This window comes from Magnolia sinica, chromosome 1 (genome assembly GCF_029962835.1).
Source record: "Magnolia sinica isolate HGM2019 chromosome 1, MsV1, whole genome shotgun sequence".
NCBI classification, from domain to species: domain Eukaryota; kingdom Viridiplantae; phylum Streptophyta; class Magnoliopsida; order Magnoliales; family Magnoliaceae; genus Magnolia; species Magnolia sinica.
Genome location: NC_080573.1, coordinates 122,778,175 through 122,850,263, shown reverse-complemented (window position 1 = coordinate 122,850,263; position 72,089 = coordinate 122,778,175). Strand labels below are relative to the sequence as shown.

At 41.0% G+C, this 72,089-nt stretch overlaps 1 protein-coding gene across 1 annotated transcript; it reads left to right on the top strand.

Moving 5' to 3' along the window:
• Positions 1-12,538: 12,538 nt before the first annotated feature.
• LOC131256565 (axial regulator YABBY 5-like) lies at positions 12,539-61,622 on the top strand. Its single transcript, XM_058257457.1, has 7 exons — positions 12,539-12,770; positions 13,663-13,782; positions 14,947-15,061; positions 15,753-15,801; positions 16,380-16,455; positions 16,529-16,600; positions 61,301-61,622. Exons 1-7 carry the CDS (start codon positions 12,696-12,698, stop codon positions 61,337-61,339), a joined length of 546 nt encoding a protein of 181 aa, XP_058113440.1. The 5' UTR covers positions 12,539-12,695; the 3' UTR covers positions 61,340-61,622.
• The last annotated feature ends 10,467 nt before the right edge of the window (positions 61,623-72,089 follow it).

Below are 72,089 nucleotides of genomic sequence, written 5' to 3'. Positions count from 1 at the left end.
ACTCACTTGCAAAAGTAGGATAAATCATCAATAGTGCTCCTATAAATTAGATGATCTGATCATTAAAAGATGGACTTCAGTCTAGACCATCCTATATAGATGCATAGAGTGAATAGGATTGGTTTTGGCAACTCGTACTTCATCCACGGCGAAGCAAGCTGGTTTCTGCCTCTTAGACAGTTCCAGTCGTACGTCCATTCACATGACTCGACTCATTGCTTACAACTCACTTTGGTTTGTAGACTGCAAGGCTATTAGTTGAGTGTTGGCTAGGGTGAGAATGGGTTGGGTTGAACTGATGTGTCCTTGGACTGCTAAATGGGACGGTTCGGAACCTCCAATAATAAACAAGCCTGGGTCCAAAATTTGGATCCATTTAATGGCCTATGTCCAAAAGTTCAACTGGACTACTAAATGGGACGGTTCGGAACCTCTATAATAAAGCTGGACAGACCGGACTCTGATGTTGATTTTTAACTGGACTGATTTGTGCAATTATAAAATCAACCCCATTAGCACCAACATTTTATTTCATTTTAATTTGCCAACACCCAACCTTAGTCATGTAAGAAGCTAATTTCTATGAGTCCCTTTAGCTTGCATTGTAAGTCTCATCTTTTCCCACCAAACTATCTCTTGTGCAGGATATCCATGCCATGTGAACCGTGAGATCCAACATGAAAGTCACATGTTCTGGAAATCAGACTAATTCACTCATTAGATGGACCAAGTGCTCTTCTTGTTCATTTGATCTTGGCCTCGTTGAATATAAGAATGGAAACTTCTGTAGATGGACTATAAATGTGGAAAATCACGTTCATTGTTTGTTTTGCAATTATATTTTTCATGCAAACTGATTGTTTGTTTTCATGGATACTAGTTTAGCATAGAAAACAGAAAGGAGCGCTTACTGTCAGTTGACCCCTGGGACATGACACGCTCTTTTTTTTTTTTTCTTTTTTTTAACTGAAACGTAGGAGCACACCACCAATTTGCATGACACATAAAGTATATGATCCGGGTATAAATCCTATAATATACCCAAATATATGCAAGGAGCATGGTTCAAATATAATAATGTACCAAAATATATGCAATACCCAAGTATATGCAATAAGCAAATGGGCTAATACAATCTTCACCCCCAGATCTTTAGTTGACCAACAACCAAACTATTCAAAGACTAAAATTTTTAGAAATCATGTATGAATCATCATCTTTAACCTTTGAAATAAAATCTTTAACCTTGGAGGACCATCATTATGATCTGGTAAAGAGTTAGGTCACTGTCATGGGCCCGACGTGAAGGGTCTCAATGTTGAGTGATTTATAAGTCGTGCTAGTTTATTTCAAGATTTTTTTAAAACTTTTTAATTAATCAACTAAAGTTTTAATTGCTATTTTTGTCACTTTTTTTGCAGCTTACTTTCAAGATATCAAACAATGTCAAAAGTATGTAACACCAATCATATTTAAGAAAAAAAAAAAAAAAAAAGAGCATGTAACACTGATCACATTTAAGAAAAAAAAGATTCTATATATTTAAAAGCATATTAAATTAGCTTTTTGACAATTCTAACAAAAAAGAAAATGTAAAAAATAAAAATAAAATGAAGAAGTTATTGATGGGATTTCCTCCTCATGGGTCGACCGGTCGAGGGTGTTGCTCGACCGGTCGAGGCCTGACTTAACTCGAATTCCAGCGACCAATTGTATGTGTTAATTCTTCCGCACTGCTCGACCGGTCTAGGGTCCGCTCGACCGGTCGAGAACTCTGCTTGACTAGTCGAGGTTACGCAGATTCTAGTCCGGATTTTGTGTGGACTACGTAAATTTGAGGCGATTTCGCAAGAGGTGTTGAAGGAAGTTGCCTAAACTATAAATAGGAGTCCCTAGGGCTTTTCTAGGGTATTGAGAAGGCTTTCAAAAGCTATTGTACTAAGGGTTTTGATGGGCAAGGTGAGATAGATAGAAAAAAAAATGAGAGAGGAAGCTTGTAGAAGGGAGAATTCTGCTCGTAGAGTTGATCTACTTCGCAGTCGATGTCTTAGTGCTTATATGTCCTCGTGATCAGTGAGATCTCTCCATTTTTCTTTATTCTCTTATTGTTTATCTGCTCTTGCATGAGTCGAGAAGGTTTGATCCAAGTAGTGTGTGCTTATGATCGGTTGTAACATTCTACTTCATAGTAAATTGTTGATCTGGATAAGGTCCCGTGGTTTTTACCTCTTTGAGAGTTTTCCACGTAAAAATCTTTTATGTCATGTGGTTTGTACTTTGATTTATTTCATTGCTTTATTATCCCATAATTCTGACTTTTTTGGGAGGCTAGATCCTAAGGTTTTGTGCAACAGCTCCCAACAAAGTGGTATTAGAGCGTTCAAGTTGGTTGGACGGAGTGGGATCGGTTTTGAATTATGGAAGGTGGCTCATCAATGATGATCAGTCTCAATGGTTCTAACTGGACCATATAGAAGGTTAAGATGGAGGACTTGCTTTATTGCAAGGACTTGTATTCTCCAATTCAAGGCATATTACCAAAGTTAAAGGATATGTCAGATAATGATTGGAAGAAGTTGGACCGGAAGGCGGTGAGGTTTATTAGACAATGGCTGGATGATTTCGTATTCTACCATGTGTCTACTGAGACCTCAGCCGCTAGCTTATGGCTGAAACCGCAAGGGCTGTATGAGAGGAAAACAACTGAAAATAAATTTTTTTAATAAGATGACTTATGAATCTCAAGTTCAAAAATGGTGGTTCTGTGGCTGAGCACATGAATGAAGTCAGCAATATATTGAACCAGCTCTCCGTTATGAAGATGGTCCTGGACGATGAATTATAGGCTTTGCTATTGCTTAGCTCATTGTTTGATTGTTGGGAGACATTGGTGGTGTCTCTGAGTAAATCCGCGCCAGGCAGAAAGGTATCTATGGAATAGGTAACTAGTTGTCTCTTCAATGAGGGGACAAGGAGGAAGTCTCAAGGGTCTACTCAGCAAGAGACCCTTGTGATATAAGATTGAGGGAGAGAAAAGAATAGAAAGGGCGGGAAGGCCCGAGATAAATCAAGAGACAAGTTGAGTACCAGGAAGGATGTTGAATGTTGGAATTGTGGCAAGAAGGGCCACTACAAGTATGAATGTCATGAGAAGAAGAATGACAAGAAAGGAAAAGGAAAGGAGAAGGAAGATTAATCAGATTCCACTACGGTCGCTTCAGATGGCGATGTTGTAGTTCAACAGATCATGATGTTTGTCTCACGGCTACAAGTCAGGACACTGATTAAGAGATAGACTTAGGAGCCTCGTTTCATGCGACCCCACACAGGAATTTCTTTACAAGCTATAAGTCAAGTGACTTTGGAACCGTGAAAATAGAAAATTATGGTATATCAAAGATAGTAAGGGTCGATGATATTTGTGTGAAGACTGATGTGGGCTGCACATTGGTTCTCAGGGATGTGAGGCACATTCTAAACCTTCACCTCAACTTGATGTCGACGGGAAGGTTGGATGATGATGAATATGAAAGCCGATTTGTTGGTGGGCGCTGGAAGCTCATCAAGGGTTCGTTGATCGTAACTAGAGGAAATAAGTGTTGCACCCTTTACAAGGCAAGTGTCAGTGTGTGCAAGGGTGGGTTGAACGCAGTGGAAGATTTAATTACTGACATGTGGCATAGGCGTCTAGGTCACATGAGTGAAAAAAGGCTTCAGCTACTAGCAATGAAGCGGCTCCTTCCATACGTGATAGGTATACCTCTCAAAACCTGTATTAATTGTTTATCAGGGAACAACATAGAGTTTCATTTGTTAAATCTGCTTCTCATGTTAATAAAGTGCATGCATTAGATTTGGTTTATTCTGATATTTGTGGTCCTATGAGGACAAAAACCTTGAGCGGGGCATTATATTTTGTCACTTTTATAGATGATGCATCTAGGAGGGTTTAGGTTTATGCTTTGAAATCTAAGGACGAGGTCTTTGGTGTGTTTAAATTGTTTCATGCTATGGTCGAGAGAGAGAGACAGGTTGATCATTGAAGTACATCCGCACTGACAATGGTGATAAATACATCGATGACTTTCATGAGTATTGCAAGTCCCTGGGTATACGGCATGAACAGATGGTTCCCAAGACCCCTCAGCATAACGGTGTGGCTGAGTGAATGAATCGCAGTATTGTACAGAAAATCAGATGTATGTTATCCCATGCGAAGTTGCCCAAGACGTTCTGGGGAGAAGCAATGCACACGGCAATGTATTTGATAAACAGGTCTCCTTCAGCCCCGTTGAATGGAGAAGTACCCGAGAAGGTGTGGACTGGACAAGATCCATCATACAATCATCTCAGGGTATTTGGATATAGGGCATCCATTCACGTACCAAAGGACGAGAGGTCCAAACTCGATATGAAGATCATACAATATGTGTTCTTGAGTATGGTAATGAAAGTTCGGCCACAAATTGTGGGATCCGACTGAGAAGAAGCTCGTCAGGAGTAGAGATGTGGTTTTCTTTGAAGACCAATATATTGAAGACATTTGTAAGTTAAAAAAGATGCAGCTTAGTTCAAGAAAGCTAGAGGACATAGATCCGGTTATTCCTCTCGTGGTGCCTAATGACGGGGGAGTACAGTAAGGTCAAAAGGACGAGAGAGTTCCTAAAGAAAATGGACGTGTGAAGCAGCCCCTACTTGATCCACCTGTTGAGCTGCAGGTGAAGAAGTCATATAGGGACAAACAGCCGTCCAAGAGGTACTTCCCGCATGAGTACATTATGTTGACTGATGGGGGAGAGTCAAGAGATTATTCTTAGGCCCTAGCCGATAAGCATAAGGAGGAGTGGTTGAAAGCTATGCAAGAGGAGATAAAATACTTGCATAAGAACCACACCTATAATATGGTGAAATTACCTAAAGGCAAGAAAGTTCTAAGCAACAAGTGGGTGTTCAAAAAGAAGATTAAGCAGAAGAATTCACAGACGAGGTTCAAGGCCAGTCTTATGGTGAAAAGGTTTGGTCAGAGGAAAGGTATAGACTTCGACGAGATATTCTCACTAGTGGTAAAGATGACATCCATATGGGTGTTGCTTGGGTTGGTGGCTAGCATGGATATAGAGATAGCGCAGTTAGATATTAAAACTACCTTTCTCCATGATGACCTAGAAGAAAAGATCTACATGCACTAACCAAAGGGGTTCGAAGTCAAGAGCAAAGAGCATATGGTGTCTAGGCTAGAGCTTGTATGGGGTGAAATAAGCTCCACGGCAATGGTATAAGAAGTTCGACTCATTTACGTTAAAGCATGGATATGACAGAACAGAGTCGGACCACTGTGTGTTCACGTGTAAGTTCTCAAATGGTGATTTCTTAGTTCTACTATTATACGTTAATAACATGCTCATCATGGGTAAAGACATCAAGAAGATTGACAGGATGAAGTATGAGTTGGGCAAGTCGTTTGCTATGAAAGACTTAGGCCCGGCTAAACAGATCTTAGGAATGGAGATAACTCGTGACAGAAGCAACAGAAAGCTTTGGCTGTTACAAGAACGGTATATTAAGAAAGTCCTAGAACGGTTCAATATGAATGCAACAAAGCCGGTCAGTACTCCACTGGAAGGTCACTTCAGATTGTGCGACATGCAGTGTCCCAAGACGAAGGTAAAGATAGATGAAATGCAAAAGATACCCTACGCGTCAACGGTAGAAAGTTTGATGTATGCTATGATGTGTACGCGCCCATACATAGCATATAGGGTTGGTGTCATCAGCTGGTATCTTGCCAATCCTGGCAAAGAACATTGAGCAGTGGTAAAGTGGATACTATGATATCTAAGAGACTCATCCAAGTTAAGCCTATGCTATGGTGACGGAAAACCTGTGTTAAAAGGCTACACAAATGCAGGTATGGCAAGTGACATAGACTCCAGGAAGTCTACATCAGGGTTTATGTTCACGTTTGCAAGGGGAGCGGTCTCTTAGCAGAGTAAGCTACAGAAGGTCATAGTATTATCGACAATAGAGGCCAAGTACATTGCAGTCATAGAGGCATGTAAAGAGATGCTTTAGATGAAGAGGTTTCTATAGGAACTTAGTCTGAAACAGGAGCAGCACGTGATCTATTGCGATAGTTAAAGTGCTATACACTTGAGCAAGAATCTAAGTCAACACTTTAAGTCGAAGCACATAAAGATTCGGTATCACTGGATTAGGGATACTTTGGAACAGAAGGTGTTACAGCTTGAGAAGGTCCATACGGACGATAATAGATTAGACATGATGACCAAGGTTTTGTTCAAGGGTAAGTTTGAGGTTTGTAAAAACCTGGCTGGCTTGAAGATGACGGATTTTTCCACAGTCGGAAGGGGGAGATTTGATGGGATTTCCTCCTCATGGCTCAACCGCCCGAGGGCTTGGCTCAACTGGTCGAGGGTGGTGCTCGACCAGTCGAGGCCTAGCTCGACTCGAAGTCAAAGGACCAATTGTGTTAATTCTTCCTCGCTGCTCGACCGGTCAAGGAGTGTACTCGACCGGTCAAGGGTCCGCTCGACCGGTTGAGGACTTTGCTTGACTAATCGAGGTTACGCAGATTCTAGTCTAGATTTGGTGCGGACTACATAAATTTGAGGCGGTTTCGCAAGAGGTACGAAGGAAGTTGCCTAGACTATAAAAGGGGTCCCTAGGGTTTTTCTAGGGTGTTGAGGAGGCTTTCTAAAGCTATTGTTCTAAGGGTTTTGACGACCAAGGTGAGAGAGAAAAAAAAAGAGAGAGGAAGTTTGTGGAAGGGAAAATTCTGCTCGTAGAGGTGATTTACTTTGCAGTCGACGTCTCCACGCTTCTACATCCTCGTGATCGGTGAGATCTATCTGTTTTTCTTTATTCTCTTATTGTTTATCCGCGCCTACATGAGTGAAGAAGGTTTGATCTAAGAGGTGTGTGTTTGTGATTGGTTGTAACATTCTACTTCATAGTAGATTGTTAATTTGGATAAGGTCCTGTGGTTTTTTCCTCTTTGAGGGTTTTCCATGTAAAAATCTCGTGTCGTATGGTTTGTGCTTTGATTTATTTCATTGCTTTATTATCCCATAATTTTGGTATTTTTGGGAGGCTAGATCCTAAGGTTTTGTGCAACGGCTCCCAATAGTTATAACATATTTTTCTAAGCATGTGTAGGATTGTGATGGAATTAAAGCATATTAAAAAATGGATTAAGGGGTATTTTTTTTCATTTTTAATGTTTTATTAAAATAAATGCTTACAATTAAAAGTAAAATATGTGGAATGAATGGTCAAAATTAATTTGGATTATAAGTTATAATAAATACTCTTATTGCATTATAATTACATAGTTGATTAGTTTTATGAAATTATACTTTTCTTGTGCTCTCACTTTTTAGCTTTTATTTATTTATTCCTCTTTACAATTACAAAAGAGAGTACGTGTTTTATATCCTTTGAATTTTCTATTTTTGATGTTTCAATTTCTAGATTAGTCATAGGGTGACTATAGCACCACAATCACTGTGATTTGTTGACGAGTTGCCTAGCGAACTCAGTATTATCAATTGGTGACTTTTGTCATCAATCTTTGCTATAGCTATGGATGACCATGTATGCCGTTTTGGAAGATAAGAACCACTATCATCATAGTTAAGACATTAATAAAAAGATTTGCTTTTTTCGACTAAGACCCGTCAAGATTATCATGGGTCGAGTGGGAGATGCCCTTGGACTGGATGGACCCAAGTAATCAACACTAGCTAGATTGAGAGTCACTTCCATATCTGGACTCATCCATGACTTAGTGACGCAGGGATGGATGTGATGAGGTCATTCATCGTCTTCCTCAAGGGGATGATTACTCCAAATCCACAGAGCTTCTCTGGACTCCTCGCAGAGATTCTTCAAATCCACGAGAAAAAAATAAAAAAATAGAAATAATTCTCATAAATTCAAAAATAGCGTGATTGATGATAAAAATAAATTTACAACCCTTTAAATAGTGATACAAAACTTAGGAATAAGTTTTAGAATCAAACTCCAACTCAAACTCCCTAAGATTCGTAAACTTACTATTTATAGGCGGTCATGATTTCTACTAAATTTCATGGTTTTTGGTCAAAAATAGTAAGTGTCCAATTTGGCCTAACCGCGTTATTCTCCTAAATTTTCTAAGCCCTTTTCATCTTGGGCACGACTCCTAAAGCTTAACGGATCAAGAGTTATGATCGAACTAAAACTTATTATAAATAGTAAAAGAGAAATTAAAAATGACTTTCGACAATCTAATGGAATCTCACAAATATGGTGTGGGCAATGTGGCGTAGTAGGGTTGGATGGCTAAAGTAGTTTCTTCTAACCCAAAATCATATATAGTATATCGAATAACTTATTTCGGTTTGCGAGATATATCTATTTTAGGGTTCCAACGGTCCTCATCAATTCCACTTGCAATCGTGTCTTTTTTGGTCCATTTTGAACATGAAAGTATATGCGACCCGCTCTACATCAGCGAGCCTTGTGGCTGCATTTGGAATAGTCTTGTCCTACGTCTAGTAGAGGTAACATGGATGGCTCATGATGGTAGCAGAGCCCCAAGACCGCAACAGTTCCATTGGTGACCTGACCTCGAAATAGATAGTTAAATGTCAGACATGAAAAGCTCATTCAATTGTTTGAAAAAAGAAAGAAAAAAAGTTCGTCTAGGCTAAAATCTAGTGATCAACCTGCTTTTGGTGCAATGCTCCATCCAGCACATTTATCATCCGATGGATAATCCATATACACAAATCCTCTGATGCACATTGTGACACAAAACTTTTAAAGTTTAAACAGTCAGTTCCCTGAAATGGAAAAGAGTACCGCGGCGCCCTATCGGTGGAAGCTAGGTTCCAGGGACGTGGATTGGGTGCTACGGTCTACCACCGCCCAACCATAGCTAGGAACGGACAAGGGCTCCGTGGGGCCGCCGTGTTTTATCCCCACCGTCCATCCATTTTGCCATATCATTTAGGTTAGAAGCCCAAAACTGAGGTATATCCAAGGTTTAAGTGGACCACACCATAAGAAAAAGCAGTGATAATGACACTCACTGTTGAAACCTTCCTAGGGCCTACCGTGATGGTTAATTTCCATCCAACCTGTTCATAAGGTCACATAGACCTGGATGAAGGGAAAGCACAAATATCAGCATGACCCAGAACTTCTGTTGCCCCCGAAATGCTTTTAACTGTATGTATTTAAACCTAAATGTGTGGTCCATTTGAACCTTCGATCTGCCTCATTTTTTGCTTTTACCCTGAAATTATATGGCAAAATGGACGGACGGTGAGGATAAAACCCATATATCATAGTGCCCCCTCCGAACCCCTGTCGTTCCTAGCTAGGGACGGGCCGGGTAGTATCCAATCCGCGTGCAGGGTCCAGGCTCCCATAATTAACGGCTCTCATGGCCCTATCTCAGCATCCAATGAGAGAAGGTAGTCCTCATAGAGTACAATAGGCGAGGGAGTAAACAGTAAAGTGTACTTGCTAGGTGATACAAAGTCCAATATGAGACCTCTGTGACAGATCCGGTCCACTCATCAAGCACTATTAGCATGTTTTGGTCCAAAAATTAGTCCAGCCCGCTCCTCAGATAGGCTACACACCTTTCATTAATGTGAAAGCCCATTTATGTCATTCAAGTGTCACCACATGTTTTTTGGACCAGAGCATACATGTACTGGGTCATACTTCATGAATGGATAGGAATAATACATGTGCCACATAACACATGTGCTGCGAAGTCCACCGTGCATGTTAGGCCAACGAACAAACTCACGTTCCTGTTTTAGTACTCCTAACCGAGGCCTTGAAGTTGTGAGGAAAAATTGAGCGGCAGTTTGGACGAGGGCAAAGTTGTGTTATGCGTAGGCTGTCCATGAATCGATTAAAACACAACAAAGATAGTCCAAGTCATCCTATCCAGAATAAGTTCTCAAGGTTGTTTTTGTTTTGTTTTGTTTTGTTTTTTTTGTTTTTTTTGTTTTTTTTTTTTGTAATAAATTCCCAAGGTTATCTAGGTTATGCTGCCTTCAGGTAGATGTCCCTTGTGACCTTGTCAAGTACATGGAATACAGTGTAAAGATAGAAGTAGAGTTTTGGGGTAGCTTCTGAAGATGGTTAACTATACATGTAGGATTTATAGTGGATATGTACATTGACGCATATGGCACATGTATGAGGCACATGAAAATGAATTCTAATTCATGAAAGGTGTTTAAGTCCAGTTTTTGACACACTTACATGGACCAATGAGTTTCTGCCATGTGTCAGCATTACACACTACGTGATGAACAAAATCCCACTCGCAAGCCAAGAATATTGTTCACACCGGCCTTGTGTGGCTAGATCAACATGGAAATTTTACATGCACCACTGTAAATGTGGCACATTTTACACATTTAATTCATTTGCGTGTGATGTGAGATTGTGTTCCAACATGCATTGAACATAGAATTAACTTTTCTTACTTTCATGTCATTTTTAATGAAGGCATGCTACCTTTTTTTTTTTTTTTAATGATAGTTGGTAGTACACCAGCTGAAATTTTTTTAGTTTGGAAAGCGCCTGTACATCCATTTGGGCTGGGGTACAACCCGACTACCACAGCAAATGCAAGCAGCCTGGAAAACTGACCCGCCCCTGCTACTCAAAGAAGGCCTGTTATCCTTGTTTGAGACACCCTATTTTCCTGGGCTGTATGCATAAATGAATTTAACAAGCATGAATAAGCTGTCTACTCATACAAATTTGTGCCAGACACAACTTTGCCCAAGCTCAAACGGCCCTAAGTGAGCTCTGGCTACGGTAATTAGAACGAAGATTAAGAGGGGGCCTTGGAGTACCCAAATGGAAACATGGGACCACGTGGGAGAGATCCAGGCCATTTGTCAGGTCGACTTCGGTTTAGATGTGTTTGACATGAATAAGCAAGGCCCTTCGTAGGGTGGCAATGGGTGGGCTGAGAGATATCCTCACTACCACGACACGGATTGGATTCTTTTGAACTGTCTCTAAATACAACGACTCCCTTTAAATTAAGACGTATGGTGAATGAGAACCTCTCCCAACTGATTTTATTTATTTAGTATGGAGGCCTACTTAATGATTGGATCAGACTAAATGGCCAGGCCAAACCCTCCATCGCATGCTCGGCTGGGACTGGCCTTAAATTTCAAGCTTCGTATCTTCATCCGTAGGATCCCAAGTGTCTGGATGAATCGAAAGCCGCTGTTAGAACGACCCTCTGAAAGAATTGCGCTGGCAGACATAGCCCAATCTGTATACAGTAGCCAATCTCTCGGGGCGGGGTGCTCTGATAATGCCCAGAGCAAACAAAAGCGAGTTTGCTATTATGGATAGATGAAAAGTCACAATAAGATGGTGCCTAATTAAATTGAATCTTAATGTGGTGTAGATTGCCGTAAATTGATGTAGATACAGTTATTGGAGCAACCCTGCTTTTGTACCCGAAAGAGTTGTTGAAATTTAATATTTGATGAGTTTAAGAAAGAGCCCAGGCCCTGGCTGAATAGGGTTGGCCACCCGCAGCTCTCTGATAAGATATATCACACGTGTGCGTGAAAAATGGATGGTATCAGATAGATCACACGTGTGCGTGAAAAATGGATGATCAGGACAATGACAAACTAATGACATTCAACGTACTAGCCTGGCCCACCATGAGTGATGTACACCAGCTGAAGAATGGCCTTTGATCTCGTATGCCGTGTTTGCAGTTGGCACGTGTACGGCAGGGCTCGTCATTCTCACTCGTGGATGCCAGTTGGCATTTTTCTACGTGATGACGTTTCGTTTCCATAAATTTCAAAATATCTACCGAGTGGGTGCTGCAGCCGTAGAAAACGCACTACAACATCCGTTCTATTTCACGATGGACATGGAAAACAACGTTTATAAGCTGGCAAGTCACGCTTTCCATACGCTTGCGAAAAACACTGCATATGTTGCACATGTTCTTCAATCCTAACTGTTCAAATCTTGTGATCCACTGTAGGTTGCGAGAAAAACTCATATAAGTAGGTGGATTGCATGATCCTAAATCGTGGCTAGTGAAAAATTAATTTGCTGAATTCCAACCATTCACCGTCTTCCAATTTAATCGTCCATTTGATGGTTGAATTATGAAAATTCAGACCATCCAGTATGATTTTTTAGTTTATGGCCCATCCACATCAGGTCACACGTGGATAGTTTAAATTTGATACCTGTGAGACAAATGCACGAAGTCTGCATGCCTATGGATGGCCATACACTACTAAAGTACTTAGGTTTTTCTCTGGGCTACCTGCCGCACGCACTACCAAAACCGCTAATCCGTACACCAGCAACCACTAATTTATCTTATTTTTTTTATCGTCCGTCGCATTTCTGTCTTGCCACTTTGGATCCTCTCTCTTTTACCTTTTCTGATTCTTTACTCTCTTTCTACCCTATTTATTCTCCTTTTAAAACACTCAGAAGCATCACTTAAAGGAAGGCCGAGGGGTAATAATAACATACCCGCTTTTTATATTTCTTGCTTTCTCGCTTGCTCTTTCCCTTTCGTCTTCCCTCCATCCCCCACTAGGAAAAGAAGCTCTTCTCTTTTTCCTCAGAGACTGGAATTCAGATAGAGTGAGAAGGACATGTCGAGCTGCATCGATGTTGCTTCCGAGCAAGTTTGCTACATCCCTTGTAGCTTCTGCAACATCATTCTCGCGGTATACAAATGATCCAAAGCACTCCCACTCAACGAATTTTTCTATTTCATTTTTTTTTTCTTGCAATAATATAAGAAAAGCAAGCTTCTCAAATCTGGATTCTTATAATTTTCACTTTTTCCATGGCAGAGAGAGAGAGAGAGAGAGAGAGAGAGAGAGAGAGAGAGAGAGAGAGAGAGAGAGAGAGAGAGAGAGAGAGAGTTGTATTACAATTGTTTCTTTCTTCTTCTTCTTTTCGTGTTTTTTTTTGGGTTGAAGGAACAAAATTGTGAGATAAAATGGCGAAGTCAATTCGAAAATCGTTAGATTTCTTGGTCCGTGTCAGCCCTATATTTGCCAAAATTGGATAGTTGGAACAGTCGATCATTTCGTGGCGTTTTAGAAAGGAAAAAAAAAAAAAGAAAAAAAGAGAGCAAGAAACTTGTTTAACGCTATCCAGTTTTTATCTTAGAATCGGTTTCCAACATAAGAATTGAAACTTGAAATGGTTGGTGTTTTCTTTTCTTTTCTTTTTTCTATGAAAACAAGCATCTTATGTGAATATTTATTAAGCCAAAGTGCATTTGAGAATGACAGAAAGAAAGAATAATGGGTTTTGAATACACCATTTAAGAAATAAGAATACTTGTGATTTTCTTGTAAAAAGAAGCTTTTTCTGATTATATAAGAAAAAATCCAAGAAAAAATTAAAATTGGTTCTTTAAAAAATTAAAGACCATGAGAAGCTGTTTAATATATTGGACAAGAAGAAAATAGAAGAAAATGAATCATGGAAGAGAGTTTTAGATTTTTGAACACATTTCTAATTATACATAGAGAAACAAACACAAATCCAAATTAGATTCTTTCATGAACTCACCTTCGTTTTTCGTTTTGCTTTTCATTATTTCAGGTGAGTGTTCCATCCAGCTGCTTGTTCGACATTGTGACCGTTCGATGCGGCCATTGCACCAATTTATGGTCCGTGAACATGGCAGCCGCTTTGCAGTCGCTTTCGTGGCAAGAGATCCAGGTATGTAAATATTGTTAAAGTAAGAAAAAAAGAAACTAGGGTTTACATGAGATGGGATGAGTCTACCTACCTATCTATTTTTAGCTTCTGAAATCTAGAATTTCTAGGTTATCTTCTTTTGGGGGGCGAGAGAGAGAGAGAGAGAGAGAGAGAGATTTCAAAGGCTGTAAAGTGTGGCCCCAGGAGTCGCATGAGAAACCTACATTAGCTGTTCAAAGATGGAATCTCCGGCCACAGTCGTAAACGGATCAGGTCCTAACGTGCCCATGGGTTGCATTTCCTAGGGTTAATAGCCCGCCTCTCTCTCTCTCTCTCTCTCTCTCCCTTTTCTTTTCTGCTGGTTTGATTTGATTGACGGGCATGCAAGCTCGTAAAGGTTTCTTTACCATCCTCTCCTATCAGTCACTGTCCTCCATATCGGAAACACGTCTCATATCACACACATACACACGGTTTTCCTTGCGGATGTTTCGTAAGAAAGACAGCATGAGAGAGATTTTCCTTGCATATATTTCATAAGAAAGACAGCATTGTAATCGATACAGTCACTTCAGATTGTCCTTTTCTTTCTTTTTGGGACCAAGAAAGAAGTTGGTTCCTTCCATTCGTCTTCTAAGGTTCCTCTTCCACGTTCTTTTTTTTTTTTCCTCGAGAACTTGGGGTTGAGGACCGAATTTCTCACCTAACACCGGTTGTACGCTACAACCCATGTATGTCTTCATGCCTTTGGAATTTTAGTTTCCAGTATTGTCCTTGATAATACCATTCAGATTTAAGTCTCTTTTGTAGGTAATCAGTTCTCTTTTGTATATGTTGGCATTAATCCATTGTAGTTATTACTCTCAGGCATGCATATTATATTAGTTATACAAACGTATTTCTACGTGTATAGCCCATGAACTGATACTGTCTGGATCCATACCAAGAGTGCTATAAATCCGGGCACTCAAGAGGGATAACGCTTCTGTGCAAAAGAACACTGCGCATAAGTTATTTTCCTCTTCCCAAGGCTCTGGCCTCTATTCACCTTTCTCTTTCCCTTTCTCTTTTAGCTGCTCTACCTGAAACCAATAATCCAACTTCTTGAATCACATTTTCTGGTTCTAAACCCCACTTGTATAATTTGAACCTAACCTTCTTTCTTGTAAATGGCCGATCTTCCAGAACCCAAGTTTTATTCCTCCAGATTACAGGATAGACCTGCCTTCTTCCTCGTCATGCAACAAGGCCACAATACGATCACCAGCCTCGAGCAATGAGGAGAGGACCGTAAACAGGCGTGAGTCTTCTTTCTTCTTCTTCTTCTTTTCCTTTTTTATTTCTTTCTTTCTTTCTTTTTTTTTTCCCCTCTCTCTCGTGAAAATATGGGAGCACACCACCTGCTATGCATTGATATACAAGAGGATGATACAAATGACCCACCACCCATGAAACCGATACAAGCGAAGCCCTATACACCATAGCCAAAAAGAAGGGGAGCCATACTCATTTACATCTAATGTACCCCAAACCATTTTTATCTTTAAAAAAAATATACATCCCCTAGATGCTCTGGGCAAGCCCGCCAATCTGTCAAAAACTACGCCTAGTCCCTCAAGCTACCCTGACGGGCCAAACGGTCCGCAACTGAGTAGCTCTTCCTACATATTTGTGATTGCTTGAAGTTCATATCCTAGAGTTTATTTCCTGATTCCACCCACCGATACCAGATTGCCCATGGGGGAGGATTAGTAGACCCAAAAACATTAACCACACCTTTGTTAAAGTAAAAAATGGCCCTAGCCTTGGCCGCAATATTACCGACAACCCTGTAATGATTACAGTTGAAAGATCCAAGCTGGCTGTAGTTTGATATTTTTATTGCATGGTATGTTAAAAAGAACTCCTTAGTATTCTAACTAAGCTGCATTTTTTTTTTTTTTTCTTTTTCTTTTTGTTTTTTTCTTTTTTCTCTTTTTAATTTTGTGCAGCTCCAGAGAAGAGGCAACGCGTTCCTTCTGCCTACAATCAGTTCATCAAGTAATAAATCTACTGTCAGCCTCCTGAATGTTTGTTTAGCTTTTGAGATTACAAAAATAAAATTAAAAAAGCTCTCGAAGAATATGCTAGTATGAGTCACACCTCAACGAATTCTACTAAGTGCACAGCCAGACGTGTCTATTGTATACATGTCAATTATGTATGGTAATTAGGTCAATTTTAATTGGTGGGACCGATGGATGGGCCATATTCCTGAAATGCAGGCAGTTGGACCACTAGCCAACTTAGTTAGTGTCTAGGAAAATTGAGGCCAGTTTCAACAAATGAGAGATAATGCACATTCGATAGGAAAATCTCACAAGTATTAGATGGTCGGATCCATGAAGACGCTACGATTTTATGTATATATATATATATATATATATATATATATATATATATATATATATATATATATTAGTTATCTAGCGCACCCACTTGATGGCTGTACGAATCATTGGTCTGATACCAGTACGTTTTTTAGCACTGTATGGTGGGGGGATAACACTTCATCGTAATATCATTTATTGAAAGTCTGCCATAAATCTCATTCTGTTGCACACTAATGTTGATTGCAGGGAAGAGATTCAGAGGATCAAGGCCAACAACCCCGAGATAAGCCACAGAGAAGCATTCAGCACTGCAGCTAAGAATGTGAGTAGAACCCTATAAATTGCAAGTGTAGACATGTCTCCTCTTTAATTGCAATCTTTCTTTTCTTTGTTAGTGGGCACACTTCCCTCACATTCACTTTGGGTTGATGCTGGAGAGCAACAAGCAACCGAAACAGCTTGATGAGGTAAGGACTTGATCTGGGAATTTTAGAGGAAGAAGAAATTGCATTTTCATTTTATAGGGATAAGATAACTTCTTGAATTTTCCTTACCTTGCACCTTCTAATTCAGTATTGATTAAATTCTTCTGCATGTAGTCGATAGTAAGGACTGTGCAACCCACATTTTAAAAACTGAATGGTAGATGCTGGTGGTCTTAAAGATTAAAGTGGCCTGAACTGATTTTTAATGTCTTGTATCCATTAAAGTGGGAAGTTTAGTTTATATATCATTGATTACATAGTGAATATATATATATATATATATATATATATATATATATATATATATATATATATATATATATATATATATATATATAGTGATATATATATATATATATATATATATATATAGTGAAAAAAAGAGGCAAATAACTTATTATGTTCTCAAGTCGTTGGAGAAGATTATTAAACCTACATGAATAAGAAGACATGACAATAAAACTGATGGCAATAAGTCAACCTAAGTCACTACTGAACCTTCCAAAATCTAATCATGAATAGGGTAAAATTCCCATGTAGGAAGATTAAAAACAGCGAACCCCACAAACAACTCATTCTGAGTCCGAAATTTGAAAATGGGCAGGAGTTCAGTATTTTTAGGCTTAGGAATAATGCATTAGACTCATAAGTAATCAAGAGATAGGAAAGAGAGGAGGGGAAAACACTATATATATATATATATATATATATAGAGAGAGAGAGAGAGAGAGAGAGAGAGAGAGAGAGAGAGAGAGAGAGAGAGAGAGAGAGAGAGAGAGAGAGAGAGAGAGAGAGCACTATATGGGCAGCAAAGATCAGAATAACAAATTCTATCATTTGGTGTCAGACCTCCCACAAACCATCCGGGGAAAGCTGCTCCTAGACCGGGTGGGATTGGGAACATTAGGGAGGGTAGGGGCCAGATTTAGCGTCGTTTGGGGTGTTGTTCAGGGGATATGATAGGTGGGCCCTAGTTTTATTTTTTGTTGCTGGGGTCGGCCCGAATATAAATGTCAGTTTTTTTTTTTTTTTTTAAAAAGGGGGAAGCACACCCCTCAAATATCATTGAAAAAACCAAAAGGCTATACAGAACAGGGAGGGCAGGCTAACAAAAAGATCCTGATGCTCCAACCAGAAACTGCACATTCGGGGAGGCCCGACACAGAGCCGGCCAACCTATCGTAAGGAAATAACCAAACACACAAAAACACTAAAAAGGCTGTTAGGATATTCGCACCCCACCCAAACCAGACCTGTCCAGGACCAGTTCACCCCATGTAATGTAGGGGATCTGAGAGGGGTGCCCGAACAGTTCGAATTACTGGTTGGCGCTAGCCCAGTGGGCCAGGCTGTCAGCAACCCGGTTTGCTTCTCTCGGAACATGCTTGATGGACAACGATCCCAAGGCCCGAAAAGACTCAAACTTCTTCTGCAAATAAAACAGCCTCCAAGGTGCATCTCCCAGGCTGGAGAACAAGTCGACCACAGCAATGGAGTCACTTTCCACATCAATCAAAGTAAATCCTTTTTGAAACAAATGGAAAGTCCGTCAATGACTGCTTTCACCTCCGCCAGGAAACTGGATCCCTGACCGTAGCCCTTAGAGAAGGCGAACTTGAAATCACCCTTGTCGTCACGACAAACACCGCCGGATCCTGATGGGCCTGGATTACCTCTAGAAGAGCCATCGACATTGAGCTTCAAGTGGCCCAGGATTGGATGGCTCTATTTCACGAAAGAGATCGAGTGAAGAGGCCTCACACCCTGAGGGAGATGGAGGTCAGCCTGGGCTTCTCTGTCAGCCTGGTTTCTACACCGGGGAAGAGGGAAGATGGTCGCCAGCTTAAACAGCCAGGTCCTAATCTGGTGAATGGCATCCGAGGCGCTGGATTGGACTCCCTCAAATCGCATGGAGTTTCTGCACTTCCAGACTTCCCACAGGATCAGGGCAGGAGTCAGCCCTCTAAGGACTCCTAGAAGAGAACTGTTGGAAGCTACCGCCCACCATTGGAAGGCTTTGGTCGCCGTTGCTTGGTTGGGCAGGAGGTTCACAGAGATAATGGGCGAGAAATGTCAGTTGTTTAGCTCTTTTATTTAATGGATATACGGTTTAACACACACACAGATACATAGGGGAAAACATATATGCTTGACTGCCAACATGTCACGTTTGTAGGACATCGGGGGGCACTAGCTGGGGGTACATTCCATTTTAGATTTTGCCATCAAAAGACCGACTCTTCTACTCTCTTCTTTTTTCTTTTCTTTCTTTTTTTTTTTTTTTTGCTTCGAAGGTGGGAGCACATTATGCTCCACGAAAGAAGTCAAGCTTCACCTATTGTATAAAACTGCACACACCATCAACAATCTCTACAAAAAGAAAAGGAGACATGACAAAAAGGTCGGAGAAATACTCTTCAAACAGATACTAGATGCCTCAGCAGCACTAAGAAAGAGTTGTAGAACGGGGCTGCCTAAGACCAGGGAAAATTGATCCACCATGGAAAAAACCAGCATGGTTTCCTTATTCGCCCTTCAGATGGTGGTGACAGCATTGTAAAAGGCAGGCGTCTTCCTTGGTGCATCTGGTACATGGAGCCAATATATATATATATATATATAAAGAGCTCACAACATTCACTTGTGCCATTAAACACACATATAAGGAAAAGAAGATGGGCAGTGGGAAGGAGATAGGAAGTATATGCGTACGGCTGAGCTCCTAGAGAGATTAGAGGCCTGTTATTGTTGTACATGGCCGGGATTGGGAACATCCGTCCTAGCTGAGCCCATGCGAATAGTTTTTTTCGTATCTTATTACTGTTTAGGCGCAAGATATGCTTGTCTCTTTGACCTCTATGGTAGGCGTTTGGTGGGGCGTGGAAAGGGATCTCTCAGCTGCATCTATAAATATTTTCCCTGATATCTATAAAACTATAGGTGTTGTTTTCTCCTACCTTTTGGTAATAAAAAAAAATGGTCCCCATCTTAGGTGGTCCATGCCTACAAAGATGTGGATTGTTCAGGTGTGTTGATGCAATTAGGGAAAAGAGACCACCAAACTTTACCTTTTTGGTCACAAAGCTGCAGTTGACAAGGAAAGAATGGAGTGTGGTGATGAATTGCTGGTCTTTACGAAAGGGCAGACACATGCTATTATTGAATAAGGTGCCAATTTTCCATATGTCACATGTGCCATCATCTATCTTTAAGTGCACCACATACGTCATATGTGCTAGTATCAAACACTGCACATGTACCACATATGTCAATCTATTATCCACATGTGCCACTCCTGCCAACTTCTATCTTCAAGTGTCGAATATGTGTCACTGTCAATCTTCCAATGACTCTTATGTATCAAATGTGTGGGATATTGCTTCCTTCATCCAGGGTGTTTGACAAATTTACATACATCCCAGGACATTGTCCAGAGTTTTTGTTATTGAAGCTTTAAGGAGTCACATCCTTGCATGTCAAAAAAAATAAAAAATAAACGGACATTGTCTAGAGAAACCGGTACATGCCCTATGTCTTAAAGTACTGTCAAATCGATCTTGGAGGGTTCAGGCAGTGGTGTGCCCAGACTTACAAGTTGGGCCCAAGCAACCTATTCGAGATACGAAATCAGGTTATTGGTACCAGCTTTTTGGTAACCGTAGGAAGAGAGAGGAGGGCGTTCTATCAATTAGGTTCCCTAGGATCAGCCTACTATTAAATTCCCATGAGATCTCTTCATTGTAATAAAACAAATATTATTTGGGGTCGGTTCATCTAGAACATATGTAGAATAAACTTATTCTACAGCACGGTGTGTGTGGCTCACCATTATCTGAAGTCCCCATCCAATCCGTCCCATAAAGTGCACCACTTCGACTTGACCTCGTATCCCAAATATCATCCCAGTTCAAAATATAGGTGGGTCAATTGAAAAGATATGCCCCACTAGGATGGATGGCCATCGCAAAAGCATTCTTTTCCAAAACACATGTGGGTCACACCACGTGATTGTAGAGGTTTCAGGCGTGATTTTTCACTGTGGGCCCACTTGAGTTTTGGATAGTCCTGATTTTTGGGCTCCAAGGACAAGTGGGGCCACACATGATGGATGGATTGAACGCCATGCACACATGACCGTAGCCCACACAACTCATTGTACATTAATCTTTTCTTTTTTCTTTTTTTCGAACCACATTTTATTTTATTTTATTTTATTTTTAATTTTAAATTAAAGAAATTGCAGAGGAATGGGCCTCGTATTATTTACCTGACCGTATTTTAAATGGGTCCAATTTTAAGATCCTTATCTTTTACATTGACTCCAGTTTCTCAATTTAAAGAATGGTAGCTTATCAGCTTTGCTAAGAGCACATGCGTGTATAATAAAGCTCATGTGCACACGCCACAATGGGCTAGCATCACAGTTAGGTGCAAGATCCAATCCATCCATAAGGTTAGTACGACTTTCTACATGTTTTCCCAAGAATAAATCTGATCCGTTCAGCATATGCACCCAAATATTGGTAACAATTGGATGGGTTAGAAAGCTTGAGTCATTTTTTTAAGCTGTAAATTTGTTTTGCCAACTATCACCTGCTTTACGAAGTGATCAATTTGATTTTATTTTTATCCGGAAGTGTGAGCACACCATCTATAAATTTGTTGATATTGAAAAAAAAAAGATGTATATTCGATCGGGTGGTCAGCACAAAAAGAAAACAGGCCCAGCCTATCATGCCATGGTGATAAACTTAATTCTTGAGCAAAGGCATCAATATAGTGGTACCTTCCTGATGGATGGCTTAGATCTTGGACCGACCGTGCCATGGCGTGTACATGAGCTTTACTGCACATGCCTGTGACGTTTAGCAACACTCGTAGCTTAAACACATCTCCTCCTTTTATATTATAACTTTCCAAAGTTTTTAAGAAGTCGCCGAGTTGACTAAAATCAACCAAAATTCCCACCACGGGGAGTACCATGCTGTTGTGTCACATATTTCTCAGTTGTAGAAAAACATCCATTTTCATGCACTCTTCACCGTTCAAGAGTGCGAATCCTAGGCAAATCCAGGTTGCTTTGGAGATGGATTACAAGAGGAAGAAGAATAATAAAAGGGGAAGGAGACTCCATTGGAGAGTCCTTCTCCATATAAATTTGAGGAGATGGGGGATGAGCTGTCACACCCTTGCTGTCCACATGCACGAGCTTCTTATCAAGGCTGGGCTTGCCTCATCACACTTGTGGAGACAACTTGAAGTCCTTCCTTATCACTTCCGCTCGGTTTGCAATCCCTGTTAAATAGCCTATGCCAATGGCTTGGTAACGGTTTTTTTTTTTTTTTTTTTTTTAAAATGGCTTGGTAAAGTTAATGACAACGACATTATATTATATTTTATTTTGTTTTTTTTAATAGAATTGCCTCATCTTGCTTCTATTATAAACATGGCCTCGCAGCCCGTAATTACATTCGGACAAGTCCAGGATACTAAAAAAGAACTCGGGCTCGCCTATTATATCCCTGAACTACCTCACTAGACACTAACAGGGGCTGTTGGTCTCCCAAACGCTCCCCAGCCCCACCCGATCTAGAAAAAGATTGCCACAGATGGTTTGGGGGAGATTCAAAATAGCGAGAAAAACCTTACTATTGCGAAACACTTCTCAAGTGTGCTAGACTATAGATCTGCCACCCCATTGGCATCCCTGAGGGCGAAAGTAATGGAAATGTGGGCTTTCATATTGAGATGAATGACCTGGACCCACCAGTACCAAAGGTCCCACTTTGAAGGGGAACCCGAGTTAAGGAAGTCGACAATCACATTAGAGTCACTCTCCATACGAACTTTGGGGAGCCCCTTGCGCATACCCAAGGAGAGCCCCTCCAGTAAAGCACGAGCTTCAACTCGACTATTGGAACTCCAACCGAAGCCCGCAGAGAGAGCAAAAATAAAATCTCCCTTACTATCTCTACACACCCCACCTCCACTTGACGGCCCAAGATTACCTCTAGAGGAGCCAATTATATTGATTTTGAACCAACATTCCTCCGGCTTGAACTACTTAACCATGCTAAAAGAGCAAGAGTGAGGTTGCCCCACACAAATACCCATGGCCTGCAGAGACTGCCAACACAAAGCAAGATTGTCCATAAGTTGTGGGAGGAAGCCCAATCAACCTGAGCCAATTTCGGATGCAGGAAGTGGTTTTTATTTTTTTATTTTTTTATTTTTTAATCATCAACCAAGTTATAGATGGTGTACTCTCATCTTTCTAAAAAAAAGGTCATTGACAAAAAAGGCCATGTTATGATCTACTGGCTTATGTTTCATGCTTTATAGCCAGAGTGTTATGAGTGAACCTGCTCTCTATCACACCATAATGATGTAAACCCGAGGTAACAATAAACCCGGATCAAACCCTAGGTGTTAGAAATTCATATCTAACACCATTGTCAATCCGTGCGCTTTGTGGAAGAATGATAAACGAAAATAGAATAATATAATAATGGAGGATAATCAAATAAAAAATAAACAATTCACAAACACAATAGTTTATGTGGAAAACCCTTACGAAAAAAGAAGAAAGAAAAAACATGGCACAAAGTGACAGAGATCCATTATAATCAAAACTTTTATGTTGTACAGACTCACCTTCTTCTATTACAAATGCACCTGATCTCCACTTGCATGCACACCTCGAGAAAATTCCTATATCCCTTGAGAAATCCTTCTTAAGACCTTTATAAGTGTAGAAAACCATCGGGGGAGGGGGAGTATGAAGGGACCATGCAGGGCGGTTAATCTTTGCCTTCCAGAAATATTATGGGAACACTATGAACACAATTGTAGAAGCGCAGGCTATGCTAGATGGTATAGACATTTGCTCCTCCTTGGGCCTTTCCAATATCATTGTCGAGTCTAAATCCAAACTCATACCAGATGCGACCGGAGACCCCACAGCTCCTAGCCCATGGAACATTTGATACAGGTTGGGAGCCATCCATCAAAAACGTTGGCCCCTTAAACTAATATTTAGGCACACTTTCCACGAGGGCAACTCGGTGGGGGATGCTCTAGCTAAGATGGCAAGTGAAGGATGCTTTGACAGATTTTGCTGCTGCCAAGCAGATCTTCCGAGGTTGATTAGAAGAGCTCTAGTGTTGGACAATGCCGGCCTAGGATCCATCAGGTGTACTTGAATAGGAACCCAGTTTTCTAGCCTCCCACTATTATTTGTTGATGGATGCCGTCATTTTCTCTGAGCTAGCACCCAATGCAGGTGGATGTTTTACATGTTGACAGGCTTTTAGGGTGGTACTGATGTTGCATCACTCCTAGTTGAGTCCATTTTTTCGTTGTGAAGCCTAGCTTTTGTTTTTGGATAGATGATAGGTGTGGTCTGAAATCTTTTTGTTGGGACCCACCCGAATGGCTGTAAATCCTTTCAAGTCAATAAAATATAGGTGGAATGAAAAAAAATTGTTGAAAACCATCTCCCTACAAAAACCCTAGCCCTTGAGAGAATGACACTCATATGAAATTTTGCCCAAATGGAAAATCAAACTAAATACCCTATTTAGCGCCAAATCTAGAAATTCGACGGTCGCACCAAGGTTGATCGACATTCGACCATGAACATCACAGCGAGTCACGACTGACTGTGAAATTCCATAATTGATCGTGGATTCTCGCAAGGCATCTGCACAATAATCTCTATCTTGTGATGCAGCATCGACCTTTTTTGTGATGCCCACCCGAAAGCGATGTAAATCTTGTTATTTTTGCTATATATGAAAGCGCTTTCCTTAATTTTTATTTTTTTTAAAAAAAAACATCTACATAATAAGCTCCACCTTAACTTGCATTCTGCTAAGTCACCCTGAAGACCTCCCATGCAACCTCCGCCTTGAGAATAGACTGCTCCCTGTGCCCCTCTACCTAAAACACAACTCCATTCGTACCCATGTGCAAGGGTGCCCAATTTCATCAATGGCTAACGAGATTAATCAAGCCTAAGCAGTGCTTGAACTTCTTTGTAGTCACCAACTTTATCAACATATATGTATCATTCTTATCCATATGAATCTTTTGAAATAGAATCTCCCTTGAAGCAATGAGCTCTCGTACCTTGTGGAACGTCACATCGATGTGCTTAGTTCACACATTTTTTTTTCTAAAAAGCCAAAATCTCATTCAAAAAAGAGGGATATATAAATGTACTTCGGGAGGGCCTCGAAACAAAAAGGGGGGGCCAACCTATCATGAGAAAGAAGAAACCACCAAAACACAACAAGGAACTACCCCTGCACCACTCCCCACTAAGACGACATTTCTCACAAATGGCCCAGACCCACCCGATCTAGGAAGACCAGGCCTCTTGTAATGCGAGAGAGGTTTGGAACTGTGAGGAAAAAGGAGTTGGCCTAGCTCCCCCTACCTATGCTGGCTAGGCTATCGGTGACCCCATTTGCTTCTCTTGGGCAGTGGGAGATGGACAAACACATATGAGATTTAAGGTGCTGGATCCTGGCCCACCAATAGTAGAGGTTCCAGGGAGGGGAGGAGACCCCATTGAGGCTGTCCACCACTACCTTGGAATCATTCTCGACTTCCACCTTGAGGAAACCTCTAGACTTACAGAGGGATATGCCCTCCCAAATGACACGGATCTTCGCCCTGGAATTGGACCCAAAGCCAAAGCCCAAGGCAAAGGCAAAGGCAAAAAGAAAAGAACTGGTACTGTCCCTAGCCACGCCCCACCTCCTAACGAGCCTGGATATCCCCTGACCAAGCCGTCCACATTCAACTTGACCCAACTTCAAACCTGTGGCCTGGCCCCACTAAGCAATCACTGCTCGGTTCCTGCCTCAGACAGGGAGAACTGCCCCTAGACGAGGGGGAAACCACCTGCTGTGAAGTCCTAGAAATGCCCATGATTACCTATTATGGAGCTGCCTAAATGCAGGGGAGAACAACCAACAGATCTGACCCTAATCTTGGAGACAGAGCTGATCCTCCTGAACTTCATACCACCATCTTCAACCTGGAGGAGTTGCTGATGCTCCTGGGGAGCCTCCATGGAACGAAGTAGAAGCGAAGGATACCCTGAGAGGACATCGAGGTCACTACTTCGAACATCTGACTGTAGGTCCCCTATTCCAAAGGCCTGGTCAGTTGCATCAATAGGAGGCTCGACACCCTCCACCTACTCAAGGGAACACATGTCTGCCAAGGGAACTCTACACAGCTCCTCAAGGACTTCTCTAGGTGGGGACTTGTGAGCTGGGGGCCTTCTATGTCCTATGTCCTCTAAAACCTGCAATGGGATCTGCCCAGGCGAGTTAACAGGTTTTGGCCCCTTAGGCAGGGGTGCGTACGAGTACAAAAGAGGAGGCTGACTCATTAGGTGGAGGGAGATATAGGGCTAGGGCGACCGCTGAGCTAGGGGAGTTGTCTGAGAGGCCCGACGAAAACATTGAGGAGGGGTGACGGTGGGCTGAATACAAGGGATGCAGGGTTGAGGAGGTTGGGGCGAGGGAAGGGAATTCTTAGATTGGGTGCAAAGGAAGGATAGGTGAGGGGGTGCTGAGGTTGGCTGGATTTGGTGACAAGGCACCACTGAGGGAACAGAAGGCAAGGTATTGGGAGGCTCCAAGGTTGAATAAGGCTGTAGAGAGTTATTCGGTAGGTTAGGTGGGGAGGGGAAGGGTGGGCTACTAGTCTGAACAGGGCAGGCCTGAGGCCCCCTCTAATCAGCCAGAACTAAAGGGAGTTCGGCTATGACATTTCCTCAAACAGGTGGGAGGTAGAGTAGGTCTGGCCCTCTATGCTTGTAGAAAGACTTAAACACTTAGTCTTTAGTAGAGACTCTGGTCCCAGGAGCAGACAAGGGAGGCGGTACATGGGTCCCACTGATGGCCTGACACTCCAATACTCCCACGATAAGGAAAGAGGTTCCATTCACTTTCAGATAGCGCAGACCATGTAGGTCCGACCCCGGTTTGAGAGCGATGAGGACTCTGGCAAACGCCTGAAAGATGCCTAGAGCAGCCACACTATCAATCTCAATTACCTTTCCACAAGAGCTGGCGAGATTGGTGATGGTCGACAGAAACCAGGCATGGGGCGGAATCCCCACCAACCTAATCCAAATCCCTTTATGTAGGGAAATCGCTTCTGCATCCCAGGGATCTACTCTAGAAATCCCCATCTGACGGTGAAGATCTGAATCAGCTACAAATGCCCCCCTCTCCTAGCGGGATTGGAATTTTAATAGAAAACTCATAGGGCCGATTCTAGTAAAGTCCACCAGGGAGGCCACTAGGGAGGAGAGACGCGTACATTCAATCAGATACAGAATAGAAACAGATTCGCTACCCACTTGGACGACCAAAGCTGCAGCTAAGGATCTCGACATCTTCTCCACTTCCCCATTGTCTGCCTCGATGATGAAAGGATGGAGGCCCGATTTGGTAGGTGAGATACCTGGTTTGAGGCCAGTGCCCCATGCTGAGGGACCTTTCCTTTTAACTGAAACTGGTTGGGGACCCGTCCTCGTTGTCAGAGGCTCTTGGAACCAGGACTTGTGCATCTCTTCTCTAGGCGGTCCCCTCTTTTGCTTTGCCCATTCAATGGAGACAATATGCCCATCTACTCTTCTTCCATTGAGGGTTTGGGCTGCATTGTGAGCTTCCTGTTCGTACCAGAATCTGACGAAAGCAAAGCCCCGGTGCTTGTTGTGGGCCTGATCTCTAGAGAGGAAAACTTCTGCAATCTTACCAAACCTGCTGAAAATGCGCAGGTGATCTTCTTCATCGGTGTCAAAAGTTAGATTTCCTACGAAGATGGAGAACAGAGGAGTTGATGAACGCCTTTCCTTTGTACGAACACGCTCCCAACATTCCCGTTCCTCCATGCCCTAACATTGATCAGCTCCTTTTTCCTCAATGTTTCTGTAGGAGAACACATGCCCTTAAACAAGAAAAATTCAAGGGAGAGGTAGTGTTGCCTTTTGATTTATGGTCCCGGTATGATAGGCTTTTCCGCAGGTCCTTTTTTAGCTTAGATCGCCCAAATGTAATTTTGTCTAGTTTTTATAAATGAAATTCGGAGTTTTTCTTTTAAAAAAATAAAAATACAACACCACCTGAAGCTCTGTGTCCACCAAACATGATTCCAATATCGACTGTGCCCCTGAGATACTTGAGAATCCACTTAACAGTATTTCAATGCTTATTCACTGGATTCACCATGCATCTGCTAACCACACCGACTACCTATGAGATGACCAGCCTCATGCAAACCATTGCATACATCAAGCGCCCCACTGCACTAGTGTACGACACCCGTGACATTTATGAAGTCTAATTTTTTGTACTTGGACATCACCTGACTAATAACTTAAAGTGGGCTGCTAGATGTGTGCTAACTGGCTCACATTTTTATGTGGAACCTCTCTACCATCTTTTTCACATAACTCTTCTGAGAAAGCCACAGATTTTTAGACTCTCTATATCTGCTTATCTCCATGTCTAGGATCTTCTTCGTAATGTCCAGATCATTCATGTCAAACTCTTTGCTTAATAGAGACTTAAGTAAGTGTATCTCCATCTTGTCCTTTATAGTAATCAATATATCATTGACATAATAGAATGTAAGACCCATCCTCAAGTACCTTATAGTATATGTGGCAATCACACTCATACTTGTTATACCCAATCTCAACTATGAAGGAATCGAACTGATTGTACCATTGCCTTAAAGATTGCTTAAGCCCATACAACAACTTCTTTAGCCGACACACATGGCCTTCCTCTAGGTTCCCATTAAGGAATTCCATCTTCACATCGAGCTACTCCAATTTCAAATTAGATTATCCTAACATCTCCAGTAGTACCCTGATTGAGGTATGTTTCACGTATAGAGAGAAAACTTCATTGTAATTCACTCTTTCCCTCTGTAAGTACCCCTTCGATACTAGCCTTGCCTTGTACTTTTCACCATCATTTTCTGTTAATGCTTCTTTCTTCCTGTAAACCCATTCGCACCCTATAGTTCACTGAACTTTAGAAAGTTCTACCAACTCTTATGTTCGATTCCTATATAAAGATTCCATCTTCACTCCTTATGAACAATGCAAAAGAGACCATGTCCTCGAACCCATATCGAACCAGAGCTCTAATGGTTATTTTCTCCCTGTTCCTGGCTATACTTTCCTGAGTACCATACCGATCATTTTGCCCTCATAGCCATGGGTCAAGTAGATGCACATTGGAATCATCATCTTTATCTTTCAAAGGGTTGCACCCTACCGACAATGCTCTCAGCCTTTTGCCCAATCACTTGGGTGATGGGATGCGAATTTCCCCTTCTCTACTCTCTAGTAAGTGATCTATGTGGAAAAGAAATTACATTGTGTCTTCCCACAGTTGCTTATGGTGAGCTTCCTATGGAAAAACTATTGTTGCAACCTCTCTAGTGGTTACCCTGGCCCCCACTACATCAGGCCTAGAGGGATTGTCATGGGGGAAGAGAGCCCTAAGATGTCAGGAGGGTTGCCCCTTCAACCCCCAACACCATAGGAGGTAAGAAGTGCGAGGAGGGGAATTGAGACAGTTTGAGAGATGTGGTTCTGACATCAATACAAGCAGCTGGTGGGGCTACCTCATTTGGTTCATCGTAAGCTACCACCCCAGCTAGATCCTAGACTGCTTTTCAAGCTAATTGACAAACACCTTGCTGGAAATTCCTCGACTAAGCTCCATATACACAAACACCATATGTGAACTCTACAGGCCCCCTAGGTTGAACAAACGTCTTTTGCACCCAATTTCTTAAGCTATACTAATTCCTACTTCATCAATGTAAACACTGGGAAGAATTTCCTTGCCATATCTAGATTCCTCACCTTCAGGACATCCACCCCTGGGAAGAACACCACTTTCACCCTATGAAAACACCTAGAATATCCCATACTTGGCGCCACTATTAATAACAATAACCTTGCCAAAGGTCTGCCCGAGGTCTGAAATAACCAATTCGAACTAAGTGTGAGAGGGGATGCCATAGAAATGGATCCACACTCCACAGTTACCTAACACTACTCTTGGGCTCCACACTTCCACATTCGCTACACCCATGCTGAAGGGTTTTGTCTGCGAAGAATCCAAGCATTTTGATTCTTGTCTTAAAGAATATGAGGAATCGACTAAGGGCAATCAACACAAAATCAATTACAGACGCTACATATTATGAGGCTCGGATGGCATCTATCAAGTGGAGGATGGAAATTACCTGGTTGGCTGCTGTTCCTAGCAGGGAAAATTCTAACTCCTTCATCTTCTTAGCCATTGCATTGACATCAACCTTAGTTATGGAGTAATCCCCCCTAGTTGATGAATTTCCGCAAGAGATGACGAATTGATTCTCTGACCTATCCTCTAGACTGCTTCTAAGTAGGGTTGAGGTTGTTGTACCCTGGGAGGAGCTGGGCGATTAGGAGTTGAAGCTGGATCTGGGTTCTAGACAGCCGAGGGTCCTCTAGGTTTAGCCTCCCTCACCGTCACTAGCCTACCATCATCTGTCTCCCATCCAGGACCCCTTTCACTCCAATGGCTTCATCCTTATACAAGAATCGAATAAAGGTAAAACCCCTAGGGTGCAAAGAATGTGGGTATTTAGGGGACGTAGACATCCATAACCTTACCATACTTCTCAAAGATTTCTCTAATATCCTCTTTGGAGTAAATAAATGACAAGTTCCCCACGAATAGGCTAAAATCCTCATTCGCTAGTTTCTTTCTACTAATTTTCAATGAGATGGAGGCTTTGGCATGCATATCTAGCAGATCTTCCCCTGCTACCCCCGAGAGAGGAATCTACATATATCAATTTCCTTCTTCTCTGCATCTCTCTCTTGTGCGGTGGATTTTAAGTTGTATAGAAGATGTTACTATTGTTGAAAATAAAAGAAATTATGTAGATAACATGGTCTTCTTCTTCATAGTTAGATTACAAGGATGATGTTTGAAGAAGCTTTTTACCTCATGGTCTGATGCACTAAAACTAGGAAGCTTTAAAAGCTGTTAGACGAAAACTTTTTTATATGTCATAAAGGACTGTGAGATCCAATGAAATAACAGATGTAAGACATGAAATTAGGCTCATAAGCATTGTTCGATTATATAAATGTTTTTAAAAGAATTTTTTTTATGTGCTAGTAGCTATCCGCAAACCTCTTCTCTTCCTAATTATGCTTACTAACTAAAAAAGGCTACATATAGTCCTAAACAAGCCTCTCAAGCCCTAAGTTTTATGGTCTCTGAATTATGGTTAGGGATAAATAAAAGACAGTTTGAGGGAAACTTGGTGGCGGCTGAGGACATCATTGATAGAATTTATTATTGGCTGGGGGAAACGGGCGATCACCTTCCTATGAAAGGATACAAATCATTATTTGAAATCGTCTGCTGTGGAGCATCGGCCTCACATCGTCCCTCAGTGGAGACGCTGCCCCATATCTTTGTTGAAGGCGGCCTAACAAATTCAGTATGGTCTCACTTTGGAGCCATGTTGGTGTTGTGATAGTGGCAAACCAATCGATTGAAGCAAGGTTGAACGCTTGGTGGAACGCTTGGTGGATTGCCTCCACAGTTATGGGCAAGTCTTCGATCCTGCAGGGATTGCTTCCAGTATTCATTCTATGGGAAATATGGAAGTCTAGGAACAAGGTGAGATTTGAAGATGTAGAAGCCCTCCCCTCAAATGTAATATTCAGGGTTGTTAGAGGGCTTAAATCTCTTAGCTTGGCCTATCCTTCATGGTCCAGCCATTCGTCAGCTTCATACAATGTTTTGAAGGATATGGGTATCGCCATTCCCGCCCCGAGAAGGCTGTCCCCGATGCTTGTTAAATGGCTACATCCTCTTAGGGATTGTTTCAAACTGAATGTGGATGGCTTCAGCAGGGGAAATCCGGGTAGGTTAGGTGGCAGAGGGGTTTGTAGAGGGGCGGGAGGAAAATTTGAGTTCGCCTTTGCGATCAGGTACAACATTGGTTCAAACAACATTGTTGAGCTTAGAGCTATTTGGGATGGTCTGATGTTGTGTCTGCAAAAGGGTATGACGAAGGTCTAAGTCGAATCAGATTCGAATCTGATTGTTGATTTATTGAATGGCAAAAGTCAGGCAAATGCGAGCTGGAGCTACTGGTTGTCCCGCATTCAGATCATTAGAATGGGAGGTCAATTTTCCTTCTCCTTTTTGTCAAAGCCCGCCCGAAATGGCTGTACAGTTTTATTCCCAATGTGAATGAAAGTTGGTGGTAGTGTTCCACCTTTCTCTTTAAAAAAAAAAAGAAGAAAAGCAAATGCTACAGCGGATGGGCTGGCAAAGTTGGCAAATTCTTCCCAGTCCCATTCCACTTTCTCTAAGGCCTTCGATCTTCCTCGCCAGATTCGGGGCTCGGCCCTGCTACATAGAACAGGCCTGGGTTCCATCAGATTCAGTCATGAGGACTGAAGGGGCAACTAGAAGCTTCTCGCTTGTGGAGTTTTTCTTTCTTCCCCCTTTTTTTTTTGTTGTGTAGGAGTTCTATAAAATAGGAGGGTTCGGAACCTTTTTGTTGGGACCTGCCTGAATGGCTGTATATCCCAATTTTATATTTATAAAATTCAGGTGGAATGATTCCACCTTTCCTTGAAAAATAAAAAAATCATTATCTAAAATAGTTGCTCTCAAATCCCTAGGTCTTCATGATAGTACTTCTTTATTGGGGAGAGGATGGATATCATTAGAAGGCGTAGGCCAGATTGGGATTGGTTCAAGATAAATGTGGATGGCTTAGCGAAAGGTAATCTGGGAGAAGGGGGAAGTGAAGGGATCTGTAGAGATGTTCACACCCCAAGTATAAGGTTGTGATGTAGTAATAAACTTAGTAAGACCGAAGTCGAATCCGTAGGGACTGAAACCTGTACGTAATCTGAAAATAACTAGAACTAGAATGAGATGAAATCTAAACCAAGTGAATATGAGATAATAATGGTGAAATAATAATCTAAAACTTGTAGAATTCAAAGGTAGGAAACTAGGGTGTCAATGATCCACTTGTAGAGATCAGGGAGATCTATGCTTGATTCATGTACTAAACTGGACTTCGAGTCCCATCTTCATCCAGTTGGAAGATATATCGCTAAAACCCAAATCTGAACTTCCTTTGATCTAGTTTTTAAGAGATGAAAATGATAAGAATAAGAATTGATTCCATCACAAAACTATGCCCATGAGACAAAGTAAACAATAGAATTTTAACCAATCCACATCCAATCTAAGGAATTTATGAACATTAGGAAGGGTTCCATCATTCAACCATGCCCAGGAGACCATGGTGAACAACAAGGTTCCCAAATTCACAAACCTTATAAAGCTAATAACATGCTCACAGTTATTGCAGATCTATTGTAATTTCAGTCACAACAAACCATTAAAAATTGAAAGCATTCCTAATAATCAAACTAAAATCAACGTCAATTCAGTCTAACATGAATCAAAACTATAGAATCAGTCCTATCGCGCCACAAGCTTCACCTCTTAGCCCTAGCTAAGATGTTTAGCCTGACATGATTAGGCTAATCTCCAAATATTCAAAATAAAAAATAAAAAAATCTAAACTCTCTCTCTCTCTCTCTCTCTCTCTCTCTCTCTCTCTTCCAGACGTCCCAGGCTTGGATGAATATCTCTTTCTTCTCCTTGCTCTTTTATAAGAGCACTAGGTCGGTCGGTGGAGTGCGAACGTGCAGAAATTGCTGGAGTCGGTGAGGTCTTTCGCAGCCATGTGTGCAGGAAGGAAAACTTATGCAGCAAGATCGGAGCCTCCCAACTCCCCTCTTCCTTTGATTTTGTCCAAAAGAACAACGTCCCATAGGGTGTTTTGGACAGGCATACACGATGGACGGTCCAGATTTGCCGTACGATCATCACTATGGTCGTATAATAACCCCAAAATCGATCAGTTTCGGACGCTAAAATCGGGCCTGCGTAAACAGCTTACACTGTGACGTTGGTGGGGCCCATGATCAGTGTCAGCTGACAAATCCACACCGTCCATTGAGCTATCATCGAAAAAATATTCGAGAATAAATGGTTTTATATTGATTTTTGTGTGTTCCACTGAATTCTCACCCGACTGTTCATCCTGGTTTGAACGGATAAGATTCTATCCTCATTATCTTTTGAGATTCTGTCACCTAGGTCTTACTTATACGGACCTTGATATTTTAATGGACGGTTCGGATTAGTTTTTTGGGCCACGATGGTGGCCCACAAGATCCAACCGCAAGCTATGTTGAGCGTTCGCAATGCGGGACTCCGAATCCGGATGGGTTTGTGCGGGTCAGCGCCTGCTGACCGTCTGACTCGATTTAATGCACCGGGAGATTAGTTGCCCTGGATGCTCACTCACCCCAAGGTGGGTCCCATCGTGATTTTCGTGAGAAATCCGCTCCATTCATCTGTTTTATCATCCCAATTAACTGGTTGATACCGAAATTGAAACATCTCTAGATATCAGGTAGGCCCTAGATGAGTGATTTATGGTTTGATCTGTCTATTGGGCCACTTTCACAGGGATCCAATGGCTAAAATTTTATTTGTATGGTTAATTTATGGTTCTCAGTCTACATATGAATTTTTGAGCCTAACAGATGGTGGAAACCCTGTGATCTTGTATTATGGGCGCTTTTTAGGCCCGTGTAACGTGAATGGCCTGATTTCTTGAATCTCTTCTTTGATCTCGGTCCCCTGGGGTCCGTCTCTTGCCTTTGTGACTTCAGAGCATCAAATCCATGCTTTTAGTATCCTTTTTCAGTCTAGGCTCCTAAATACATCTTCCATCACAAACACGATTAAAACATGGCGTGGTTAAACAGTATTATGCTCGTAAAATCAGATAATAACTGGGGTCTAATATGCAATATTTGACCCTCAATAAGAGACCATCTGGGCTGTGTCATTTTTGCATTTCATAATGCCGATGGTCAAGTTTCTAACACGGTGGCCAAAACTCAAGCCCAGCTAGATGGATTAGAGATTTGTGAAGAATTGGGCCCCTCTAACTGACTCTCGGGTTATTGTAGAGGTGGTTTCCAATTCTCGTGCGGCTAGCCCTTGGAATATATGGTATCGTCTAGGAACTATTCGTCATATCTAGAATTCTATCAATTTTTTTATTCTCTCACCCTCCAAGAGGGTAATTTGGTTGTGGATTCTCTTGCGAGGATAAAATAGAGGTTGGCCGAGTTGGCATTCTCTCCCTCGTCAAGATATTCCGAACCCCATTAAGGGTCTTACTACTCTAGACAATGCTGGGTTGAGAGCTCTCAAGAAGGGGAAATCAGCCAGGATCTTCCTTGGAGATGGTCAGTAGTTTCGAAGGTTTAGATAGCCGATCCTTTTTGGTCAGTCAGTTTTAGATTTTCTCTATGTTTCACTTCTTTGGTGTAGGTCATTAGTGGGGGATTTGATAGGCGAGGGTCATGATTTTTTTGTGGTGCCTGCCTAAACTGTGTATATCCTTTCCTCTTGCAATAAAGTCAAGATGGCGAATGGTCATTAGGTTTTTGAAAAAAAAAAACCCTCAAGCCTAGTTTGAATATTTTAGTCTATTTTTCCCATATGTTGGCTTTTTAGTAGTAAAGTAGATCATTCTCTATTTGTTTTTCACTGCTCTCAAGTAATCATTTTTTATTACTCTATATAATGATATCATCAATAGCAGTGATAATACTTCTCTTTTATTTTGTTCGATATCTAGATTAGGATTTGAATTTGATATGAAAGGTTTAGGTCCTCTTCATTATTTCCTTTGTATTGCAGCTTTTCCTTTAATGGTGCACTTTTCTCTGAGTCCATCGGTACTTCTTTAGCCTACAAAAATAACTTACATACCTCTAATGCTCCTACAATTGCTATCATTGTCTATGCAAGTATTGTTGGAGCCTTACAATATTTAACCATGACACGCCTTGATTTGTCACATGCTATCAAAAACTCGCAATGCATGGTAAAGTGTTCAAGTAATGCCTTTCAATCCTGTACTTGCGTTGAAGGGATTTATTTATGGCTAGCTAGACCACTCCCACCTATGCTTGTAATGTTTTGCAATACGTAACCCTGTATGTCCACACAGTTGTACTCTCAATGAGGGACCCACTTTTATTTTAGTTGGTCAAATTACTGCTCCACCCGTACTCGGAGTGTGTGGCAACTTGTAACCCCATATGCCTACACACCTATAGTCCTAGTAGAGACTCTAAAGTACCAATGGGTTCTAGGTCCTTTCACCCCAGGGTTACAATCTATTTACATGCTCATGCTTTTAAGGAATACCCAAGGTAGTGCATCCACCATACTTCTAGGGAATACCCAAGGCATTGCTCCTGCTATTTTATATAAGTTATATAAGCAACTCTTGATGCATGTATGATATGAATATATGAATTGAATATGTTAAATTCTCTTTTTTATTTTTATTTTTGTTCTCAAACTTTATATAAATTATACACAAGCTTTATATAAATCTACTCCCATATTGTTCAATACACGCTCTAAATTCACCATATGCACTTATGCTAAAACTCTTAAATTAAATGTTTTAAAATCATCTCAATAATTCGATAATCATAAAAAATAATAATAATAATAGGTCAAGAACCAATATAAATAATTAATTAAAGTCTAAATATTAAGAATCTATACACAATTCTCCTTAAATAATTATGCTTAAAAAACACCCGGCTTGTTGCTTTTGTTTCTTTGAGTGTGGGTCCTATATGATAGGTATGGCACTTTTTTTTTTTGGGCGCCTGCCCGAATTTTGTAAAATTTCCCTCTTGATTATATTTTCAAGTGTTGCGCTCCCACCTTTCTCTAAGTAAATAAATAATTATACATTCTCATCAATAACGTGCCTCTGCAGGGAGTCTGTAACCCGAACATAAGAATAAAGTTGAAAAAGATGAGGGAGCGCGAGCGAGAACGCCCTTGGGAGTCTGTAACCCGAAGGAAATCACACCCTCGCAAACCTCCCTTCACTCTTTTCGTTGCCAACCTCACATTCGACACCTCATGTGAGGATCTGCTCAAGATCTTCGGCAGATATGGGAAGATATCGGATGTGTACATCCCCAGAGATCAAATCCGAAAAAAGTCTCGTGGATTCGCTTTCGTTCGGTTTTGTTATGAACAGGAGGTGATCAACGCGGCCCAATGTCTGCATGATAGGAGAATCGACGGTCATATTGTGTGGATAGATTGGGCTAGAAATCAGAGGGGGATTGACAGTCCATCCAGGGGCTCATCACCTCCACCGATCCCGTATGCAACCCCTCAGCCTACTTTCTCAGAAGAGGTCAGAAGCCACCCTATTCCTGCTAAACCATCTGCACAGCATGAAGAATCCCCTATTCTTGGGCGCTGCACAGACCCTCTCGTCGTTGAAGCTGACACCAGGGAGGTCGATAAATTACAGGTTGCCCTTTCTAGGGCCCTCATTGCCTCGTGTGCTAAGGAGGTATCTGTCCTGCATCTGATCGACTCTCTCCGACATTCGAAGTTCGTCGTGTCCCAAATCGATGTCACGAGGATTGCTCCTCGAAAATTCCTCCTCAAATTCCAATCTTAAAGGGAGCTGGAGGATTTTACATCTAATCAGGTCCTCCTTGGTCAGATGGGTATTTCAGAACTCTGCTCCTGGTATGCCTAAGCCACCTCCCTCATCAAAGGTTTTTTGGATCCGTCTAGTGGGTATGCCGGCCCATGCCTGGTTTCCGAGCGCCATTGAAGGTCTTGCTCAATCGTATGAGGAGGTGCTACAAGTCGACAGTGTGACTACTCTAGGTATCTTTTAGGGGTTTGCTAGAGTTAAATCAGACCGTCACCGGGTTTTGATATTCATAGCCTGAAGTTTTTGAAGGTGAATGGCTTGTCCTTTCCAGTTTTTGCCTATTTGGAGCAACCTGATTTTCAGCCAACCCGAACTCCCAACCAAGGCGTGCAACATATAGGGTGCAATTCCACCAGAGCATGGGTGGAGAAGACTTTTCACAATCATAATTCCCCTCTATCCATATGCCTTCCACCTGTTTGTGATAATGCCAAGGACACGGCCTCTTCCCCCGAGCGGGCTACTCTAGCCACACCTTCACCCTTCAACCCTGCTTCCCTGGTACCTGACCAATTTCTTCTGACTGGCCCAATCATTTCAGACCCACCATCCCTGTAGTTGGTGACTGATGTTGGGGATCCCTTGATTTCGGACCTGAACAACCACCCCATTCCGTCTCCCAACAACACCCTCCTGTATAGTCCCTCAACCCAATCCTACATATGTGCCGACATGTTCCTCCATAGCCCTCTCCAAACGTGCTATCCATCGCTCTCCGGGGATAGAGACCCTCTTGTCCCTGATGGCGGGTGGGCCACTTATTGCATTCGTGAACCTGACAGATGGGTGGATCATGCAGCTTTACAATCCCAAGACCTTCAAGTTAAAGCAATGGAAGCTCCTATCCCCCCTGTGCAGAGCAAAGAAGGTGTTAGACCCCCTGAGCATACGATAGAACGTACCTGCTCCCCTGCGTGTGGCCGAGTCTGTGTGGATTAGGCAAACACCAGTAGCACCAATGGCCAGGGGAACCAGGCCGTCTGCAATGGGAAGGCTCTTTCTGTCCCCTTTTACCCGCCTGCTAGGCCAACAGGGTTCATTACTTTCAGGAGGCGTAGCGACCGGCAGGCCACATGGAAGGCAAGGTCCGCTAGGTCGTCACCCATCCGCTGGCATTCTCACCCTCAGCTTCGGCCTGCTTCCCAGGAATCTCCACCTCCAGTTGTTGAGCAGAGGACTAGGGAATGTTGTTTTCCTGCTAACGAGGATAAAGAAGGAAGTGAAGCAGAATCTACAGGGCAGCTGGAGGTTGACCTCTCCCCATATTTTGGGCAGGAAGGTAGAGAAGGCAAAATATCAGTTGATAAAGATCAGGTCCCAATGGCCCAACTTGCACACCTGCCTTTCCAGCTGCTAACCATGAAGGAATAGAGAGAAGCACCCTACAACTGAGCATTGACATTCAGGGCAAGAGGCGTTATATGGCTAACAGGAGGGTGGTGAGACTAGTTGAAGAAGGAGAGAGGTTTTGCAGATTACGTCGACTGAAGAGGCGGGCCGTGAACTCAGGGTGCGTTACAGATGGGTAGTGCTCTTATTTGGAATGCTCGTGGACTAGGCAATTAGCCTACCATCAGAACTCTGAAGAAACTGATAAGGAAATTCAACTCGATGCTAGTAGCGATCCTCGAACCGATGTCAAGAGAGGAGCGAAAGGTGGCCATTGGTCTGAAGCTGGGCTTTCATTCCTCGGCATCGAATGGCGATGTTGGGGTTAAAATCTAGGTTTACTTCCACAACCAAATCAATGCGACGATGCACTCTAAATCTCCTCAAATGATCTCTTTGCATATTTTTGTTCAGTATTGCAGTTTTCCTGTGTTGTTGTCCATTGTTTATGCTAGATGCTAATATCTTTTAAGAAGGTCCCTCTAGTTGGACTTGGAAATTCTTAGCAGGAGCTTTACTAGCCCTTGGGCAGTTGGAAGCGATTTCAATACAGTCCCAGTAGCAAGCGAGCGCAGAAGTAATAGACTGACGGGAAGGCTGAGTATGTCAGAGTTTGCTTCTGCTATTCAGTACGCTACCCTGCTAGATGCAGGGTTCGTTGGAAACAGCTTTACGTGGAGCAACAACAGGACGGGAAATAGAATTTGGGCCAGGCTGGACAGAGTGCTCATGAATGATAGATGGGCAGAAGCGTTCCCATCCTTTTGGGTTGAGCACCTCCCCCGTGTAAATTCGGACCATGCGCCATTGCTTCTTGCATTTCCCCCTCAGCAGGTGCCCAGCATCCGTCCTTTTCACTTCCTCAGGATGTGGACGCTCCACGACTCCTTCGACCTGGTAGTTAAGAAGGCTTAGGATGGATTCTGCTCTACCCACCCCATGATAAATGTGCAGTTAAAACTAAAAAAGACCAAGCAACTCCTGAGAGTATCGAATAAGGAGGTCTTTGGTAATTTATTCAGTCAGATTAAGGTAGTTGAGGTTGATCTAGATAGATTGGAAGGTAGACTGCAAATTTCGAGCGCTGAGGATCTGTTTCAAGAAAGTTTAGTTGCCAGGAGGAAGCTGGCCAATCTTGAACTGATGGAGGAAATCTTTTGGAAGAAAAAAGCTAGAAACTCTTGGCTGGATGAAGGGGACCAAAATACATAGCACTTCCATGCTTCAGCTCGAGAGCGAGTTAGGCGGTGCATGATCAGCACCATCAAAGATGACATTGGAACTTCCTCAGTCAGATTAAGGTAGTTGAGGTTGATCTAGATAGATTGGAAGGTAGACTGCAAATTTTGAGCGCTGAGGATCTGTTTCAAGAAAGTTTAGTTGCCAGGAGGAAGCTGGCCAATCTTGAACTGATGGAGGAAATCTTTTGGAAGCAAAAAGCTAGAAACTCTTGGCTGGATGAAGGGGACCAAAATACATAGCACTTCCATGCTTCAACTCGAGAGCGAGTTAGGCGGTGCATGATCAGCACCATCAAAGATGACATTGGAACTTCCTTCACAGGTCAGGCCCAGATCAAGGAGGCTGCGATTCAGCATTTTCAAAGGCTTTTTCAGGCTGAGCCTACTGCGGACCCTAGCTCTTTTCTTGATGCCATCCCTTGGATACTAAATTTGGAAGATAACGATGATCTGCTTGCTCCTCCTTCCTTTTAGGAAACTCAGGCTGTAGCCTTTGGCATTCCCAAAGACAGTGCCCCGGGCCCTGATGGGTTCTCTTCTTCTTTCTTCATTGAGTGTTGGCCGACGGTGGGAGAAGATATCCACAAAGCCACGTGCTCGGTGTTTGTGGGAGAAGCAATCCCGAGAGCTTTCACTGCATCCTTGATTTGTCTCATTCCAAAATCCTCAGTAGCATCTAAATTCGCTGATTATCGTCCGGTAAGCCTGTGCAATGTGATCTATAAAATAGTATCCAAGATCTTCGCTTCTCGGCTGAGTAAGGTCCTCCCGAAATTGGTCTCGTTGGAACAAGGGGTCTTCGTTAGAGGTAGAGCTATCACGGAAAATATCGCGATGGCGTTGGAAGCAATGAGATATCTCGACAGGAAAGTGAGGGGTGGGAATATCATCCTAAAACTCGATTTGGAGAAAGCTTACGACAGGACCGATTGGAACTTCCGTAAGCAAGTGATGTCTCAGTTTGGGTTTAGTGATAGGTGGGTGGCTATTATGAAAGCATGTTAGGGTAATAGTTGGTTCTCAGTTCTTATCAACGGGGAGGCGACGGGTTTCTTCAAATCCTCTAGAGACTTACGCTAGGGGGACCCTCTTTCCCCTGGGCTGTTCATCCTTGCAGCGGAAGCCTTCTCCAGAGCCCTCAAACAGTTGATCGGAAGAGGTTGGTGTAGTTCGTTTAGTCTGCCGAGAGGATGCCCCCTTATCTCTCATCTGCTGTTTGCAGACGATACATTGCTGTTTGTGAATGGCAGTCGAGAATCGCTAATTGTTGTAAAGAATTTCTTGACCTCCTTCCAGAACGCCTCTGGTCAGAGGATTAACAACACCAAGAGTTGTTTCATTTCCTCTAATCTCTTATCTCCAGCAAGGATCAGGAGTACTGAGCACATTCTGGGATTCTCTAAAGCTAGATCGGGGGTTCTCTACCTTGGTGTTCCACTGTACAAGGGAAGAAGTACTTCAGCTATGTTTCAGTTGCTTATAGACAAAATATCTAGTAGGATTAGTGGATGGGATGCTCGGTTTTTATCCCCGGCTGGTAGGCTAACCCTCACCAAACATGTGTTGGGTAGTATCCCCCTCCACACCATGGCTGCCATGAAGACGCCAGTTCAGGTTTTAACCACTTTAGAGAGTACGTTTGCTCAATTTTTTTGGGGTTGGGAGGAAGGTACAAAAGAAATGCCATTGGATTGCATGGAGCAAGATTGCAAGGCCGATTGAGGAAGGTGGCCTAGGGGTTCGAAAGTTGAAAGAGGTGCTGTCAGCCCTTCGTATGAAGATGGTTTGGAACGTGAAGTATGGGGAAAAGAAGGGTCCTTCGGTAGCCCACATGCGAGCTATGCACCGGGGTGATCTCGAAGAGGAGACCGAGGTCAGAAGATCCATTCGTTCATCTCCTTTTTGGAATGAGATCAGAAAGCTTCTTCTGGCTGTTAACAACAACATCCAGTGGCACGTGGGTTCGGGGGTACTGAATTTATGGCAGTCCAACTGGTCTGGTCTCGGCCCTCTCCTTCATTTAGCAGTCAGTCCTATCCCTACCTCGCTTCAGTCCCTTCAGGTCAGAGACTTTATCGGGCCTTCGGGTCCCCTGCCTCCCTCTTCTGTTCATTTATACCTGTCCCAGGATACTCTTAACTCCATATTCCAGGGGGGCAAGGGGGGTGGGGTTTGCTACCACTGATGAGAGACCTGAGGTGTTCTGGCCGCATGACCCCTCTGGCTCTTTCTCGACGAAATCTGCATGGGAGCTCTTAAGAGTCCCCTCTCCTGGTAGATGGTAGTGTAATTGGATCTGGCATAGCAAAGTGCCCCCAAAGATGACTTTGTTTCTTTGGAAATTGCTACAGGGGGCGATCCTCGTTGATGAAAGGGTTCAGACAAAAGGCATTCAACTAGCATCTTTTTGCTCCTGTTGTGTAGACGAGAACATTTCTAAGCCTAATCAGGAATCCATCCAACACCTGTTCCTTTTGGGGCAGATTGCTTCTCAGGTATGGTCCCATTTTGGCACTCTTTGTGGGGTTTCCCTCCTCCATCATCGGTCGGTCGAAGAAAGGATGGCGCAATGGAAAAATGCTGGGGCTCAGGGTGCGGTGGCAGCCCCCATCAGGAGAATTATCCAGTTCTCATTTTCTGGGAGTTATGGCGTTCAAGAAACAGGGCGAGGAAGGAGAATTGCCCCATGTCGGCTAACCACTCCATTGCAAGGATAAAATGGTGGGCTTCACGTATCTTGGAGAATCATCAGTCCTGCCTGCAGCGTCTGGGCATGGCTGGTTTTGTTAACTGGCCCCACCCAAAGCATTTTTCTTCCATGCAAACAGTCTTCTAGGCTAAGCCGCCGTTTGGGTGGGTGAAAGTGAATGTGGATGGATCAGCGCGCAGGAATCTAGGCCTATCTGGAGGTGGCGGAATCTGCAGAAGAGATGATGGCAGGTTTGTTCTTGCCTTCTCGTCGGCCTATGGGGTGGGTTCGAACAACCAAGCGGAGATTCGGGCTATATATGATGGTATTATCCTCTGTCTGGATAGAGGCTTTTAAAAAATTATTGTGGAAACAGATTCAAAGGTTATGGCGGGGCTTCTATCAGGGACTTCAGCCACCCCTTTGATTTGGAGGCCCTGGGTCGCTAGGATCAAGAGTTTGGTACAAGCAGCTGAATTGGTTTTCTCGGTTATTCCCAGGGAAGGAAATGGCCCGGCTGACGGTATGGCTAGGGAGGCTAGCGGGACTCAGGCGTCTATTGTGATTTCTCATTATCGGGATCTTCCCCCCCGCATTCGTGGCCTTCTGTTCTTAGATAAGGTTGGGTTAGGTGCAGTTAGAGATACCAGAGTGAAGATGTAAAGTTTGGTTTTTTTTTTTTTTCCCCCTGGTGGCCGTTGGTGATCAGCCCATATGATAAGTGGCCCGGTGTTTGTCCTTGGGCCACCCAAAGCTTCTTCTATGTTAAAAAAAGATATTAAGAAAAAAAAAGCAGTTTGTTTCAAAAAAAAAAAAGTAAATAAATAATTATGCTTTCTTATGAACGATTGCTCGTGCTATCGTATAAAACATAGTTGCATAAAACCAATGTTATGTAAAGTTTTAGTAATAAAATAATTAATTTAAATAAATAAACCAATCTAAAATTTTAGTAACTTTTAATAAATACCCTCAAAATTGGATTTCTATAATATAGTATAAAGTTTTACACGGTGCAGAGTTTTGTGGTATTAGAATTTAGTCCATGTAATTTTTGTGAGGTTGAGCTATTTTTTGTAATTGTCTTGAATATTGCATAGAATTCCTTGGACATTATATATATATATATATATATATATATATATATATATATATATATATGATCAAATGACTCCGAAATTCAATGGGATTGGGTACAATCTTAATTTGATCTCATAGAATATAATCATAATTTTTTAGTAATATAATTAATCAAATAATATTCCACAATTGGAATTAAAAGGGAGAAAAAAAAAGTTCTTGTACTTAAAAGAAATTTAAGATATGCATTAACTCAAATAAAAAGGGGTTTACCAAAAAGGATAAATGGCCATCATTTGATAAATAAAATCTAAGAAAAAATATAGAACAAGAAGGAATTATATCTTTGACAACCTTACAATTTCAAAAGGGAGTTAATTAGTTATATAACTAAGCTTTTAAAAGAAAATGAAACAATTCAAAAGGGAAAATGGTTATTTCCAAAGGAAATTTTGTAATGTAGGGAAGATCAAAATAAAGTATAAACTTCACAATGAATGAAAGCTATATGAAATCAAATTAAAAGAAATTTTGTAAATAGATCATGTGAAAGATCTATTCACCCCTTAAGAAAAATTCCAAAATCTCTCTCTCTCTCTCTCTCTCTCTCTCTCTCTCTCTCTCTCTCTCCACAATTCATGTCGCACATCGCTGATGTATAGAGGGTCGTAGATAGTTACATGGCTAAGATGGATCAAAAAGGCCCAGTTGACGATAGAAGTGATCCGAACCGTCAGACCTTATGATTTTGGGGTAGAACGTGTGAAAAAATAAGTCTGGGCAACAGAACAAAGTAGCCGATGCGCTGAGTCGCCGTGCAACTTTGTTAGTCACTATGAGTAATGAGGTTGTTGGGTTCAAGCGCTTTAAGGACATATATGCCGACGACAACGACTTCAAGGACGCATGGGTTAGATGTCAAGAAGGTCACCTCAGTGACTTATATATGCAAGAGGGGTTCCTTTTTAAGGGGAATCGACTGTGTAACCTCAAAAGTTTGTTAAGGGAAAAGATAATCCAAGAGCTACATGGAAGTGACCTTAGTGGACACCTTGGGCGAGACAAGACGCGAGATCTTGTAGAAGAGCGGTATTACTGACTGCAATTGGTATGTGATGTGGGAAAGGCAGTCCAACATTATTATATTTGCCAGACCTCCAAGAGGCAATCTCATAATATAGGCCTCTACACCCCATTACCCATGCCTAACGGCCCTTGGGAGGATTTATCTATGGACTTCGTGCTTGGTCTCCCACGAATACAACGCGACATGGATTCGATGTTTATGGTAGTAGATCGTTTCTCCAAGATGACGCACATTATTCCATGCAAGAAGACTCTCGATACAACACACGTGGCGAATCTATTCTTCAGAGAAGTTATGCGGCTACACGAGGTTCCTAAGTCTATTACTTCTAATTGTGACACGAAGTTTATTAGCCACTTTTGATGAACTTTGTAAACTTAATTCGATACATGACTTTAGTTCAACAGCACTTACCACCCACAGACTAACGAGTAGACCGAGGTTGTGAATCACATGTTGGGAAACCTTCTTCAATGTATTTCAGGAGGAAAATCGATGCAGTGAGATTTGGTCTTGTCTCAAGCGGAGTTTACATTCAACAAAATGGTGAACCGCTCAACAGGGAAATCCCTGTTCCAGGTTATTTACGGACTAATACCTCACCACATACTTGACTTGATCCCATTGCCCAAGCTCCCAGGCATGAGCATTGCAGCAGAACATATGGCAGACGGGATCATAGGCATTCATGCGGAGGTACAAACCAAGCTACATGCTTCGAACGAAAGTATAAGGAGCAAACGGACAAGCATCGATGACAAAAAATGTTCGAGGTGGGCGACCAAGTAATGGTCCATTTGCGCAAAAAAAGATTTTCAACCAGAACATACAATAAGTTGAAGAATAAGAAGATTACACCAACACCAATCATCCGAAAGATCAATGACAACACTTACGTTGTTGATCTTCCAGATGATATACCAATCTCACAGACTTTCAACGTCACGGATCTGACCGAGTATCATGAACCAGAGTAAGACAAGAACTCAAGGACGAGTTCTTTTGAAGTGGAGGAGATTGATGTAGAGAGGGTCGCAGACAATTACATGGCCAAGATGGATCAGAAAAGGCCCAGTCGACGACAGAAGTGATTCGGACCGTCGGACCTTAAATTAGGCGTATCTCACATTCTAAAATGAGTTATCAGACGTAAAATATATGATTTTGGGTTAGAACGAGCTACTTTAGCCACCCAACCCTACTATGCTAGGTTGCGTGGTTAGATTTGTGAAATACTGCCAGATCGACAGTCAGTTCCCTATTTTAATTCCTTTTTTACTATAAATAATAAGTTTTAGTTTGATTATAACTCTTCATCCGTTGGGCTTTAGGAGTTGCGCCCAACGCAAAAAGAGCTTAGAAAAATTAGGAGAATAGCTTGGTGAAGCCAAATAAGACACTTACTATTTTTGGCCGAAAACCTTGTGCACTAGTAGACATCACGACCGTCTATGAATAGTAAGTTTACTATTTATAGTAAGTCGTGAATTCTAAGAGTTTTAGTCACAGTTTGATATTGATTTCTCTCCCATTGCTTGGTATCCCTATTTAAAGGGTTGTGAGCTCTTTTTTTTTTTTCATTCATCAATCGATTTCAAATTTATTAGAATATATTTCTATTTTCTTGCTTTCTTTCCTCGTGGGTTCGAGAAGTCTCTATGAGGAGTTCAGAAAAGTTCCGTGGATTCAGAATAGTTATCCTCTTGAGGAAGACGGTGCTCGACCTCACGTCCTCTCCTACGTCAACCGCCCTCTCTTACACGTCGCGTCTAAGTAGGAAAGTGGACCCTCGTTTTGGGCCCTATATGGTTGGGTGCACACATGTGGCACTCCCTCCTCACTGACCCTTAAAGTCCACATCATCCTTCAATTTTGTTGGTTCAAATACACTATGCTAAGTTTCTATTGGTTGAAATATCACACACTTGAATTGTGTGCACACTTGAATTGGTTCAAATACACATGTGGCACTCCCTCCCCACTGACCCTCGTTTTGGGCCCTATACGGTTGGGTGCACACATGTGGCACTCCCTCCTCACTGACCCTTAAAGTCCACATCATCCTTCAATTTTGTTGGTTCAAATACACTATGCTAAGTTTCTATTGGTTGAAATATCACACACTTGAATTGTATTGGTTGGGACACCTAACACTCAAATTCTATTGGTTAGAGCACCCCTGGATTTTATTGGTTGGAACACCTCACATTTTAACCTGTAGCTCCCTATTAATCTCCCTATTATTACAAGGACTCTTCAAACGCCAACTCCTTTTTCTTCTTTTGGTTTGCACTAAATGTCACCTCCTTTTCTCCCTTGAATGTACACATGTGGTGTGTACATTGGGTGAATGCACACGTGGACATGTAGGATTTTAAAGAAATATAAAAGCCATGATATGAACCATTGAATAACTGATTTGATGAGTTGAGAGACAAATATCGTGTATGGTGTATGATGGACAACTAGGTGAACTTTTTTTTTAAAAATAAAATTTATTTATTTAAAAAAAAAGGAATTTCATTCATATCACCTGATAATGAAACAAAGAATACAGGTTTCGGGCACACACGGGCAGACAAAAAGGAGGCCCGGTTCACCTATCCTGTGACTATATAGAGAAAAAAAAACCTGAAAATGGAGAGGCATTAAGTCTCCCTTAACGCTCCAATGCCCACTTTGTTTAGAAAACAAAGGCCCATAATCAACCTGGGAAGAGCCACCATTGATTCCATCCAAAAGGTTTCCTGCTTGGCTGCTCCCAAACGAGCAAGGCCATCCGCCGGCCCATTAATTTCACGATCGAGGAATGAGCAAAATGAAAAAAAATTTCCTTTCTTTTGAAGATTTCTGATTCTGGTTAACAACTAGGTGAACTTGAAAATGCATAGTAAACAGAAGATTTGGTGGCCATGTTGATGGATTAGTTAATGAATGGTGTGGAATAATGGATCGATTGACATTTAGAGAGATATAAGGATGAATGGGTAAGAAAAGTAAACCCTCATAATTCCAAGCATTTGGCTAGAATTGCATGGGATGATATGACGTGAATGTGAACAGTAGGATAGGGGCATAAGTGTATAAATAAGAGAATGAACAGAGTGCATGTTGGGTGAGTGATGTATGGATGGCTAAAATCAAATAAAGGGTTATCTTAGATGATTGACTGATCCGATGGTCAAGTGGACGGTCAGATGGCTAGATCTATCATTTATTTATTACATGGTCGGTTGGAATTGTAAATGGATAAGTGTACATCGAGTTGCGTGGGTCTAAGTGCTATGATGGTGCATATGTGTGTGAAGTATACATACATACATTACATATTAGTTCAACTATAAAAATCACGGGATCTTACATTATAGTGTGTATAAATGGGGTGGTTGGGTGGATGGAATCGGTGGTACATGTACAAACTATGTGGGGAAGTGCATGAATGGTTTGGATTGGTGAATGATGGTCTGGTTTGTTGATATGGATGAGTGGTTGGAGTTGGGAGATTGGTGAATTAGTGGCCTAGAATCAATGATAGAATTGAAAGGTTTGTACAAGTGGATTAAGGGTGAAAACCGAGGGATCGGTACACCTCTTTTATTATGTTGTTTTATGCAAGTTTAACACATTATTATATGTCTCAAAGGGTTGATTCTAAAACATGGGTTCAATGGTGGTTAGTAATGCCAATTCATTTTGTAAATCAAGGTTCAAACATAGGTGTATTAAACTCAAACTTCATGGGTCTACTTCGGGTAGGTTTAGCCCAAGATTTAATGGGTGGAAATTGACTAATTTGGAGTGCAAATCGTTGAACCTATTCAGACATATATTTAATGTAAATAAAAAGCTATAATTAGATGAATTTGGGTTAGAGGTCATGATTAGGTAGGTTTAATGCATGATCAATAGTTAAAATTGGGGGAGTTATGAATCAATGGTTGGTTTTGTATGCACGAGTGGTAAGAGTGAACATGTACATGCACATACATATTTATACACTGAATTATAATTATTAATTTAAAATTAATCCAGTTCATAAGTGGGTTAATTTTCTACATATATCAATGGTTGACACTAGACGGATTTAACACACAAACCAACGATCACCCTTTGCACAGATTGATAGATGCATAGATAGTCTGGCACGAATATATGTATAAATGTATGGATGGATGGATGCATGTATGCTTAAATGTATGGATGAATGCATGGATGTATGCATATATACACAAATGGATACGACTGTACATGAATGCATACAAGGTTTGTTATAACTTTTTTTTTTTTTTTTTAATAACTTGAGTGCTTTGCGTCTCATTGTAAATCTTGTGTTTCATGCGTGTACAAAGCACATTGAAATTGACCGCACTTTCTTGGAGAAAGGGTCGAATTGGGTGCTCTTGTTACACAATTTATTTCCTCTTCCTAGCAATTCACTAATATCTCCACTAAGCTACTTGCAAAGACTATTTTCTAGGAACTGTGCACAAAAGGTGTCCTATCACTTCTGATGAGGAAGGATTCTAAATCCTCAACACATGTGGGGTCACATAGAGAGGTCTCCTTCTTATTATTCTCCTCTACTTCCTCTATTGTAATCTCCTTCTCTACTTCTTCCTTATAATCTCATTATTCTACTCTACTACGGGAGAGAAGATTCACAGTACGGTTGATGTGTGAATGCCTCTCATCTTCTTTCTCTTTACAAAAATAAAATAAAATCAAAGATAAGTATTATCAACTAAGGGTGTTTACTGGACAATAACTTTGTGTATCATCATACCATCTCTATGATGATATGATGATACATCACAAAATAAATAAATAAATACCATCTTAGCATGTGGACCCTAATGGTGGGGCGCGTGCCGAGTCTTGATAGAGGCTAAGGCAACTTGGATTCTAGAATTAATTTCTTTTATTACCTTTGTTATTTTAACTTTAAGGTTGAATATCATAAAATTTCATAATAATCAATCAGTCTAATTTGGTGCAATCAACACACCCCTTTTTTAAAAAATAAAAAACAAAAAAAAATGAAAGAAAACCATTTCATTGCAAAACAAAGGGGACTATACATGTAAATTCGGGAGGGCCGTCCCCAAGGGACCCTAAATTGTGCATTGTATGATTTATTCCCCTATGTGAAGAAATAGAAGTTGAAACCATGGCCAGGTGGACTTGGAGATATCCAATACCTATCTATTCCTTGAATGTATTAATCTAAACATGCTGTCAATCACCATTAGGGTCCCAGGAGAGTTATTTGTTTCACCAGGTGGGCCATTCAAAACAATAAAGGAGATATGGGAGGAGGCATAACATACCTCTATCTATTGCCTAGTATAAATATATGTATCGTGATAGAACGGTTTGCTAATTCCTCATATGTGCGGACATGGAACACATGTAAGATCTGAGATTTCCTTAAGGTCGGTTAGACTTTTTTTTTTTTTTTTTTAAATGCTGTCAATCCCCATATTCAATTCCAAGCTTGATTTACGCCAAACATTTAGTAAGCAACCTTTTCATGGGCCAGACTCCAAAAAGCAAAGCTATCAAATGATCATAGCCATGCTATGCATATGATATTTCCGTTAAATAGTTAAATATCATGTATTTGCCCATTCCCTTCTCACCATTCATTTGTGGATGCTTAAGATAATCTTATCACCATAAGTTTTGGGGTTATGTCTGATCCATGGGGTTGTTATTGGCCAGTGGTCCAGATCATCATAAATTCAACAATTTTTAAAAAAATAACCAATGATTTTATTGATGTTACATTCCGGCGAGCTACCACAAAAAGGTTGGGAACCCACCTATCATTTTTATTTTTATTTTTTCAAAAGGGTTTGGAGGCAAAAGGTTGGGAACCCACCTATCAATTGAGCACATATACAAGTAAACAAACTAAACGCAAGTGACCCAACAACGGGGAGCAAAATACAGAAGGGTCAGCCTGAACCCTTCATATTGCCCTTTCCTTTTCTAGTGAAACCAATCCTTGCATTGTCCAATGTTAGGGATCCCCTAATCAGCGTACGTAACTTACTAGAGAGGAATGTGATGAAGTTGATCACTGTCTTCCTCAGGGAATAACTACTTCGAATCCACGGAACTCTCTACACTCCTCACATAGCTTCCTCAAATCCACGAGGGATAAAAATAAAATTAAAATAATAAAATTAAAATTAAAAAAAATGGTAGAAATAATTTCTAATAAATTCAAAATAAATTGATTGATGATAAAAAGAGAAATTACAATCATTTAAATAATAAACTCAAACACCCTAAAATCATGACTTACTATAAATAGTAAACTTATTATTTAAATAATGAACTCAAACAGGAAGTGGCCCCTCCATTGTTCGTCGCACAACCCCTGGCTTGATCCTTTGGGAGATTTGGAGAATGAGGAATTCAGCCAAATTTGATGGTGCTAGCTCAAGCAGCAACAAGATCATCAACAGGGTTAAGTGACTTCTTTGTCACCTCTTTCAGGACTCCCCTCTGCTCAGGCCACTCCCCCAACACCTCGGTCTGCCCTACACCCCCAATCCGACCAAACGTTGTTATCCAGTGAAATGGAGCAGGCCGCCTTTGGGCTGGGTAAAATTCAATATTGATGGGGCTGCATCTGGGAATCCAGGCCTGTCTTGGGGTGGGGGGATTTGCAGGAACTCTAATGGCGATTTGATGTTTGCATTCCATTCGGGGTATATGGTCGAGACTCCAACAACAGGGAGGAATTGCGAGCCCTTTATGATGCCATGGTTTTTAGTGTTTCTTAGGAGTTGGTTAACGTGATTATTGAGTCTGAATCTTCCTTTGTGGTCGATGTGATAAATGGCTCTTCGCAACCTCATTGGAAATGGGACTACTGGCTGTGGAGAATCAAGGAGCTGAGGTGGAAAGCAAATTTCACCATCTCGACGATCCCCCGTGAGGTTAACGGGCCGGCGGATGGTCTTGCTAGAGCGGGAGCTGTGAGTCAATCTTCTTTCTGGACCATCAACTGCGCAAATCTTCCTAGGCTTATTCGGGGTCTCTACTTCCTGGATAAAGCCGGGATTGGAGCTCTCAGGGAACTCTGATTTGGATCCTCTCTTCGTACTCTTTTTTTCTTTCATCTGTAAAGTAATAGGATAGGTGGCTAGGCCCTTTTTTTGTCGGCCCACGCTCGCCCAAAAGTTGCTCATTTTGTAAATTTGTTCATGATATCAATACAACTTCAGCTTTCCCCAAAAAAAAAAAATTTTTATTATTTATAGATGGTCACCATTCATATTAGACTTCATGGTTTTCGGCGAAAAATAGTAAGTGTCTAGTTTGGCCTAACCATGTTATTCTCCTAATTTTTTTTACGCCCTTTTCATGTTCAGAATGACTTCTACAGCTCAAAGGATCAAAAGTTATACTTGAACAAAAACTTACTATTTATAGTAAAAACAAAAATAAATTGGACTTCCGACCGTCGATTTGATGGAATCGAACAAATACGGTGGGGGAAACCCGGTGTAGCAAGTTGGTTGCCTAAAGTAGCTTCTCCTACCCTAAAATCATATATGATATGTCGAAATACTCATCCCGGTTTATGAGATATGACTATTTTAAAGTTCTGGCGGTCTGGATCATTTCTGCCTCGGCCTTCACTGGTCCATCTCTGCCATGAAAGTGTCTGCGACCCACTCTACATCACTTACCATGACATTTGTACAAACCATTGGGATGGCCATCACTTGCTTAGCTTGGCCAGACCATCTACCATGGAGTTATCTTTCCAAGGGAATGGAAGTATCTCAGATTTAGGGAAGACTGTTTGGATAGAATGGAGCCTATCCTATACCAAACATTCTAGGAGTTAGCAGTTCATGGATCCATTATCGCATCCACAACGATACATGAGTCTGTCTCTACTACTATGTTAGATAGTCCTCAAATAAATAAATAAAAAGTCTTCCATCTTGCCCAACTGGCTCTTCATACTTAAACCATATAAAACAATGTAAGCGGGAGTTAGTGTGATGACTTGTAAGGTCACATCATTTCCAAAATTAGAAATTCTATGTTAGCACATTATAAAATAATATATGAAGAAAAGTCCAGTCATAGTGAATAGTATGGCAGGCTGATAGGGGCCTCGCACCAAGGACTACAACTCATGTTACTTCCACACTTGACGTTCTTTTTTTAACAAAAGCTGAGTTTTCATATTAGAGAAAACCTGAGGTACACCTAAGCCATTCGGATAGGGTCAACAAGAAAAAAAAGGGGCCTATCTATCATATTCTATACAAAGATTTACTACGAAGCATCCTAATTGAGCCTAACCCAACTTTATCCAGAACCATTCTACCTTTGACTAGGCGAGGAAGATTTGACGGATCCCAGAATAAGCTGCTAACTTGTTTCAGGCTACCTTCCTTGACCAGCCCATTTGCCGGCCCATTCACCTCTCTCGGGATATAAGAGAAGTAAAAATTACCCCTTCTTCCGAGCGACTTGATCCTGTCCAACCAATACCTGCAAGTCCAAGCTAGATTGGACTAGCCCAAAATACATTCAACCAGCCATTTGGAATCTGATTCGACTAACACATTATCGATTATGAGATTAACACACAATTCCAAACCTTCGAACATAGCCCGCATTTCGGCCATATTGTTGGAAGCATTCCCGTACCCTGATGAAGTAATTCCAAGATGATAAACTCCTGATCACAAATAATCACATACTTATTGGAGATTGTAGCCCATGAATGTGTATATCAAAACTTTATTTACGCAGCCACAATCCGAATATATAAGAGAACGTTAACATTACAATAATAACCACTAAAATTTTACTAACGAAATCAAATAAAACAAAATAAATTCCAATCCATTTTTGGACTTTTACAGGGTAGAGCACCCGTGGACCTTTTTTAGGGATTAACCCAAGGCAAACATCATGATATTTTTGAACCTACCAACGCAGGGAACCGTACATCCAACATTTTAAAGATTCAGATACAGCACCCAAGTGTACATTCACTTAATCTTAAAATAAAGGAAATACAACTTTCATCCTGTAACATGGGACATGGATTGAATATTTATATACGACATATCCTGGAATATGAGCCAAGGGTCGAACATTCATAAATGTTAAATTCACAAATGTTACACATCATACACATCCTTTTGGAAATAACCCTGAGCAGAGCACCCATAACAAAATAATTTAATGATCCTTTTAGAGCAGAGCACCCATAACTTAAATACATTCAAAAGCATGTAACAAAATCAAATGAATATAAAAAAATGAATATTAACAATAAAAAATTGCATTATACATCACGTACAACCATAAAAAAAAAATTAAATCAATGGTATGAAATACATAAGCAAGGGAATCAATCTTAATAATGTAGGGTTTTCAACGTGGAAGATTACCTGTTATAGCTCGTAAACAATCTAATGTTGTATAAATCTGATATGCAGCTTAAATAGGTAGATGTCTCCCTAAATTAGAGACAATGACCAAAAAAAATAAAGATACAATGAAAATCCGTTTCAACTCGAAAATCTGTTTCAACTCAAATGTTCACGAAAGGGTATATAAATGTCTCAATTAATCATCAACCTGAACAATTCAGATTCCCTTAAGGATTCCAAACGTGAGTAATCAAATTGAAAAAAATTAGAATTCTAAGTTCTAAGGTTTATCTCTGAGAGAACAAGAAAAGAAAAATGAAACCAACTCACTGAGTTGACATGATGTCGTGCTAACAAGGGATTGAAAAGAAGTCTATGGTGCAACAGTTGCAAGATGCAATAAGTGTAACTGTTTGGATGGTGGGAAGATCTTACCTCAGGGTTAATATGGATGAACAGATAGAGCTTCTGAGGTTAGTTCGACTAGGCATGCCAACGACGATTGAATGGCAAGTCGACTCAATCGATTACAAGTCAACAAGCTCTCTCTCTCTCTCTCTCTCTCTCTCTCTCTTTCTTCTTCTGCTTCTTCTTCTTTTTCTTTTTCTTTTTCTTCTTCTACTTCTTCTTCTTCTTCCTTTCTTTCTAATTTCTTTCTTCTTTCCTTCTCTTTCTTTTCCTCTACTTCAAGAGAAATCCAGCAAGAGTTTGGACAACCGAGTTCAACTCAACCTAGTTGAGTCCAGTGGGTCGAACTAGACAGCTTGGCAGTGGAGTTATGAGAACACTCTCTCTCTCTCTCTCTCTCTCTCTCTCTCTCTCTCTCTCTCTCTCTGTCTCTCTCTCTCTCTCTCTCTCTCTCTCTCTCTCTCTCTATTTCTTGATGTGAGCATATTATTTTTTAACTTTCCACTTTCGGAGCATGGGAGTAACAAGCGTCGTTTTCAAACGGGTTATGATCAAATGTATTGTGCACAAGATTGTCTTGATGTTGATTTTAACTTTCCACAGATATGAATAAAGATCCGATCTTGGATAGATTATGATGATCTAATATGCATCAAGAGGGCCACACAATGAATGGTTTGGATTGTTGAATAGCTGCTACACTAGGAAAAACGATGGTGCTTCATAGCAATGAAGAAGGGTCGGCTTCAATGGTGGATTCGTAGGCAGGTGATTTTTCTCTATTTTAATTCTGATGGATGGTGAGGACTGATGTTAAGAAGCTTAAAAAGGCATAAAAACAAAGGTTCATAGTTGTTCATCCTGTGGGTCATGAGGAGAAAGTGTTTTGGCTTTCACGCACTGAAAATGGTGAGTAGAAGACGAAGGAGCAATGTTTTGATTAACTAGTGATGAGGTGACTTGTTGGAAGATTAAAGACCATTAAATGGTGGAATGGAGAGAGGAGTTGAAAGGATGAGCTATAGATGTCCTAGAGGGGGGTAAATAGAACAATATGAAATATTTCGATACAATGCAGAATAATTAAACAATTATACTCAATTGCTTAGAGTATTGAATTCTTGATATCAAATAGTTCATAGGACAACCTTCTCCTAAAAGATTTAGGTAGGACGACCTTATTTCACAACGTCTTTGAAATCAAAATATCAAACTTAGCAAGAGCTAATCAATTACAAAACAGGCATATAAATAATTAAAATAATCACCACAATGTACAAAGGAATTATAGTGGTTTAGTGCTTAAACCCACAACTACTCCACTCTCAAAATTACTACTCTCACAATTTTGGTTTTCACTATTTTAAGGTTTTCACAGGGTCACCTTAATAACCTGATACAGTTCTTATGATTTTCACAGACTATCACAACAAAACCTACTTTGTTATTTTCATGGGATCAACATAAAACAACTCGCTGAGATTTTCGGGCTATCTCAGAAAAACTCAAAATGAAATGAATATCAATACAGTACTTATATTCAAATGGTGAACGAAGATGTTACTGTAGCCTGATCACAGCAATCTTCTTTCTTGGGGTATTGATGAAGCCATGTATGAGTTCAAGCTAAAAAGAATATAGGAATATAATGTGTTTTCAATATATAAGCAAAACTTTAATTTCTGCAAATTCTATTCTCTTAATCTCAAGTGGAGTTTACATAACTCTCTTAAAAATAATTAAATCTAACTTTAGAAAGGGAATAAAATAAGCTACTAGAATATTAGAATTACCACACAAATAGCTTTAAGAAGGGCCTGGCTTTCTCTTTTTCTTTAAAGAGTTTTCTCACTGATTTTTGTTGTAGAAATGAATGAGAGAAGACTTCTATTTATTGCCAAATGTTTTAGAAATTCGGCTGGCCTGAGTGTTGGTTCGACTAGCTGGATTCAAATGATTTGTTCCAACGGCACTCGGATTTCGTGGGATAAGATCTTTTAAAAATTCGGCTGGCCAAACCCAACGTTGGGTTGGCCAAATTTGCCACGAAAAATCTATATCAATATATAAACTTGCCCAAATTATGTTGGATTAGTCAAAGGTAGTTAAGCTAGCCGAACTAAATGTCGAGCTGGCCTAACTAGACTGTATTTTACTTGAAAATATGTTCATTACAACGCTATGTGAAATATACCTAACCTAGGATTAATTTAAGGTTATACCACTTGATGGTTGACTCATACGAAGTGTCCTAATCATGTCTTTTTATGCATTGAGATATTGAGTCTTCCTTGAGATGCTTGATCGAGTCGATAATAGCTTTTCATGAGTTGTCGAAGTGTATCTTCATGAGTGTTTATGGTCCTTTCAGGACTATGAAATTTGACAATCTTAATTGTGCCTAAGTACTTATAGGGGTCGAATGGCAACTCGTGGTTGATGGATTCTTGATGTGGATGACGAAGATGGCAGTGGCGTTTTGTTATAGCTGAAAAAACTTGATCTGTATCTCCTCCTGAACGGTCCAGATCATCGTGATGGAGCTTGTGGATGATGTAAATCAAAGTTCAAGAGCAGTTTAGGTGGTGGGTTCACAAATTGAAGAATTTTGATGTTGCACTTGTTAGAGGCACAAAGACAGTGTTTATTGGTTAGCTATTGACAGCAGAGTAAGGTTAGTGTTTTAGGAGTTGTTAGTTGAAAGGCATTGGATGACTGAGATCGTATAAGAAAATTTCACACGGATTGCGAAATAAGGACGTCATGTGCGGCTTTGCCATCGAGAGAAGGAAGGAGTCATGCGGATGAAGTCTTGTAACTCATGGATTGCAGTTGGAAATATGATTGATGGTTGGGGTCCATCGAGTTGGTCGAGAGGACTTAAATTTGTCTATCAGTTTTGTAGGGGTGAGATGGTTTAAGAGATCAAATCGTGGTTTGATCAAAGATTCAAAGTTGGTCGCACATGGAGTTTCAACTCAAGGGGCGTCAACGGATAGGGTTTCATGATGGTTCAATTTGGATGGACAGTACAGATCGAGGCGATAGGTCTCTTAACTTGATGGATGGTGCATAGTTGATGGGTTAGGGCATGCGGTTATTGGTGTCAAAACTAAAACCGAAGGAGGAGAATGAGAGAGAATGTTAAGGAGGGAGTTGGGTCATGGAAGGGTTTTCAGGAAATCCATTATGTTCATCTGTTATGATGCTCAAGATTAGGTCATGGCCCCAAAAATGGAGCTGATACAAAGTTCAAGTGGGCCACACCATTGAAAATAGTGGGATTAGGTACCCACCGTTTAAAAGAAAATTGGCTTGTTACATTCTACCCCCTGAACAAAATTGTCCCCGAAATTTAAGATACACACTAATACGCTCAAGTCGGATGGTGCGCCATGCGAATTGGTGTACCTTGTGCTAACATTTCCTCTAGTCATGATTCATCTTCAAGTAGCGGCTTGTATGTTCGTGTGTTGAAGCTTGCTCCTTTCTGGCAACGTGATGGCGTATCCTTAAATTCACAAATGAGATGGTGGTATCTTGGTTGAGGTTGTTGTTACTGAGGATGAGTCTATTTGGGGTCTTGTTTGCTGTGAGCACGATGGAGGTCGTTGATGTAGTTGTCGAAGTTGTCATGGCGGTCCTTAGTGTAGCTGAGATGGTTATTGCAAAGGTCTTTTGATGTTGTTTTTGGCAGGGTACTTGACGTGGTTGTGGAGAATCCAAGTGTTGTGGTTGGTTCAACGAACAATGCGATTGAGATTCTGAATGTTGTGGTAGCTAGTATAGGCGGTTGATGTTGTCCTTTGATCCTTAGTCCGTTGCGCGATGGTAATTGGTGTGATCTGAATCTAGATCCTAGCTTCCTTCTTTATCTATTTGTGACTCTTTATCTAACCTAGATTGACTAATCTACTTTAGGAGCTTCGGCGTATGGCTGTGGAGCATTATTCGTTGGTGTGTTGAGTCATCGTATTGTTGGGCAGTGGCATTGCATGCTTGCATCTGTGGATCTATGGTAGTGTTGGGTCGTCATAACCTCAAGATGGATCTTCATATTACGAAGGCATGTCCACATAGGGTTGAATCGTATTGTCTGAGGGTGGTGCCATGACATAGATGTGTTCTCGAGTATGAGGTTGTGGCGCTTGTCCTCAATGCCTTAGTTGCTTATGCTAGGGAGACCTAATCTATAGTTGTGGCTGATGAGGTGTCCCTGCGATGTCTTGTGAACTGTTCTTACTATGTTGATCCTGAAGAAAGCTGTGGCGGTGTGGATATTATGACTAGAATGATCTCGAGGATGTCGATTGTGTTAAAGAGTACGGTGGGGATAGTTGGTATGTAAATAGTAGTGCAGTCTACGGGGTGGCCCGTAGACTTCTTGAGGTGTTGGTCCTTGATTCTATGGTTAGCAATGATGAGACAATTATTGACATTGAGGCGGAGGTGTCCCTCGAGTCCACAAATGTATCAGTTGTTGGATGTGAAGACGAAAAACATGCTGGTACTGCAGGTGAGGCGATTGGCCTAGATGTGCAACGTTGTCTTCAGATCCTTAGTTGTAACAAGCTTTCTGGGAGTAAGGATGTTGGAAATGCGGTCCCAGTCGGGTTTAACCATATGATGGATTCTACCTTACCTAGTAACCAAAAAATATTCTAGGGTTTACTACTTCATTCATAAGAAATCTGCTCTTACAGCCAGCAAGTCCAAGCATTCCTAATGAAGCATCGTAACTTGTATCGTTATAGAATTAATCTACGATTGGTTGGACAAGCATACTACATATACTAGATATTCATAAGATTGCAAGGGAAGGATTTGGTGGTTGGAGTTGGTATACATGAAGATTTAAGAGGATCGAAGTTGAGATATGTGTTAAGATTGAATGTAGAAAATTTTAGGTTCTGATGATGCTCGTCACATTGATTTTTTTGATAGTTTTGAATATTTGATTGGTCTCTAAATTTTTTTTATTGATGAATTTATGAGTCTACTATCACTATGTAAAATTTCAGCCTAATATGATGTCTATAGAAAATCCTAAAATTCAATTAGTGGGCATTGTTCGGAAACATATAATTTCCTACTAGTTTTCTAATAACAAAAAATAGGCACAACAAAAGTTTATAATTATATTTTTTAATTCTTGAAACTAGACTTATCAAGGTATGACCTAACTTTGAATTACCTTGATTGGAGTTGTAATTTAATAGTTATGATTTTTCGAAGACACATATTTTGTATTTTCCATTGTTGTCTGACAAAATGTGGGGGCTAAAAACCTTAAAATTATCTAGAGTCCATATTCGAGTTTATATTTTGATATAAGGTGTAAATAGGGTTAGATGTTATAGCGAGATTGATGCAAGGGATGCTAAATTTGAATTTCTATACTTAACTGTTCAAAAAAAAAAAAAAAAACAAGGGGTCCTAAGTTTGGGTCTCTAATTCAATCTATGCTTAGGATTAACATCTGGTGTAATGTACACCTAAGTTCCTCATGAGAATTGAAAGCCTAAGCTTTGATACCAATTTGTCATGCCCCAAAATATAGTACCCGAGTTGGCCAATCCTGAACCTAAATTCTAGGATTGTGAGTTGTATTTAAACAAAATATATATTGCAACCCACATAATTTTAATAGATTTTCATGAAATCAAAGCATCTAAAAGGTGAATCATCATTGTCATTAAATAATTGTCTACTATTCAATTATTTAATATTTAATTACAACGATATTAAAAATAATAATAATAAGATACATTGAAATTCAACTAGTACTCAAATAAATAGAAATGAAAGTCTTTCATCTTTCTCAACTAGCTTTTTTTATTTTTATTTTTATTTTTTTAAATTAAAAAACCAAGTATTTCGATTAAACTAGCTCTTCATGCACAAGCCCTACAAAACAATCTAAGCGAGTGTTAGCACGAGGGCTCATAGGGTCACATTATTTCCAAAATTGAAAATTCTACGGTAACACATTATAAAAGAATACATGAATAAAAATCAAGTCGTAGTGCATAGTATTGCATGTCGATGAGGGACTTGCACCAAGGACCACAACTCATGTTAGTCCCATACCTAACTTGTGAAGTGATTCGAAGATGATAGAATCTTAATCCCGAATAGTCCTATACCTATTGAGGGTTGTGGCCCACGAATGTGTATATCAAAACTGTATTTCAGCATAGATTAAAGGCACCCGGTTTCAACAGTCCTATCCCACCCTATCCCCTCCTTGGGTGGGATGCTTCATTTTTTTTAGAGCTTTTGTTTGGTTTTCATTTTTGAGTTATATGATAGGCGGGTCACTGGCCTTTTTGTGGGGCCCCACTTGAATGTGTATTGGTCTCCTTACCTTTAATAAAATTTCTCATTTTTCTTTTTTAAAAAAACTATAACATGCCAACATTACGCATAGACAGTACAGAAACGCTCCCAAAGAGATGTCAAACAAGGAATCTTATTGGGTGAGTGATTTTCCAAGCCCTAGGGTGAGTGAGTACCCAAGCTACCTCATTTTCTTATTGTCATTTGGCCAATGCTTTCTTTATACAAATTATAGCAATAAAGTTCATCTTTCTTTAGATTCTACTAACTTGAATGGCATACCTGATCTTCTCGAGTTGGTTTTTACAGGGATCGGATAAGCATTTGATGAGAAAGGGAACAATATGAAGCAAATGATAGAACTCCATTAACCGTTCGGGACCCTCAATCATGTGTCCAATGTCCTCATCAGGGTAAAATGGAGCATTCATTCTTCCATGTACTTAATTGTTTCGGAAGGAGACGAAAACTTCTATTTGTCTTCCATATGCTTGTTATGTTAAGAACTTTATTTGGTTCTTTTATTTTCATTGAAGTTCATAAGCGGCTTTCTCATTGTTATGTTGACAATATCCTTTGGCTGGCTGGTCATAGTTCTTGCTGTGTATCAATCTAATGCCAATTTGTGTTTTGCTTTGGAGTTTTCAGCTAACAAGATGCAATTTATGTTTCGGGGGGGGGGGGGGGGGTGGGGTTGCAAGAAATGGAATCCTACCCACAGCAGGCTTCCATTTTCACATTATCTCTAACTCGTTGAGATGCATGAGACAGCGGGGGACGAGTGCGGATCATCTGTGTTGAAGACACAAGAAATTCCAGTGCTGTCGCTTCTCATTCAACCACGAATTTTTTCTGGATCCCACCATGATTTTTGTGTAAGATCTACACCATTGATCAATTTTTCTAGATAAATATAGAGAATGATCCTAAAAATGAGGTACATCGAAAGCTCAAGTGGATCATGCCACAGAAAGCAGCAGGGATTGAACAAACCACCATTGAACCTTTCCTAGGCCAACCCTAAGGCTTATTTTACATCATACGTGTTCATAAGATCCCACATACCTGGATGAAGTTAAAATACAAATATCATCGGCGAAGACGTGGACCAATGATTAGCTGGAGTCATCTGGGATGATGTGGACCAATGAGAAGCCATCGTACTGAATTTTCCTGTGCCCTTTAACACAGACGATCGGCACTTGCGGGGGACATGTTTCACTTGGGGACTTGGGAAACTTCCCAAATGTACTACTTTTTCAGGTGCATCCAAACAAAATTTCCTGATTTGCACCCTCAGAGAAATGATCGACGGTCCAAATTCTATGCTCGAATAGTCCGAATCGTTGATCACGGTATGATGTTTCATATATAACTCAAATACATAATAAATGATCCCACGAATGAACAGTTGAAATAGAACTTGTCAACTGTCCAGGTGCAACGAAAGATTGTTCGTTCATCAGAGCTAACCAATATGATTTTGGCGCTATCCCATCAGATGACAGACGATGGTTTGGATGGTTGGGACTTGGATTGACGTACATATGGTCAGGAATCTTATTTTGATTGCACATCAGGATTCCTATCAGTTATCAATGGATGGTGCGAGATAACCTTCCATTTTCTACTACGAACACAATCTTTCCCTCCCAATTTGCTGCCCAAAATTTGGTGATTCATCTACCGTTCACGTGGCGCATGCATGTAGAGCAGTCCCGTCTTGTTGGAACGTTGATTGCGTCCTCCCCACCGTCCAGCGGATCTGTGGAGGGTCCCACCGAGATGTATCTGTTTATCCACGCCGTCCATCCCTTTTCTCGGGACATCTTAAGGTATGATACCAGAAAAAAGCTAGGTCTAACGCTCAAGTGGACCACACCAAGTTAGGAAATTGTGTTGCATTGAATGCTTCATCTGTGGTGTGGTCCACATGAGTGTTGGATCTACCTCATTCAAAGGCTCATACCTTAAAATCGTTCGATAAAATGGATGGACAGCATGGATAAACGGATACATTACGGTACCCTCGACAGATCTGCTGGACGGTAATCCGTCCAGGCGGGGCAAGACGCAATCCGCCTTCGGCTTGCTGACGTAGTTAACAAGAAAACAACCGCATTATTATGATTTTGCGGCAATGAACGGGAGACAATAAAATGGTTACTGATCTAAATTCAATGGTGAAAATCAGATGGCTAGGATGTCCGATTAGGATGATTTTCTGACCTTGCTCCATTCACAATGGCCCATAATTTATACCTTCTGTATTGCTTACATGGATGAAAAGGGGGGAATAACCCATGCAACAAAAACCTGTGGGGCCGACTGAGATGTCAAGCTGTCTGACATCCACTCCATCCATCAGTTGCCCCATCTCTGTTAAAGGATGTGAGAGAGAGAGAGAAGAAGAAGAAAAAAAAAAAAAAAGAATGAAAAAAAAAAAAAAAGAAAAGAAGAAAAAAAGAAGAAAAAAGAGGAAGATCCAAAAATCAAGCGGAACATATCGTAGGAAAAGACTGCATATGAGGAGGCACAACTAGAGGTGTACGCAAGTCAAGTTAGCTCGTTACCTCTTCGGATCGACTCGGAAAAGCTTAACTCGACTCGGATTGAAACTGTGTTCGAGTCGGGTTGAGCCCGTTTTAATGAGCTCGAAACATTTCGAGTCGAGTGCAAGTTGGACTTAGCTCGACTCGACTCGATTAGGCTCGGTTTGACTCGGATCAATTTTTGAGTCAAGTATATATAAGTTTTTTGTAAAAAAAATTCTTACCCGTTCGCCTAACTCTAACCCCAACGGCCAGTGCCAAATCCTTTCGGCCGTTCGCCCAAATCCTCTCGCCCATCCATTCACCCAAATCCAAACCAACTGTTTGATGAAATGACCCAACCAACTATCGGCTGGTGGCAAGAAAGGTATGTATGTGAAACAAATACTCCCTTTTCTTGATTTTCATGTTGCCTACGAGGTGTTTGATGAAATACCTGTAAAAACCGCTGCCGCTGTTTTATAAACAGCAAGAATTTGAGATGCAGTCCATGTGTTTGTGAAAATGTCACAGAGACGAACTCACCTCGATCTTGGCTCGAACTTGGCTCGAACTGGCTCGATCTACTGACCGAACCGAGCTGAGCTGGCCTATCAGACTCGATGACCGAGCCGAGCCGAGTTTGAGCTGGGGTCGGCAAGTGGCTGAGCCAAGTCGAGCTATGCCAAGCTCAACTCAGATCGACTCATGTACACCTCTAGGCACAACATTGAAATCTTCTTTGGCCCGCCAAAATCTTGGATCGGACTAATACATTATTTCCCATCTATCCTGGTAGAACTCACTTTATGATCGGTTTGGATGGCCTATGAATATCAACGTGGAACCTGAAACGTTTCACCGGCTGGCATCCCCATCCTCACTATTTCCCACAGTGTTATTCACTTGAGTTTTTAGATATGTCTGATTTTAGGATCATGCTCCACATGAGCTTGTACAACTCTACATGAGCTTGTACAACTGATGGACAAAGTGGATGTCGTAAAGACTTCATAGACGGTCCCACATAGCTTTTCTATTGCAAGGGTTCTTTACAGCAAGTGTTCTAGGAAAGTCGTGTAGAAAGGTGGCATAGGATTCGTGGTCAGCATCTTTCAACATATACATGAGTATTGAATAATGTCAAGTTGGGCCCATCATCCTTTAATCCAAATCATCAGTCGATGGAATCCCATGCTGGATGAAGAGTGAAAAGAGGTGTTGTATTATGAAATGGAATCCTTATATGTGAATGAGACGTGTGAGCTGGTGGAGCTTCCTATCGGCTATAAATCGATCAAGAGTAAGTGGATCTTTAAGAAGAAATGGGATAAGTATAAGGCAAGGTTGGTAGCGAATGTATATGCTCAAAGAGAAGGTATCGACTTCAGTGAGATCTTTGCGCCTATGGTGAAGCAAGTATTTATCAGATTCAGATTGGTAATGATTGTCCATTACAATCTCGAGCTGAAATATATAGATGTGAAGAGTGTTTTCCAGCATGAGGAATTGGAAGAGCAGATTTATATGAAGCAACCAGAAGAATTCGAAATACAATAGGTATATAACAAGGTTTGCATGTTGAATAGGTCATTGTACGGCCTAAAACAATCGCCTAAGCAGTGGTACAAGAAATTTGATTCTTTCATGATGAGTTAGATGTTTGCCAAGAGTGAGTATGATCATTGTATCTATTTCAAGACATTGAGTGATGTTAAGTTCATTATCTTGGTATTGTATGTTGTTGACATGCTCATTACTAGTAATAGCATGTCTGAGATCAACATATTAAAGGCTCAACTATCAGGAAATTTTGAAATGAGAGATCTGGGAGCTGCAAAGAGTTTTCTCTGCATTTACATACGCAAAGATAGAAAGAAGAGTAGGTTATTGTTATCTTACGCTGAATACCTTGAGAAAGTATTGGTGATGTATGAGATAGACAAAGCAAAGCCAGTTAGTGTTCCCCACACGACTCATTTTCGGCTATCTTTTAAATAGTGTTATGAAATGGATGAAGAAAAGCTGGTTATATCTCGTGTGCTTTATTCGAGTGAGGTTGGCAGCTTTATGTATGTCATACTCTATATAAGACCATATATTTTACATGTAGTGGGTATTGCTAGTAGATACATGTCTAACCCCGGCAAGTAATATTAGAAGGCAATGAAATTGCTACTTATATACATTTGAGTTATGAAGGATTGTCTTGACATTCGAAAAATCATTGGACAAGTTAGTAAGTTATGTAGATTCAGATTACACGGGCGGTGTGGATAATATAAGGTAAACTTTCAGTTACTTATTTTTTATTAGCAGGTGGAGCGATCAATTGGATGTCGAAGCTTAAATCTGTAGTTTCTCTTTCGATAACCGAAGCTGAGTATATGATAGTGACAAAAATATTTAAGGAAGCAATTTGGTTAAGGGGAATGATAAATCAGTCGGGGCTTCAGGAGGAGGCCATCTCGGTTAATTGTGACAGTGAAAGCACGATCAATTTGGTAAAGAACTCGGTTTACCATTCTATAACTAAACATATTGATGTGCATCATCATTTTATCTGACAGGTACTTAATGAATGATATATAACTCTTGAGAAAATTTACATAAGCGTGAATCCAGCTGACATGCTTACAAAGGTGGTTCTTGTAGAAAAGTTAGAGTTATGTGCGACTTCTCTGAATTTGGAAAAAATAGGCTGAAGACGGAATGTGCCCAAGAAGCAATGATTATAGAGCCATGATGGAGATGAAGTAGAGATGAATGATCGAATATTAGAAAAGAGAAATGGAGTGTGAAGATTGAAGACATGGTGGAGATTGTTATCTGATGTCTTAAATATTCCTGTAACAAGGTCTGTCGATGACATTGATAGACCTCTCAATTCTATTAAGCAAACGTGGATGCCATCGTTAGATGCTTGATCCCATTGAGAAAATCCTAAAAAATCATTGTTGATTGCTAAATAGTTTTAGAGTTATTACTCGATGGCATCGAAGGTGGCTTTGATGTCATCGACTGATCCTTGATGGTTGTCGATGTCATTGAAGGTCCCATCGAAGGCGCGCACAGAACTGAGTAAGTGCGCGATTTTTTTTTCATACTCTGGTTGTGGTAGTATATATACTAGGTGTAATCGGAATTATGGTTCTCCAGAATGTGCTTAAGTGTTTAAGAAGGTTTTGAAGAGAAAAAGGTTAGGGCTTTCCCTTTTGGTCTTTGATCGATAAGCTTTCGTCTCTTTTAACTTTGTTTTTTATAATACATTCTCGCTTTGTGTTGTTGTTTTTTCCTATTTGCTTCCAGTAGTTGGAACAAGAAATAGTAGGAATTGATGCTACCATTGAAAACTTCTCTTTAAATGGTAAATGAGCCTCACGGTTGGTCCTAAGAAGGTTTTAACAGTAGTTTGTTTAATCCCCACTAGTTTATGTGGTGTGGTCCACTTAAGCTTTGGATGTACTTCATTTTTGGTTTCATGCTCTATAAGTATCTGAAAAAATTAATGGATGGTGTGGATCTAAAACAAAAATCATGGTGGGACTCAGAAAAGTTTCACACATTCAGAGTTGTGGTGTAGCACACAATTTATTTGGACAGGTCCCTACTTATGGCTTAGTGGTAGACCCACGAGAGTTTTAACACTAAAGGTCATGGTTTAGGTACCCATTGTGGTGTGTGGGTGTTAGGGTGTGTGTGTAGAAAAGAAAAATAAAAAAAGTTCAGAAATTAGGCATACTTTGTTAGTTGGAGTCGTGGGAAATGACGTGTACCAATGAGAAGCGATGGCACTGGGCCTTCGGCACAAATGATTCACACACTTTTTTCTTTTTAAGTTGGATTGTGACCCAGGGACTAGAGGTGTACACGAGTTGATCAAAGTCGAGCTTGCCACAACTCGGCTCGATTCGGCCACTTGCTGACCTTAGCTTGGACTTAGCTCGGCTCGGTCCTCGAGCCTGACTGGCCAGCTCAGCTCGATTTGGTTAGTAGCTTGGGCCAGTTCGAGCCGAGTTCGCCTGTGCAACATTTTCACAAACAAATGAACTGCACTTTCAAAATCTTGCTATATGTAAAACAACAACAATGGATTTACAGGTATTTCATCCAACACCCTGTAAACAACATAAAAATTAAGAAAAAAGGGTATTTGTTTATTATACATACCTTCCTTGCCACCAGCCATACTTAATTGAGTCATTTCATCAAACACTAGGTGAGCAACAACAATATCAAAGTAACCGAGTTACCGAACTGAATCGATCCGAGTTCAATTCGAGTTGGGTTCGATCCGAGTTGAGTCATGCTCGGGCAAGCTCGAACTCGGTTCAGAATTTTTTTGAGCTAAAAAAATCAGCTTGACTCGGCTCGAACTCAGTTTTGAACCGAGTCGAATCGAGCTTTTTTGAGTCAAGTCGAGCGAGTTACCGAGATAACTCTGCTCATGTACTGCCGTGCCAGGGACAGTGGGTTCCACAATTTAGTCCCTCAAACTTGAATTCTTGTTTCCATCTGTACAATCTCCGAGTGCCTACGTGTTAAGCGTTACACACGGCCAGAGTATCATCATCTTACTCATCTCTGTCAAGAAAGAAGAGGAATCGCCTACAACAGCTCTTTTAGGCACTGCTCGAAAAAACTCAAGCTCAGTGGAGTCCACCATGTTCTATATATAAAATCCACTGCATCCATCAGGTGACAACTGTTATTTGGACAGTGTATTAGAGAATTTAATCCGATCGACATCTCATTTGGACCACATAAATGGGAAAATTGTAAAATTTCTCACAAAACTGGTAAGTTCACATGGCGTAGCCGGCCTGAGTTTTGTATCTTCTGTTCATCCTGGTAAGTTACCCCTGGTTAACGTGTTTGACTAAAGATGCACACGTGTTGGCCACAAAAACCTATGATTAGCATTGTACCGACATTGTTCCATGCGGTGTGGCCCATATGAGATGTGGATGTAGATGATGTTTTGCCTTTCAGCCTAAAACGGAGGATAGAACCTGACAGCCTGAGTGGATTTTACGTATTCAACACGGTGGGCTCCACAGACTTTTGGCTGTTTCACGCAGTAGTGCGGTAGAGATTCCCGTCCGTAAAGAAAGGCTATATATAATGATTGAAACACTGGGTGAGGGGGACGGCGGAGAATCTGAACTGTCATATCGCGTTCGTTGGCACCCAATTCTTTCAAGTCATTTCATTTCATGTCAGCTCAGAAGTTTCAGGCGGCCGGCAGCAACTTTTGGGAAGCTTTCTCAGCAGGAATCACTTCCACAGTAAAAGACAACCAACGTGGATATGCATAATATCTTAGGGTTCTCAAATTTTTTTTTTAAAACTTCTTGGAAGAAGATATATCCATTTTAGAAAAGAGCTATACACCGCACGCATACTTCGGGCCGCTCGGGGTAAAAAAGTACCCAAGCCAGCGGCATATCGTACTACTTACGAAATACTTAAATACCAAGCCCACGGGAGTGGGCCTGCCTAAAATCACGGAGCCCTGCCTTATCCAGGAACAACAGCCCCTTAGTCTCTAATAGGAGGTCGCCATAAGAGGAAGAGAAGAAAAAATGTTGAAACTCATAACCTTTATTGGCCATCCTATCTGCTGGTCTATTACCTTGCCTGAGGATGTGAGCAAAGGACACAACAGCCCTCATTCGTAACGTATGAATTCTTTGTAACCAGTATTTCTACTTCCAGTTTTTTTTTTTTTTTTTTTTTTTTTTAAGTGTATGTCTTTGTTCATTTCAAAAAATTCCACCTTTACAAGTGGGAACTCCTTTACATAAAACAGGAGGCCCATCATGGAAAACGGCAAAAATAATTACACATTGGCACCACTGGGGATCACACCATTTTAATCGATCTCAATCCGACCTTGTCAAGAAAATTGATACCTCAAACCTGACGAGGAAGCTCTGATTCATTCTCGAACCAAGCACGATTGTGAATCCCTTGATCATTGGAAGAACTGTTCAAAATCGACACCACCATCGTGGAGTCCGACTCGATTTCAATGCGATGGAAACCCATTTGCAAACGAAGGCTAAAACCATTGTAAACAGCCCACAGTTCAGCCTTGGCGTTCGATCCCTCCCCGTACCCCATAGAGAAAGCAAAAATGAAGGCACTGTTGTCCCCTCCTTCCATAGACTTAATCGGCGTAGACGACCCCCTCCCTCCTTCCGTCTTTTCTTATCTGCCTCAGGGGATCATTCATTTCTGTTTCAAGGTAGATTCTGTGTTTCAGATGAAGATGAAGAGTACTTTTGGCCATTCAAACTATCGGGTTCCTTCTCGGTTAAATCAGCATGGGAGATCTGTAGGCAGAGTAGGCAGCAGAAAGGTTGGGAGAAATAGGTTTGGCATGCAAAAATGCCTCCGAAGCTGTCCATTTTCATCTGGAGATTACTACTCAAAGGTATTCTAGTGGATTCTCTTGTCCAATCCAAAAGGGTTCATCTTGCCTCCTCCTGCTTTTGTTGTGTAGGCAACTCGTCCACCCATCCCGAATGTGAATCCCTTGATCATCTCTTCATCAAGGGTACTCTTGCGTCAAATGTTTGGAGCTTCTTCGGGGCCATTTTCGGCATCTCTCTGATTGTCTCCCAGTCTGTTCCCTCTAGGTTGGCTCATTGGTGGCTTCCCTCCTCTCGAAGAAGACGTTTTCCAGTCTTGTAGGGGCTGACCCCCTGCTTCATCCTCTGGGAGATTTGGCACGCTAGAAACGCTGCCAAATTTGATGGCTCCTCTCCTCAGGCGTCGGCAGTTATAGCCCGTGTGAAATGGTGGCTTGCCTTTGTGCAAAATGGCATGCGTTCTTCCTCTTGGCCCCCTCTGGCTGATCAGAGACTGCTCGCAGACTTGGGCATCCCTATGAGCAGTTCGGCCGGTTCTTCATTGGCGATAGTGAAATGGAGGAGACCTTAGCCTGGTTGGATTAAATTAAATTTCGACCGCTCTGCTTTAGGTAACCCAAGAAATTTCGGGGGTTTCCAATTTAAACCAGTGTATACCATAGATCATTTACCTGTTGTGCCCCACCTTAGACAGACAATGGCCCAAAGTTCTCAATACAAAAGGAGTATGAGTTTCTTATTTGAATCTCAGCTTGTAGATTTGGGGGCCATCGTGGGTTTGCCCAAGCCATTGATCTGATGGTCTTATTTTGGCCGAACCATTCCCAAAAAATCCCCTTAATGGCTCAACTCTGACCAGCATAGATAAAACACATATATCATGTGTGGGATTTCACATACTTGCCCAGATGGACGGTATAAATACAATATATATATATATATATATATATATATATATATATATATATATATATATATATAATGTAATTTAAATATATACACTATGAGATGAATATACTTTGTAAAGATTTAAAATTTCATGCTAAAATGATACATATGTATTTAATGTATATAAGACATTATGAAAATAATATTATATTAAATAAACACAATGAAAAATAACTTCACAACATAAAATCAAATTTTAAATAATAATGTAGCAGTGAATATTTTTATATCCGTATGTATACAAAAGTCATTAGATAATTTAACGGAATTGTATATTATTTAACAATATTATCAAATACATATATAATTTTAATTAAATATGATATTGTATAATCTTCAATTCATCTCTACGTATAACATGAATCATGTGCATTAATGAATGTGTGATCAGCAGCATGTAATTAGTAATATGTTAAGATTAAAAGTATATTTATGTATATATGTATGAAATTTTAAATATATTGTATTTATAAGTAATATACAAAAATTATAAAAAAATTATATTAATATTAGTATCGGTTAGTGATATATGATGAAAGCACTACAAATGGCCCCATTAGGAACTTTTAGCCATTGACGTTTGATTACGGAAAGATCGAGCCATCAAATCAACGGAAGCCTACCACCAGAACTAGAAATCAATTTGCGTGGCCACCTGAGTTTTAGATTAGCCCTGTCCCTGGGCCCATGGCCAAAATGAGAGAAATAAAGGGATGGACGGATTGGATTTATCATAAACATCACTGTGGACCCCACTCATATGATGTGTGTGCATAGGGCATGTACACACGCAGTGCACGGGACCATGGAGCTCGGTCAGGCGGGTCTGACCCACGTCTTTCCAAAAATGGAGAGATTTCTCTCTCACCTTGTTGTTTACAGCGGACAGGCGAAAGTCCGTTTGTGATGATCGGTGGCCCACCAGCGGGGACCCATCTTCATGATCAGGACCGTTCATCATGGCCAGAAGATGACCCTAAACAAACCCTAGGTGGCCTCGCCTATTAAAGTATACTTTCATGCACACAAGCACCGACCCAAACGAAGCCTATAAAGACAACGTTTTCGAAAATGGAAACCTGTCTTCCTTCCAGCTCAGCGATTCGCGTGCCCTCTCCCCTTTCAATCCCAGCCATCCTTCCTAGCGAGATCTCAGCCATCCAAACCCGATTTCCACCTCAACAAAACAAAACCACGACCGGTCTCCATTCCGCCCACTGTTTTGGAGGCGGTTTCAGCCAG

What these genes read in the sequence shown, in the direction of transcription:
- LOC131256565 (XM_058257457.1), top strand. Translation starts at nt 12,696, where the DNA reads ATGTCGAGCTGCATCGATGTTGCTTCCGAGCAAGTTTGCTACATCCCT. An exon ending in TTTCGTGGCAAGAGATCCAG is followed by an intron (nt 13,783 to 14,946) that starts GTATGTAAATAT and finishes CCGATCTTCCAG; the next exon opens with AACCCAAGTTTTATTCCTCC. An exon ending in AACCGAAACAGCTTGATGAG is followed by an intron (nt 16,601 to 61,300) that starts GTAAGGACTTGA and finishes TGGTTTTTACAG; the next exon opens with GGATCGGATAAGCATTTGAT.